The following is a 70,480-nucleotide window of genomic DNA, read 5'->3' on the forward strand; positions in this document are numbered from 1 at the left end:
TCTGTGTTTAACCAAAGCCATCTAATAAATTCACACCCAAAACTCCAGCAGCCCAGCTGGCCCTACCAAATCTCTATGTTTATGCATACAGTAAACAAAACCAAAATCCCAGTAATACCTATCAGAAGTCTGTGAAAGAAACCTCTTGAAATTGATCCTACCTCAAATACAAAACAACCCATGCAAAGTTAGCTTGACTCAAAAAACAATTTACACAGAGCTAACAACACCAAGAAATAAAACAGCACACCATATACCACCAAAGAATATAATAGTGAAGAAAAAAGAAACCACTTTTTTTTTTTTTTAAAGCTTTTGCCAGGACTCCAACAACAACTTCTTCTCCTTCTGAAATGTCCCTTCTCCTTCCCAAATTCCTTACAACTTCTGAGTTTACATCCAAGCAAAAAGCAAAATTCGTGCACTTGTGCGTTCGATGCTCCTGCCAGATTCTCTATTTCCCTCCACATCTTCTTACACTTTCAGTCTTCACTCTGTCCTGCCGTGATGAGTTTGACGGACGAATTGGTAAACGTTAAGAGAGGATTTCCCTGCCTCCCTCCCCAGAGCTGGTTTCCTTAGTGCATTTCACTCAATCCCAGGCCGGCAACGATGCACGCTCACCTCAAGCGTGCAAGGCTCGCAGCTGCTCGGCTAAATGCGGCTGTAATCGGCTAAACTCGGCCATTGTCATCTGCATTCGGCTGGACTCGACCCTTCGGCGCGGCTCGGCTCGCTTCGGCCGAACTCGGAGCCGATCTCTGCGCTCGGCGCGCCTCGGCTCTCTTCGGCCCAACTCGGAGCCGATCAGTGCGCCCGGCGCGGCCCGGCTCGCTTCGGCCGAACTCGGAGCCGATCAGTGCGCTCGGCGCGCCTCGGCTCGCTTCGGCCGAACTCGGAGCCGCTCTCTGCGCTCTCTGCGCTCGGCTCGCTTCGGCCGAACTCGGAGCCGCTCTCTGCGCTCGGCGCGCCTCGGCTCGCTTCGGCCCAACTCAGAGCCTCTCTGTGCGCCCGGCGCGGCTCGGCTCGCTTCGGCCCAACTCGGAGCCGCTCTCTGCGCTCGGCGCGCCTCGGCTCTCTTCGGCCGAACTCGGAGCCGCTCTCTGCGCGGCCCGGCTCGCTTCGGCCGAACTCGGAGCCGATCAGTGCGCTCGGCGCGCCTCGGCTCGCTTCGGCCCAACTCGGAGCCGCTCTCTGCGCTCGGCGCGCCTCGGCTCGCTTCGGCCGAACTCGGAGCCGCTCTCTGCGCTCGGCGCGCCTCGGCTCTCTTCGGCCCAACTCGGAGCCTCTCTGTGCGCCCGGCGCGGCTCGGCTCGCTTCGGCCCAACTCGGAGCCGCTCTCTGCGCTCGGCGCGCCTCGGCTCTCTTCGGCCGAACTCGGAGCCGATCAGTGCGCTCGGCGCGCCTCGGCTCGCTTCGGCCGAACTCGGAGCCGCTCTCTGCGCTCTCTGCGCTCGGCTCGCTTCGGCCGAACTCGGAGCCGCTCTCTGCGCTCGGCGCGTCTCGGCTCGCTTCGGCCCAACTCGGAGCCTCTCTGTGCGCCCGGCGCGGCCCGGCTCGCTTCGGCCGAACTCGGAGCCGCTCTCTGCGCTCGGCGCGGCTCGGCTCTCTTCGGCCCAACTCGGAGCCGATCAGTGCGCCCGGCGCGGCTCGGCTCGCTTCGGCCGAACTCGGAGCCGATCTCTGCGCTCGGCGCGGCTCGGCTCGCTTCGGCCCAACTCGGAGCCGCTCTCTGCGCCCGGCGCGCCTCGGCTCTCTTCGGCCCAACTCGGAGCCGCTCTCTGCGCGGCCCGGCTCGCTTCGGCCGAACTCGGAGCCGATCAGTGCGCTCGGCGCGCCTCGGCTCGCTTCGGCCGAACTCGGAGCCGCTCTCTGCGCTCTCTGCGCTCGGCTCTCTTCGGCCGAACTCGGAGCCGCTCTCTGCGCTCTCTGCGCTCGGCTCGCTTCGGCCGAACTCGGAGCCGCTCTCTGCGCTCGGCGCGCCTCGGCTCGCTTCGGCCGAACTCGGAGCCTCTCTGTGCGCCCGGCGCGGCTCGGCTCGCTTCGGCCCAACTCGGAGCCGCTCTCTGCGCTCGGCGCGCCTCGGCTCTCTTCGGCCCAACTCGGAGCTGCTCTCTGCGCTCGGCGCGGCTCGGCTCGCTTCGGCCGAACTCGGAGCCGCTCTCTGCGCTCGGCGCGGCTCGGCTCGCTTCGGCCGAACTCGGAGCCGCTCTCTGCGCTCGGCGCGCCTCGGCTCGCTTCGGCCGAACTCGGAGCCTCTCTGTGCGCCCGGCGCGGCTCGGCTCGCTTCGGCCGAACTCGGAGCCGCTCTCTGCGCTCGGCGCGCCTCGGCTCTCTTCGGCCCAACTCGGAGCTGCTCTCTGCGCTCGGCGCGGCTCGGCTCGCTTCGGCCGAACTCGGAGCCGCTCTCTGCGCTCGGCGCGCCTCGGCTCGCTTCGGCCGAACTCGGAGCCTCTCTGTGCGCCCGGCGCGCCTCGGCTCTCTTCGGCCCAACTCGGAGCCGATCAGTGCGCCCGGCGCGGCTCGGCTCGCTTCGGCCGAACTCGGAGCCGATCTCTGCGCTCGGCGCGGCTCGGCTCGCTTCGGCCCAACTCGGAGCCGCTCTCTGCGCTCTCTGCGCTCGGCTCGCTTCGGCCGAACTCGGAGCCGCTCTCTGCGCTCGGCGCGCCTCGGCTCGCTTCGGCCCAACTCGGAGCCTCTCTGTGCGCCCGGCGCGGCTCGGCTCGCTTCGGCCCAACTCGGAGCCGCTCTCTCCGCGTTCGGCTGAGCTCGCCTCGGCTCGGCTCCCTGACGGCGGGCAAGCGGCGCCGCCTCACGTTAAACTCGCCCGGCTCGGGGCTCTCCTGCTGCCGCGTCCCGCGGGCGGCCCGGCCATCGCACGGACACGATCGGGAGCGCGGCGTGGCACAGGAGCTCATTGGGCTGTGACCGCACTCGCGCTAATTAGCGCGCACGAGAGCAGCGGGCTCGGTTCGGCTGAGCTCGGCTCCGTTCAGGCAGCCTCGTAAGCCTGGCCTCGGTTCGCTCGAGGCCGTCAGGTTTCGCCGGTCTCGCCTTGGTTCGGCCGAAGGAGGCGTCGTTCGCTCGTGTTTTTACAAATATCTTTCTATATTGACTGTATATTTCTATATTTCATTTTATACTTCTATAATACTTCCATTATTCCAAATAAAAACCCCGTCTCTAACCAAATAAATAAAAAAGCCCCTTCTTTTAAAGGATACTGAAATATTTTTTATTTATACTTTGTACAATTATACATTCATATTTTAATTTATCGTTTCTTTGGATGTATTACATTAATAATGATATATATATAAAATTTTAAAATAGATTTAAATTATTATTTAAATTATGTATAATATCTACTGCTACAACTAATTTTTTCTGATATTTTTAATTTTTATATTTATCTGTATGTATTTATTATATATTTCTAAACTTAGATTTCTACCTTTATATTATTTGTATTTATAATTTTTACAATCAAAACACTGCCTATTGACCAATAAAGAAAACCCGCTTTATTTAAGTATTTTAAAAATATTTTCATGTTTATAATTTTCATATTTATATTTATAATTTGTTCAATATTAGATGAGAACACACCTGCTCCCGCACCGCAGTGGGGCCCCCTCTCCTGGGGACCTTGGGGTGCCCCAACGGCATCAGAGCCCCGAGTCTTCACCCCCTTCTCCTCTATTTAGAAACTACACTGGAACTTTTTCCTGGAAATAAAGACATTACCTAAATCCTCTCCCCATGTCCTAGACAGATGGATATTCAGTTATTAGTTGGCTGGGCAGCAGTTTCTTAAATAGAATGATAAACAAGATGTGAACATTTCAGCTACAAGCAAATAGGCAAATCTGAACAAGGTACTGGTGGGCGACCACTGAAGTTATTTTGAAGGAATTTTTTAAACAATAAAATATTGATACCACAAAAATAAAGCAAAAAGCTAACTACTGACTAAGAAAAAATTAACTTTTGACAGCAACAACATTCCAACCACACAGGCTTTTTCCCAATGTCATACCTTATAACTACCTCTCTTGGGAATACTCCTCATGTATCCCAAAAGGAATAAATACCTCAGAGCGTCCTAAAGCAAAAAGTAGCACACATGAGCTCCTCACACTCCCGGGAGGCCTGCACAGCGTGCACTGAGTCTGCAACAAATTCTGCTCAGTGAGAGTCTGCAAACAAAGGTTCAACTGATGGACTGAACTGATTTTAAAGGGAGGTTTTCTAAGCACAGAAGCACAACAAAGAACAAGCAAAAACAATTCTTAAAAAAAACCTGCAAGTTTTATTTAGCATATATGCGACTGATTTCCACCCTGTGGCTTCTCACTTTGATTCGCGTCTGTAGGTTCAGGAAGATGACAATGCACACTCTGCCTTCCCTGAGCCCCCCACAGCAGCTGAGCGCTGCTCCGTGTGCTCAGATCATCAGGAGCTGGATTACACGTGCCTGCATGGACTGGAACTGCTCTGCTGCAGATTCAGGAGAGAGGGGCTGGCTGAGGCGTCGTCCCAATTCCATTTCTGTGTGACGAGAAGCGGTTTGTTCCCAATGGGTGCAACAATCCCCAGCTCCCATCTGTGGTGAGTACCGATGGCACACAAATGGCAGCCTGAGGAAATCGTGTTCTGGGCTCTAAGTGGTTGGGACAGGGTCTGATTTTTTGTTTTGCATCTGTATGACGATTAGTACGACAGGGCTCTGATGGATGACATGGCAACACAGAATTAAAAACTCCTCAATAGGATTACATCGACTTCTAGGAAAAGACAAAAGCCTAGGACCCTTCTGAAATCTATTTTTAATGCGAAGCACACGGATTGTCACTATGCTGTGCCTTCCAGCTTTTCAAAGCAGCTTACTTCTGAAGACCAGAAAACATTTATTTCTACAGAAACAATGGGCAACCCCCAGGCTAATCTCAGCACTACTGTTTAATAGGGGATCTGCCAGCATGCCAGTCCAGCTTCAAGTGTGCTTTATTTCAGTCTAACATCCCCTCAAAATTCTTCTCACATCTCCCAACCCTGACATCTTATTTTTCCCTAAAGCTTCTCATCATTAGCAATTTCCAAGTAACATGGTATTTTTACAACATTCAAAAATGTCATGCTGGACTGTGCTAGAGAGTAATTTGCAAATATAAGCTTAGCAAAGTTTGAATTGACTTGTCCAGAGAAAAAACCTACAAGTGAACACCTACACCTGCCTACAAAGAGCTAACAAGCCCCTGGCAGCTGCCAGCATCAAAGCACAGCGGATGTTTCTAATACAGGGTAAGGGTAACAATATCACCTTCTGTTCTCTCCAGCTTCTTTTCCCTGCAATCGTATTTTGCTTCTTATGATTTTTTTAGTCTCTGCATCTTCTTGGACAGCACCGAGCCCGACGACAAGGATACAAGAGTCTTTCCCTGCCGTAGGGAGAGAACCAGGAAAACAGTTAAAATAAGAACAGGGTAGTTTGAAATTCATACTTGCAACGAGAAGCAGCGCCTAACAAACAGAACAAAAGGAAACAAAGCATGATACCTCCCTGGGGACAGAAGACTTATAAACTCTCCAGGATTTACAATTCTAGCGACCAACCCCTTCAGGACGGCAGCCAAGTGTCCCATGGGATGGTGCTGCACCTCAAAGAACGATCTGAGAGGTTCCAAAGAGTGAAATGCACAATATTTTGCAAAGCCGTAAAATCTTGCAAAATAACAAAAATACAATAGATGTAAACTACAGGGTAAGAGTACAAGTGTTCACTTTAAGAGTTGGAACCATCCAGGTGAGCACCTGATAACTGGATCCTCACCAGAGTTTGAACCCTTCAGGACACAGAAGGGTTTTCCCCAGAAATTTCACAGACTGAGTTTTGATAGAAGTATACTTGCCAGACCCTCAGAAACATCACCCATTCTCCAGGTGTCTGGAGAGAACTGCAAATGGCTCTCACGTAGTTTGAGCTAGTTCTGTAAGGTCTCAGGGTGAATTTCACCAGATGCAACCAAACTGGGCAACTCCCAGTGGGACAGAAGGAACCCAAAGCTTGGGTTCGCAGAGCTGCAGCAAATACTGAGGAAACAAACATAACAGCATAAAAAATAATAAACCATCCTTTTTTTTTTCTCTTGCTTTTGTTTTTTTCTTATTCACATCAGCATAGCAATTAAAGAGAAGGTGAAAAACTCACCATTACTGAACATTTCATCATCTGTAGGCTAAGCATCCTTAGCACAGAGGACTCCAAAGTTAAAATTCACCGATCCCTGGGAAATAAAACCAAATATTGTATGATAAACAATCAAACAGCAGACGTAAAAATTTGTTTCCTCTAAGGACTTTCGGGTACGTATGTACCTTTGCATACATCCAACACATTGGAACATACACTTTATACCATCTCCTAATAAGTAAAAATTTACCTTTAAACTTTGATAGTACAGCATAAAATTATGAACTTAAATTGGTGATCTGTTATTATTAAGTTGGTGCCTAAAGTTATTTCTGCTGTCAGGTTCAAAAAAACATTAATTTTTTTTACTGGAATGAGCAATTGATTTCAAAGTCATCACAAGCCCACCAAAACACAAAGCAGTATTCACTGGATGGGTCTGTGAGCTAGAAGTAGTTAGGCTTGTACTTCCCTCTTGCTCTTCCAGAACCAATAAATCCTGTCAACAAAACCAGGATCTATAGCCCACTGCTGTGAAAGATTCTACGAGGATGATGGTTTGATTTGTGTTTAGAAGTTTTGATTTGAAATGGCCAGTTCAATGGATAAAGACAGTTTAGGTAGTATTACATTGCTATTATTATTATTTCTATTATTATTTTTACTATTACTACTGCTATTGTTATCATCTGCTACTGGAAGAAACAAACCAGTAGTACCTATTATTTCCAGGAAATAATAAAGAAAAAAAACCAAACCAAAAAAAGTCACTTCCTACCTTTTATATCAAGGGATGAAAAATTTCTCTTGGGCTCTTCTCCAATTTATCAAGACTCATAGCACTGAAAGGCAAACAAAACAGTGCTTTATAGAAGGGCAAGTGCACATTTCAAGGCTGAACCACCAACTGATTGCAGTGACAGCAGTTACAACATGAATCCTTCCTAGAGCCTCTGTTAAATGGAATGTTCTGTGGAACTGCCGTTTCTTTCCCAAAACACTAACTTCCAACACTTCCTAATCATATTTTGTATTTTAAAACAAAAGAAGTTAGTGAGACTCTGTGCGGAGGTCAGGTTTAAATTTATTTCCTTCTAAAGCACAGAGCTCTGTTCCATCACCCTTCACTTCGGCTCTACACTGAATCGTGGTGAGCATTTGAGGAGTGCTCAATAATCAATTCTATTTCTCTCTTTTTCTAGTTCTCTCTATTCCTAAATCATTCCAGACAAGTCAAATGAAAAATGAAAAAAACAAGTTCAGCATCAAAGTCACACTTTTTCCCGTTGTCTGGTCAAGAACAGGCTCTAAATCCACTTACTGCTGCCTTCAACGATTCAGACTTGCAAAAGCATTCTTACATGTTTTACAGATTTATCATAAAACCCACAGAACGCAAGCTCTCAATTACAGGAAAAGGTACACAGGCAAATATCTAAAGGGATCACTTATTAGTAAATACATACCTTGGTAGAGATCGCACTGAGAACCTTTCTGAGGGACTCTAAGGGACGCATGTTTTCTGAGCACCCTATAAACAAGAAAAGCTAGGATATATTACGGGACATCCCCACTTTTTCTACATATTCAAATAGGATTTTTAATAAAAACAATTCAGTTAAAAAAGAAGGAAGAAAACCAAGCTAATTTTACTCAGCTGTATTTACTGCCAATTTAGAGAAAAATGCCGGGCAGCGTCGGCCGTTGCGTCACACGCCGCGCCGGCAGCAGGGCCTGCCGGGAGTTGGAGTCTCGGGCTGGTAGCCACTCATGTGCCGCGATAGCTGTTGCGTCACACGCCGCGCCGGCAGCAGGGCCTGCCGGGAGTTGGAGTCTCGGGCTGACAGCCACGGCTCCGTCCCCCGCCACCGGGAGCTGCAGTCCCTCCCGGGCATCAAACGGGTCCTTCGTCCCAGGCCGGGGAAGGACCTGAGGCAGGACCGCTCCTCCCGAATGCCCTCTCTTTTTCCCTCCAACTCTTTTTCTTTTTTTAACGCTGTTTTTCACCCCTTTCCCTTCCCTTCCCTTCTGCTCTCCTGCTTTCTTTCCTTTCCTTTCCTTTTTTTTTTTCCTTTTTTCCCCCTTCCCTTTCCCTTTCTTTTTCTTGTATTTGTAATCTTGGTTTTCCTTCCTAGCTTTAGAATCAAAAAGCAGCAGTAGTAACTTTCAGGCTACCTGGGAGTAAAAAAAAACCCAAAACTATAATGATTGAAAGAAAACTATTTATTCCCTGGGAGCCTGAAATTTTCTACTGCTGCACATGACACAGAGCTTTTTATTCCTTCTTATATACAGTTGATATTTTATACTCGCTTTATACACCGCCCCCTGCCGTCTGCACCGGCGCTCTGCAGGCAGAGCGCTGCGGCGTCGTTCGGTTCTGTTTAAATAAACTCGGCTAAATTAGGCTTGGTTCGGCTTAGGTCTAAAATCGTTTCGGTTCGGCTTTTCGTCTAAATTCGGCTTTTCCGGCTCTTCGGCTGAACTCGGCCCGGTTGGGCTAAAGTCGGTCATATTCGGCTCTTTGTCTAAATGCGGCCAATGTCGGCTACAGTCGGCTATCGGTTACACTCGGCTATCATCGGCTCTTCGTCTCAAGTCGGCTGTGTTCGGCTACACTCGGCTCTTCGTCTCAAGTCGGCTGTGTTCGGCCACACTCGGCTCTTCGGTGAAACTCGGCTGTTTTCGGCCACACTCGGCTCTTCGGTTAAACTCGGCTGTTTTCGGCCACACTCGGCTCTTCGGCTCTTCGGAACAATTCGGCCCGGCTCGGCTCCCTCAGGGCGGGAAAGCGGCCGTGAGAGGACCCCGGCACAGCGAGGCGTTTACCCACATGCCTGTCACAAACCCGCCGAAATACGCCCGCCCGCGGCGCCGCTGAGACCACAGCATGTGTCGGGTACACTTGAAACGTCACAGAAAATACCACCGGGGCCGCGCCGGGGTCGGTATTCCATGCAGGCAGTCCAGTGACATCCACCCCGGTCCTCCACTTCCCCGCCCTTTTCGCCGCCCTGTTGAGAAGGTCAATTAAAAGTCCGCGACATCCGCGACGCGCCACTCCCAAGGTGGCGGCCTCTCGGTGCAGGGCTGCAGCACCGCGCTCTGCCCACAAGGCGGCAGCACTGCCGCCCGACCCAGCCGGGGGCGCAGCGCGCCTCGGGGCTGCGGGCAGCAAAGGCGGCAAAAAAGAACAGGGGCGATCCCCGCCGAAAACTGCTCTGAAATAAATGCCCCAAAACAACCGGGAAGAGGAAAAAAACACTTCTGCCTCTAATCTAATAGGATAAAACAAAACAAAACCTCAACAATTTCTTAAAAAAAAAAATTAAATATTTAAAAAAATATTTTTTTCATATTAATATTCACATTTCTATTTACAATGTATATTGATGTACACTGTCCATTTATACATTTGTTTTTATGAATACATTTCTATTCCATATTGCATATATCCCTAAAACTTAAATTTATTTTTATATGTTTATACATATTTTTACATAGTAAGTATATATTTCTGTTAGGATTTTTACTTCTGTAACACTCACAGTACTCAAAATAAAACCCCTGCCTCTACCCCATACATGGCAAATAAAACCCCCTTTCATCTCAACTGTATTTAAATTTTTTAGAAAAAAATTTTTCAAATTAATATTTAAAATGTTTACTGATGTATGATCGATTTTGCATTTATATTTAGCGATTTATTTATAAATTTATATTCTATGTTACATGTGTTCCTATTACTTATATTTTTATATACTTTTATTCATATCTTTATATATTTATTATATCTTTCTGTGTTAGGATTTTTACATCTGTAACACTTACATTATTTAAAATAAAACCCCTGCCTCTACCCACATTAAAGCCAAAAAGAACCTCAGTCTTCTCAACTGTATTTAAATATTTTTTAAAATTCTGTTTTTCAGGTTCATATTCACTTTTACATTTAAAATGTATACTAATGTATACTCTTATTTGTAATCTCCATTACATCTCTTCCTATTATTTATATTTACTTACATTTTGTGTTTATATATATATATTTATATCTTGATTTTATATCTCAATATTTAGAAATATATAACAATAATATCTACATTAATATTATTTAAAATAAAAACCCTGCCTCTAACCCAATATTAAAAAAGACCCCAACCCTTTCTTTTAAAAAATATTTAAATATGTTTTATCCTTATGTCTGATTTTTATATTCATATTTGTATTTATAATGTATATTAATGTCTATTGCTCACTTATACATTTATCTTTACCAATGTCAAGTTATAAATAAATTTATATTCTATATTACATCTGATGCGAGTAGTTATTTATATATTTTATACATATTTTTATGCATTGATTAAATATTTCTGCGTCAAGATTTTTACTTCTCTAACACTTATAATATTCAAAATAAAACCCCTGCCTCTACTTAAATAAAAGCCAAAACATTCCCTTTCTTTTAAACTATATTTACGTATTTTTATATTTATATTCCCATATAATGTTATTTATATTCTATACTACAACTCTTCATATTACTTACATATATTTATATATAAATTTATATTCATACTTTAGCAATTTCTCTTTATATATTTATTATATATTTCTATCTTAAGATCCACATTTCTATATTACTTATATTATTTAAAATAAAACTCCTGCCTCTAACCAAATAAAAACCAAGGACACCCCTTTATTTGAACCAGATTTAAAATTTAGGAAGTAAATTTATTTTTCAAAATTTAATGATATTTATATGGATATTTTTATTTATTTTATTCATAGATATTATATATATTAGAGAGAATACCTTCTAATATAATAATAGATATATATTTTCTGTATCATATTTTTTTACTTATATTTATTTAATTTAAATAAATATATACAAATATATATATACAAAAACAACCTGATAAGAGACTAAGAACTTTTTCAACAGATAACCACAGTACTAATTTCAGACTTAGAAAAACATTTAGGCGTAATCACTACCACAAAATTAACCCAAAGTAGAAAAATTACCAGAAAACCAACAAAACAAGCTAAACTAATTTCTGAGCACCATAGTCCTTCCTCACTCACAATATGCAATTAATTCTCTCCTGCCATTTACATCCCCAGCATCATCCCATACTGAGCATTCCTGGCACCAGAAGTCACTCGGAGCCAATTAACATCCAACTTTCCCTTCCTCAGGACTGTGTGCTTTCTGTGTCTTTATGCACACAAGGAGCAGCTGTCAGACCCAACTCTCAGCAGCCTAACAAGCACTCAGATGTTCTCTCCAGGTTCAGGGGTTGCTCACTGTGAGGCAGCCTTCAATCCAGTGAGGATTGCCTCGCTTCTTCCCTGGCAGTAGCCTTGCACAATTACCTCAGCTGGAAGTCAGACCCCACTCCCTGAATTCTCATCTCTGCCTTTAAGTAATGCGTTGTGTGGAAGACTGTGCAGCGGTTTCTGAAAGAAAGTGATTTCAGGAGAAATGGGAAATTCATGGTGTCCAGTTTCTCAGTTAGTTGGTGTCAGGGGTCATCTAATAACAGCACCATCAACAGTTTCAGCACTACCTCTGTGCAACCAACACTTGTTAGGACATGAAGTGCAGTGCTGTCATGGCTAAAGTGAAGAGAAGTGCTGTCATGGCTAAACGCTTTCAGGGATCAGGGAAATGGGGAGGAAGCAGGAAGGCAGGAGATCAGGAGTTTCACAGTGCCTCTCACCATAGCTCTGTGCCAAGTACTTGACACTGGCAGGGGTCTGTGCACAAATCACAAACAGGGCAGGGCTGCTGGGAACTGCCTTGAGCCGTTTGATTTTCCAGCATCAGCCTCATTCCATGGTTACGGCAATGGGAAGATGCCACCAGCTCACATCCCAGGCAGCAGACCAAGAACTCAATGTCACAACTCACTTTATCAGTTTTTTGCCCAATCACACAAAGCAAAAGCACATTGACAGTAGCTCTATCCAACCACTGTAAGCACAGGTACCTTTGGTTAAACAATGCTTGCTTATTTCAAATACAATACCTGCTTGTGAGCCTTAAACACAATGCACAGAGCTCCAGTATTAAGCCTAGAACTTCCTAATATCTTGCTAGATAAACTTTCTGTAGCTTAGGGAGTTATTCTAGGCAAGTGTTAATACACAGACCATTGTTCCATTTGTTCTTGCTTTTCCACAGTTTAAATAGTTTTTCTGCTGACCAATCTCATGGCTGCTGCTCAGCTCTGATCACAGTTCTGCTGTCTCTGAGGCCTGCCTTTTGCAGCTTTCCCAAACCCCTCTGATTTTACGCATTCCCACAGTACTCAGTGCTGGATGAACCCTAGTGCAGAAACAGAGGAAGCAGGATTTAGTGAGTCTACTCACCCAAAGTACTGGGAAAGAAACTCCCTATCAGATGAGTTCTGCAGATCACAGACAGGAGGAAATGTAGTTACAATGGGTTACGCCTGAGAACTGTGCTCACATGCAGTTTCCCGGGGGGTTTTTGGCCCTGCTAGCAAACGTCACCCTTGGAAGCACATGAGCAGAAACAGATGGGTCCCCCAGTGAGCGCCTTGCTAAGATAACCCTCACAAAAAAACCATTCCATCCCCTGTGGTAAATTATAACTGCTGAACTGCCAGCTGATGGCATTGCTGCCCCAGGGCTCTGTGTTTGTAACTCTGCACACGTTGGGAGCGACAGCAGCTGAGCTGACACCTTTCTATGGGGAAGAGCCTTCAGTTTGCACGTCCTTTTCAACCATTTCAAGCAAAGACACCGGCCCAGGGTTACAAGGAATAACAGCTGTGGAACTTCTCCTTGAAAATGCTACAGCTGAAATAAAGCTGCCAAGGTGTGCTGATATGGGCCATTCTTGTTTCTCACACAGAACCTGTCACAAAACTAAATGCTGCAACAGGAGCAGACAGCATGCCAAGCAGGCACTGCTGATCTGAAATGCATCCAAAATAACTAAACCTCCTGAGCCTGGAAATCCTGGCTTGAAATTCCATTACAATAAACTTTCCAGCACTGGCACTCTGGGATTTGGAAAGTAGAGTCTGTTCTCTTGGTCTTGTTAATTCCTTGATTTATCCTCACTTTTGTGTTCAGCCCCAAATAAGCCAGATTCTACTCAATTACAGTCTGAACTGGACAATATTTCCCTACTCAGCTGAGTGGTGTTCCATCACAGTGAAATAAAAAAAAAGGCTACAGGTCTTTTCTTTCCTTAGCTTGCTATGCCTACTTTTTTATTACTACTCCATTTTCCTAGAAACCTACTTAGACTGGGAGAATACTACCAGTTACCTGCCTATCTGTGAAAGTTATCACAAAAACCAGAAGAAATAATCCAGATTAGGACCAAAAACAGCCCCCCCAAAAATTGCCACATCTGCAGAAAAGAATTCCACCAATAAGCCTGTTCTGGTGCAGATATAGCAGGCAGAATTTTTTCCCAAGCAAAATACCGCTGGACCTTGACTAATCCTTCACATTGAAATGAAGTTGTACTTTTGTACCTGGGAAAATCACTGCCAGTCTCAGTCACAGGTGCATTGACAGAATCCTAAAAGATGCTGAGAACCAGTCCTAAATTCATTTATGACTTCAGTTCTGTTATCAGAAGGATAGCATCAGTTTTCTTTGTCCCTATCTAGTTTTCTTCCTCGATTTTCAATTTCCCAGAAGGGAAGCCCCAGACTCCCGCATTTGTCCTTTCCTTACTGGAAGCCTCCTCAGGGAAGATGAGGTATTATCAGATGTCATTTCTTCCCTTGTCCTGGGGACCCTCAAACACCACCACAGTCTGATTACTTGTTTAGAGACAAAACCATTTGAATTAGTGCTAGGAACCTTGTCCCACCTCTATTGGACCTCTATTTCTGCTTCTCTTGTATTTTTATTTCACCAGACTGCAACTTGTTCAGATTTGTTTGTCAGCAAACGTGGCATGTCAAAAAATTGTTCAACTGAGAAGCTCCATCTCAAAGTGCTTAGGCTATCAGATAACCCAGGCAATGTTTTAACTCACACCCTGATAGTTAAAACTATTAAACTTGCATCCCACCTAGCATGTTGACACAGCATTACCAGGAAACAAAGTTCATTTTGTCTATACATGCAAAAATCATGAGGTGAAAGACGTGGCAGAGCATTTTGACTGATACAGCAAAGTTCTTACAACATAAAGTAGTGTGTGTGGTTTTCCTGGTTGGGGTTTTTTTTTTGTTTTTGTTGTTGCTGTATCTTTATTTTTTTTAATAATACACAAAGTTCAGTCATTTGAGAAAATCATCAAAGAGTAATTGCCACACCAGCGCTATTTAGCATGTTCCTTTCTCCTTTTTTCCCTGACTGAAACCCACATCAAGTAATTACATGCAATTAAACATATTCTTTCCAATGCTTTTGCCTTGTTTTCTTTTTTCATTTCACTACAATTACTGTGAATTCTCTTTTACTCATCAACTTGCACTTTTCAAGCAAATTTTCATGCATTTTATGCATCAAAAGGGCCAATACCTCAAAGAGGAGCATCTTTGTAGCCTGCCCTGATGGAGGGCCATTTCATCCAAATCTCATCATTTTCATCCAAATCTGTTCTGCGCCTCATCAAGGCTCTGATAATGGGCTCTACACAGCAGAAATAGTCAAATTGCAGTTTGAACCAGAGAAATGTTTTTTATTTGCTGCAAAGTAGCAATTACACGAATCTTCAGCTACACAAGGGAACCTCTCAAACAACAGTGCTGTAAATCAAGCAGTTTGTTCACTTGAGATAGGAACCTAATAAGAGAAAAATAGTCTCCAAAAGAATTCATCCCATCATTGAATTTTTAGGCTGTTTGAGATACAGACTGTGTCTGGATGCCTAAGGGGGTCTTAAGAGCTACACAGGCAGTGGTATGGTGCAAATAACAAACACATGTGAGTCAGCACTGACAGACAGAAAGGGTAGGATCCCTGTCCTTTATCAAATCACTATGGACAGGATCTTCCTTGTCTCAAATACTTTAGGAGCACAAACACTCTTCAGCCTCCATTAAATAACATGGTATTGACTCCTCTCTATGCCAAGGATTGAAGAAACATGCTACAGCCTCACCTAGAGGAGTTATAACAACTCCCAGTCCTATGCACAGGTGACCTGTCCAATTACTAACTAAAACAGATTAATAACAGAAATATAGTCAGAGACCAACAGAACTAATAAACCTTCTTCTATAGAACATCATACTTGTTTCTCATCCTCTCCATGAACCAGTCGCCACCAAAAACATATTGGGAAACCAGAGAGCCTGAAGGAAACCATTCCTCCATGCACTCCATGTTCTTAGCACTCAAAGCTCCAGGGAATTTTCCTTGAGCAGGTAAGGATATGGTGACAATGCACTTTGAGACTATTACTGCATGATGCTCCCAGGCAATCCATTCAAACAGACTGATTCACCTCAGCCCAGCTGAGCACACCACAGGAGCAGAATAACTCTGCTAGAGCTGGTTTCTGTATGGAACAGGCTGATGAGCTCCAGCCACTGTGCTGTGCCCAGTGATTCCAGCTCACCTCTCTGAATTTCTGCTGAAATGGGAGGGCAGGTTGCCAACACAGGCTGGGATTAGACAGAAGGCAGCACTGGAATCAGCTGGGGGCTCAGGACTCAGGAGCTCCCCACCTGAGAGCTCACATGTGTTTTGTTCTGCTGAAAATCCAATTTTGTCACTGGTCTGGAAAGAGGAGTGTTCTTGAATCATTTTCATCTGAGAAGCAGTTGAAAATATGTATATAAATATATAGTATTCATAGAAATATATCTTATATAGAATATATACTTTATAGATAATATTATATCTATTGTTATATATAATTATATATTTTATATATTATATATTATTAATATACATTATATCTAATTCTATATATCTAGAGCTATATCTAGAGCTATATCTAGAGCTATGTGTTAAACCATCCATTTTTGCCTGAACATCAGTTCCCTGTCTGAAGTTAAAATTATGAACAGTGAACATGTTATGGACAGTGGAAGCTGAAAGCCAAACTAATTTACAGATGGATCCTGAAAACTCAGCAGAGTTAGACTACTGAAGTCAAAAGGCTCCAATATTTTATTTTCTATTTTAACCTAAAAAGGATAGTCTGGTGACATTTCAGGTTCAAATTGAGGTTGGGACAACAATTACAATTGAAGAAGTAAAATGCCACAAGTTCTGTACATGACTGGAATCAACTTAGTCCACACAGCTATGAAGGGGGTGATACCAGCAGTAATCAATTCCTAATGTTATTTCCTGTGAGTACAATGAATTGTATAAACATAAATGCTCAAGAGTTAAGTTTATGTTTGGATTCTTCAAAACACAAACTTTTAGGGATTATAAAAACGCCTGGCTTTTCCTTCTTCCTCAGAGAATTCTCACCTGGTATTTTGCTTTGACAATTTATGCTTCTATTCTGAATCTGAAAATAATCATCAGTAACTCAAACGGGCAGAGGAAAATACATTATTTTTTGCCAGTCAACCCATGATACCACTGCACAGTTTTGTGAGGGAAAGTTTCATTTGCCTTCCAGCCATCAGGCACTGGCAAGCATTCAAGCAAGCACATCCATTCAGATGAAGGACCGGCTTGTTGCATGACTGAGCAGCCAAATTCAATTCATACTTGGAGTGAAACTAATTAATATTTGTAAATAGAATATATACTTTATATATAGTATTATATAGATTATATAGAATTATATATTGTATGTATTATATATTATGAATATATATTATACATAATTCTATATAACATAGAGCCATACCTAGAACCGTATCCGGAAGCATACTTAATACATATCTAGTACATATACAGAACATAACATTCTGGAACGTACCTAGAACTGTATCTAGAACGGAACCCAGAACACACCTAGAACACAATCTACAAAGATTCGTAGAGTCTAGAACATGTCTAGAACGCACCTAGAACGCAAATCTAGAGCCTAATACAAAGCAATCTAGAACGCAATTTAGAGTCTAGAACGTGCCTAGAACACAATCTAGCGCCCACCTAGAACGGAATCTGGAACATAGCTATAACACGCTCCAGAACGCGCTCTAGAACACACCTAGAACGCAACCTAGAACGTGTTCTAGAACATACCTAGAACGCGCTCTAGAACACACCTAGAACGCGCTCTAGAACACACCTAGAACGCAACCTAGAACGCGGCTGGAACACAATCTAGAACGTACCTAGAACGCGCTCTAGGACAAACTTAGAGCGTAACCCAGAACATGCCTAGAACGCAGTCTAGAACACAGTCTAGAACGCACCTATAACGTAATCTAGACCACACCCAGACCATATTCAGTGTACGGAACTACATCTAGAACATACCTAGAACGCACCTAGAACTAGACCTAGAACTGTATCTAGAACCTACCTAGGGCCCTTTACTACAGTCGCGCTTTACGGCACCTTTTACGACAGTCGCGCTTTACGGCACCTTTTACGACAGTCGCGCTTTACGGCCGGCTTTTACGACAGTCGCGCTTTACGGCCGGTTTTACGACAGTCGCGCTTTACGGCCGGCTTTACGACAGTCGCGCTTTACGGCAACTTTTTACGGCAGTCGCGCTATACGGCCGGTTTTACGACAGTCGCGCTTTACGGCACCTTTTACGACAGTCGCGCTTTACGGCCGGTTTTACGACAGTCGCGCTTTACGGCACCTTTTACGACAGTCGCGCTTTACGGCCGGTTTTACGACAGTCGCGCTTTACGGCACCTTTTACGACAGTCGCGCTTTACGGCACCTTTTACGACAGTCGCGCTTTACGGCCGTCTTTACGACAGTCGCGCTTTACGGCACCTTTTACGACAGTCGCGCTTTACGGCACCTTTTACGACAGTCGCGCTTTACGGCACCTTTTACGACAGTCGCGCTTTACGGCACCTTTTACGACAGTCGCGCTTTACGGCCGGTTTTACGACAGTCGCGCTTTACGGCACCTTTTACGACAGTCGCGCTTTACGGCCGGTTTTACGACAGTCGCGCTTTACGGCACCTTTACGACAGTCGCGCTTTACGGCGCCTTTTACGACAGTCGCGCTTTACGGCCGCTTTTACGACAGTCGCGCTTTACGGCCGGTTTTACGACAGTCGCGCTTTACGGCCGGTTTTACGACAGTCGCGCTTTACGGCCGATTTTACGACAGTCGCGCTTTACGGCCGGCTTTACGACAGTCGCGCTTTACGGCACCTTTTACGACAGTCGCGCTTTACGGCCGGTTTTACGACAGTCGCGCTTTACGACACCTTTTACGACAGTCGCGCTTTACGGCACCTTTTACGACAGTCGCGCTTTACGGCACCTTTTACGGCAGTCGCGCTTTACGGCCGGTTTTACGACAGTCGCGCTTTACGGCACCTTTTACGACAGTCGCGCTTTACGGCCGGTTTTACGACAGTCGCGCTTTACGGCCGGTTTTACGACAGTCGCGCTTTACGACACCTTTTACGACAGTCGCGCTTTACGGCACCTTTTACGACAGTCGCGCTTTACGGCCGGTTTTACGACAGTCGCGCTTTACGGCACCTTTTACGACAGTCGCGCTTTACGGCACCTTTTACGACAGTCGCGCTTTACGGCCGGTTTTACGACAGTCGCGCTTTACGGCACCTTTTACGACAGTCGCGCTTTACGGCCGGTTTTACGACAGTCGCGCTTTACGACACCTTTTACGACAGTCGCGCTTTACGGCCGGTTTTACGACAGTCGCGCTTTACGGCCGGTTTTACGACAGTCGCGCTTTACGGCACCTTTTACGACAGTCGCGCTTTACGGCCGGTTTTACGACAGTCGCGCTTTACGGCACCTTTTACGACAGTCGCGCTTTACGGCCGGTTTTACGACAGTCGCGCTTTACGGCACCTTTTACGACAGTCGCGCTTTACGGCACCTTTTACGACAGTCGCGCTTTACGGCACCTTTTACGACAGTCGCGCTTTACGGCCGGTTTTACGACAGTCGCGCTTTACGGCACCTTTTACGACAGTCGCGCTTTCCGGCCGGTTTTACGACAGTCGCGCTTTTCGGCCGGTTTTACGACAGTCGCGCTTTTCGGCCGGTTTTACGACAGTCGCGCTTTACGGCCGGTTTTACGACAGTCGCGCTTTACGGCACCTTTTACGACAGTCGCGCTTTACGGCACCTTTTACGACAGTCGCGCTTTCCGGCCGGTTTTACGACAGTCGCGCTTTACGGCACCTTTTACGACAGTCGCGCTTTACGGCCGGTTTTACGACAGTCGCGCTTTACGACACCTTTTACGACAGTCGCGCTTTACGGCCGGTTTTACGACAGTCGCGCTTTACGACACCTTTTACGACAGTCGCGCTTTACGGCCGGTTTTACGACAGTCGCGCTTTACGGCACCTTTTACGACAGTCGCGCTTTACGGCAGGTTTTACGACAGTCGCGCTTTACGGCACCTTTTACGACAGTCGCGCTTTACGGCAGGTTTTACGACAGTCGCGCTTTACGGCACCTTTTACGACAGTCGCGCTTTACGGCAGGTTTTACGACAGTCGCGCTTTACGGCACCTTTTACGACAGTCGCGCTTTACGGCACCTTTTACGACAGTCGCGCTTTACGGCCGGTTTTACGACAGTCGCGCTTTACGGCACCTTTTACGACAGTCGCGCTTTACGGCCGGTTTTACGACAGTCGCGCTTTACGGCACCTTTTACGGCAGTCGCGCTTTACGGCCGGTTTTACGACAGTCGCGCTTTTCGGCCGGTTTTACGACAGTCGCGCTTTACGGCACCTTTTACGACAGTCGCGCTTTACGGCACCTTTTACGACAGTCGCGCTTTACGGCACCTTTTACGACAGTCGCGCTTTACGGCACCTTTTACGACAGTCGCGCTTTACGGCACCTTTTACGACAGTCGCGCTTTACGGCCGGTTTTACGACAGTCGCGCTTTACGGCACCTTTTACGACAGTCGCGCTTTACGGCCGTCTTTACGACAGTCGCGCTTTACGGCACCTTTTACGACAGTCGCGCTTTACGGCACCTTTTACGACAGTCGCGCTTTACGGCCGTCTTTACGACAGTCGCGCTTTACGGCACCTTTTACGACAGTCGCGCTTTACGGCCGTCTTTACGACAGTCGCGCTTTACGGAACCTTTTACGACAGTCGCGCTTTACGGCCGGTTTTACGACAGTCGCGCTTTACGGCACCTTTTACGACAGTCGCGCTTTACGGCCGGTTTTACGACAGTCGCGCTTTACGGCACCTTTTACGACAGTCGCGCTTTACGGCCGGTTTTACGACAGTCGCGCTTTACGGCACCTTTTACGGCAGTCGCGCTTTACGGCACCTTTTACGGCAGTCGCGCTTTACGGCCGGTTTTACGACAGTCGCGCTTTACGGCACCTTTTACGACAGTCGCGCTTTACGGCCGGTTTTACGACAGTCGCGCTTTACGGCACCTTTTACGACAGTCGCGCTTTACGGCCGGTTTTACGACAGTCGCGCTTTACGGCACCTTTTACGACAGTCGCGCTTTACGGCCGGTTTTACGACAGTCGCGCTTTACGGCACCTTTTACGACAGTCGCGCTTTACGGCACCTTTTACGACAGTCGCGCTTTACGGCACCTTTTACGACAGTCGCGCTTTACGGCACCTTTTACGACAGTCGCGCTTTACGGCACCTTTTACGACAGTCGCGCTTTACGGCCGGTTTTACGACAGTCGCGCTTTACGGCACCTTTTACGACAGTCGCGCTTTCCGGCCGGTTTTACGACAGTCGCGCTTTTCGGCCGGTTTTACGACAGTCGCGCTTTACGGCCGGTTTTACGACAGTCGCGCTTTACGGCCGGTTTTACGACAGTCGCGCTTTACGGCCGGTTTTACGACAGTCGCGCTTTACGGCACCTTTTACGACAGTCGCGCTTTACGGCCGGTTTTACGACAGTCGCGCTTTACGGCACCTTTTACGACAGTCGCGCTTTACGGCCGGTTTTACGACAGTCGCGCTTTACGGCACCTTTTACGACAGTCGCGCTTTGCGGCCGGTTTTACGTCAGTTTTTTCTTGCCCATCTTGGCGTTTTTTCTTGCCAGTCTTGGGGTGTTTGTTCCAGATTTCTTCTTGCCCATCTTGGGGGTTTTTTTTGTGTTTTTTTCTGGGTTTTTTCTTGCCCATCTTGCGGATTTTTTCTGAGGTTTTTTCTGGAGTATTCTTGCCTATCCTTGGGTTTTTTTCCGGTTTTTTTTTTTTTTTTTTCGTTGGTTTTTTAAGGGTTTTTTCTGGTCCATCTTGGTTTTTTTTCCTGGGAGTTTTCTCACCCATCTTGGGGTTTTTTCCTTGGTTTTCTGTGGGTGTTTTCTGGGTTTTTTCTTGCCCTTCTTGGGGGTTTTTCTGTGATTTTTCTGGGTTTTTTGTGGATCTTCTCCTTGCCCATCTTGTGGTTTTTTGGGGGGGGGTTTTTTTCCTTGCCCATCTTGGGATTTTTTTCCCTTTTTTTTCCGTTTTTTTTTCTGGTTTTTCCTGGGTTTTTTCTGGTCCATGTAGCATTGTTTTTCTGGGATTCTTCTTGCCCATCCTGGGCTTTTTTTCTTGGTTTTCTGTGGGTGTTTTCTGCATTTTTTTCTTGCCCATCTTGGGGGTTTTTTTCTCGGTATTCTCACCCATATTGGGTTTTTTTTCTTGGTTTTTTGGTTCTTTTCTAGCCTATCTTGTGGTATTTTTCTGGGTTTTTACTTGGCCGGGACCAAAAAAAAAATCAGCCAGGGTGGAAGGCAGCTGGGGATTTTTTATTCTAAATTTAACAAGGAGTTGCAAAACCTGGAAAGCAAAAGTCACACACACAAGGTTAAATCCAGTCAGCATGCGCTCACACACACAGAGACGAGCAGACTGACACAGCCACGTGCTCTCACACATACTCCTTCCACTTACATGCTCACTGTGGCCCTTACCTGAGATGCTGAAGAAGGTGCTTTGACACATCTTCTGGCTGCCGTTCCTTGAGGTAAATGGCAGATCCTGGGGAAATCAGCAGCCACGAGGACCTGTGAGTCAACAGGAAGGGTCAACAGGTGGCTGACAGCTAGGACTTGTCCCCACTCTGGACTGATAAATTTTCCACCCAAAATCCCACGAAAGACAGATGAACAGTAAAGTTGTTATAACTGTTCTACCTAACTGTGACTACGTGCCAGGGCAGGGCAGCTGCGATCATAAGTGGTACAGTGTAAGTACACACAATATAAGCTGATGCATACAGTGCAAGTCCACATAGAGTGTAAGTACACACATTATAAGGCGACATGCTTACATACATGCCAATTTTTAAATCTGTCCCAGGGATTCCCAACCTGCTACTCTCCCATCTCCAGGCTGTGGCCCCCGACTTATCTTTTGGATGATAGGTGATGGGAATCCATGTTGCACCTGCAATGAGTCTGCCTCGGAGGGCCCCATGATCACCTGTTAGCCTCTGGTCAGCTACAATAAAGAAAACCAAAACCAAAGTGTGAGTTCAGAGTTATGTGGGCCTAATCCCAGCAAGGCAGCTACTTGCCCTCTCCTGAGTGTGCCTGGCTCCTTCAGGCTCCAGCTTCATCCTGATTCCAAGGCTGTGGCCTTCATTAGGGGTGGCACCTGGGTTAGAGAAAGGCAAAGTTAAATGGCATTCCTGTGAGTGCAGTGGATCACCTTGTGTGCTTTAAGACATGTGAAAACCTCTGCTAGGCTTCTGAGAAGTCTCTTGGCGGGGGAGGGAGGGGGGGGGGGAATGTGTCCTCAAATCAACAGCCTTTCTCACCCTGCTGCCTTCAAATCTCCCCCCACCCACAATAACTCCTACCTGGATACCTGCTCACCCTCCCTCTCCTAGTCACAACCCTTAACTCGCCTGAAGCCTCAATCTCAAACATCATCTTTGACACTAGGCAGATCCCTCTTGTGACAACATGATGAATCTGCTGAACAAAGTGTTATACTTGACAGAACTGGGAGCCTCTGGAAGATCTACTCCTCCTAAAAAATAATAAAAAACAAAACAAGAACAACACCAGAACTTGCAAATGCACTTTACCACTCCTAAACACAAAACCCGAAATTGTTAACTTAAATACTCCCTGTATTCCATGCTGTTTTCTTCAGTCTCTTCCAAGCCTCTATTGCTTTAGATGCCCAGAAACACCTGCTGAAAACAAGCTGAGATAAGCTGAAAGAGCCTCCTCAATGAAATGAGAGGAGAGTTCTTACCCCAGCACATCCCAGAGAGGGAATGAAGCTCCTCAGCCAAGGCTGGGGTTAATATACCCCTGATTGTGCTCGCCTCTCGTTCCCATGGCACCCAGGAAAAGGGAGGGGGCGAATCCCACCAAGCCCTCAGAGCAGCTGCAGCTGTTTGGCTTCTCTGGCTCAGATTCAAGGGCAGTAAAGGGCTTGTTATAGAAGAAAACTCTACAGAAAAATAACAGCGCTTTCTTTTTTGCAACAACTACTTGGAGCAGAAGAACAGAAAACTGGTAAAACATAAAACTTTGTGTTAAGGTTACACATCTAGCTAAATTGGGTAATTTGCTGTTAACTTATATAATTATTCCTTGGTGATTACTAAGTAGTACATCAGTAGTACATGCTGCCTAGCCTGCTCGGGTGCTGCCCCTTGGCAAGAGGGTTCTTCCCTTGGCATTTTCTCAAAGTGATGCTCTACGCCCAGGTTGGCCTAGCAGCTCCCTAGTCCCTGCTGGATGCTTCAACCATAGCTCCCAGAGGGATGCTTGGGATACCCCCGTTAGCCCCTGTGGACTAGCAGCTCCCTGTGCAGGTGTGCCTGGGTAACCCTCTGAAAGCAGCTGGTCGCGTGGGGGGCTGCTAGACCTTGGAGCGGGGGAGGAGGTGAAAAAAGGTCATGTGGGGTGTTCCCTTCCCTACACAGCTCTTCGTCTGCCCCTTAAACTATGGGGTGCCAGACTTGCCTTTCCTTCTACCCCAAAACTGTCGCCTTCAGATGCAAGGCGAGGTGACCTGGTTCTGAGGAAACGGCACGGCGACCCACTGCCCAGGGTCACTCGGGCCAAGAACACACGCAGACACCAGTGTGGTGGACGGTTCAAGACCTTTATTGTCCCGCCTCATCGGGTTTTATACTGGGAAAGTTTTTTCCCTACGTCAGGGGGTCTTACTTTACTGTAATTGGTTAGTAAGGAGCAGAAAGTTACTAATGTTAGGGGGGACAACATTCTTGGGTGATCCTTTATCACTAGGAGTTAGGGGGAGAGGAGCTCTGCTGCTTTCCGTAACATCGCGAGATTTTCCGACCGCCCGACCCTATCCACTACATCTCCCCCCCCTTTTTTACAAATGAACGAAGTAGTCATACTCATAGGTACTGAGATGAGGCATGAGGTTGTCTCTGGTCACAGCATTTGCTGTCGGCCTATGAACAGGATGTTGGCCCGTTCTAGGCGGGTCTGAACGAATGAGACTAGTTTGTTCAGCAGGCATGGTCCGAAGGTGATAGCTAAAAGTAGCATTGCCAATGGACCAATTAGGGTAGAAATTAGGGTGGTCAGCCATGGCGATCGATTGAACCAGGACTCGAACCAACCCTGTTGGGCTTCCCTGTATCTCTGTCTCTGAGCCAGTCTGTTTCGGAGCTCTGCCATGGAGTCTCTCACGACTCCCATGTGGTCTGCATAGAAACAACACTCCTCTTTCAAGGCGGCACACAGGCCCCCTTGCTGCATGAACAGGAGGTCCAGACCTCGCCTGTTTTGTAGGACCACTTCTGAGAGTGAGGAGACCGACTTCTCTAGATAGGAGATGGATTTCTCGATCCTCTGCAGGTCCTCGAAAATCGTTGCCTGCAGCTGGGACAGTCCTTGGTGCTGGGTCACCAAGGCTGAGACTCCCGTGGCCGTTCCTGCTGTTCCTAGGCCCAGCAGCGTTGCGATAGTTATAACTGTTACTATTTCTCTTTTGTGGAGCTGGTTGGGTTCTTCAAAAAGGTGATACACTTCTTCATCTGCGTGGTACAGGACCCTAGGAACAATCAGAACTTGGACACAAAAGTCGTTAGAGTCATCGAATTTGGCAAGGAACACACAGGGACTCACTCCGGACAAAACTCATTAAAATTCTAAAAAATCTACCCCTAAAAATACCTTAAAATTCCCTCAAAAGCCCTAAAGATACCCTAACTCATAAAAAGTCCTAAAATTACCCTCAATAGTCCTAAAAAAAAATCCCTAAAAATCCTTCATCTCCTGTCAAATGAGACATGAGGTTAGGAATTAACTTGGGTTAGAAATCAACTTCAGATTTAAGTGGAATATGCTGTTTTGAATTGTTTAAGTTGTTTAGTCTGTTAAATTTGCTGTGTTCAAAAAAGCCTGTAGCTCTCAAAATTGTCTCAAACAAGGTGAAAGGAATGTGAGCTTCCAAGCTAGAGGAAGGTAAGAGGGGCCCCTTGGACCTTGAAATAAGAAGCAAGCCAAAACTGAGGCTGCAGGCCACAACTGACAAACAGCGAGCTCTCTGCTCAAGGACTGACATTAACTAATTGTAATGCGATGAATATGCATGAACCTATTGCAAAACTTAATGCATATGCAATAGGCTGGGGGAAAAAGGGGAGTTTGGACTCTCTGATTGCGCGCATGTTCTTTAAGGAGTTATCCTGCATGCGTCCGACGCTGAATAAAGATACATACCCACTTCACGACTTTTACTAGTTGTGGAGTTTTTTCCGCAAATCATGCGGACCCTGTGGGAAACCTGAGTTATGTCACCGGGGCGGGGGGAGCGCAGGGGCTGTGGGGATGATGGAGCGGGAGCTGCGGGCGGCACCCGCGGGGCGGGGGGCCCCGGGACCGGTGCGGCACCCTGCAGACTCTTCCCTTGAGGGTCCAATGTTTATTTTGAACATTTACCCTGCAGCTGGATAGCTCAGGTAACAACCCCTCCGTTGCCTTGTACTGCCTTATCTGGCCTACCTCTCCATTTCCTTCCATTATCTTGGCTTCCACTGCCTCCCCTTGCCTTGCCTGGACCCCTTGTCTGCCCCTCCCTTTCCTCGTGTTGCCTTTACCAACCCTCCCTTCTGTCGTCTTGCCTTCTCCTCTGTTGTTTTGCCTTGTTTAACCCTCCCTTGCATAGCGTTTCGTACCCTTCCTTTTTTTGCCTTACCTAACCCACGCTTGCCTTGCCTTGTATTGGTGCCCTCTTGAATTGCCTCTTCCTCCTTTGCCTTTCCTCACCGACCAACCTTTCCGTTCCCTTGCCTTGCCTACCCCTCCTTTGCCGTTGCCCCCATTTCGACACATGACTCGAGGGGCGCGGACGGTCTCGTTCCCTCCCTGCCCCTCCTCGCTGTTCTCTCCCTCGGGTTTTTGCATCGGGGGAGTGCTCCTGAGTGCCCCCGCTATGTTCGGAGCGGGCACTCCACCCTGCAGCGCCCGCTCCTCCAGGCCCTCGCTCTGGGGACGGCGCTCTACTCCCCTCCCGCCCCCAACAGCTCTAAGCCAATCGGTTGCCAGGCACACCAGGCCTCGGCCAATCAGAGCGCTTCATGCTTTGAGTCGCCTGTTGCCAGTCAGATCAGCAGAACGCAGCGCCCCGCACAAACCCGCCGTATCTCGCAGGGCTGCGAGCCCAACCCGGACCGCAGCCTCTCCGGGGAGGGCTTTGCGGAGCGGGGAAGTGCAAATCAGCCAGACCGCTATCTTCTGATGCTGTCCGAGGGCTGTGGCGGGTGCCGAGAGTGGCCGGTCAGGGTGGGCGCAAGGCTGGGCTTCGAGCGTTCCGGACGTTTAGGGGGTCCCAGGAAGAGCCGGGACTTGTGGGTTCAAAAGCACAAATTTTATTAGGAGGAGATAAATGGGGCCCTCCCACACTGCATTGACTCAGGCATCCGGGAGAGACCCAGCTATCTGGTTTTGAATGGGGGCACGCAGGGGTCAGGTGTCAGGTGAGTTGGGATGGAGTCACGCAGGGTTCAAGCAGAGTCAGATGGGGTTAGGTAGGGTCACAGCTGGGGTCATAGCCGGTGTCAAGGTGAGGCATAGGGTTGGCAGGGGTGAGGCCGATGTCAGGTGGGGTCAGTCAGGGGGTCACGGTCAGCCAGGTTCAGGCAGTGTCACACAGGCTCAGGTGAAGTCAGGTGTATGCAAGAAGGGTCAAAAAAACCTCAGGTGAGTCACAGTGTGTTCAGAAAAGTAATAAAGTGGTCAAGTGGAGTCAGGCCAGGGTCAGGGTAAGCCCGGGGGCTGGCAGGGCACCATACGCAGGCGAAAGGAGGGGCAGCGCAGCACCGTGCCCGGTGAGCCCCTCAGCCCCGGCAGTCCCTCCGGGCCCGGCTCCAGACGGAATTCCCGCAGGATCAGCCCCAGGAACACGAAGAGCTCGGCCCGCGCCAGCCCCTCCCCCGGGCACGATCGCGCCCCGCAGCCGAATGGCAGCAGCGACCGCGAGGGGGTGCCCGGCGCCAGGAACCGCTCTGGGGGGCGGCGGGTCAGCTCCGAGGGGTGCGGGGGGACCCGCAGGATCGGGGGGTTCCGGGGGGGGACCCACAGGCTTGGGGGGAGCGGGCGCCATGGGGGGACCCAGGACTTAGGGGCGGACCTCCACAAGTTTGGAGGGTGCCTGGGGGTTCCCCAGGTTGGACTTCGGGGTTCAGAAGGGAAACATGGGGGTTTGGGGTGACCCAGGGGCTCAGAGGGAGCCTAAGATTCGGGGGAGACCCCAGGATGACAGAGGGGATTCACATGTTTGGGGAGGGTTCAGACACCTGAGGGGGGTCTCAGGGGTTTCGGCAGGGGGGTAGAGGGGAGGAACAAGTTTTGAGGGGGGTACACAGATATATGGGAGAACTAATGGGGATGGTGGGGGGTAACCACAGGTTTGGGGGAGGGGGTGTGGGGTTGGGGTGGTTCAGGCATCGGGGGGGGGGGACACTCATGACACAAAGGTGTTCCCAGGATACCCAGGAATCAGGGAAAACACCATGGCTGGGGGAACCCAGTTTGATGTTTGAGGAAACCCAGGAGTTCAGGGGGGCACTCAGAGTGCAGGCATACCCACATACCAGGCAGGAAGACCTCAGGGTGCTGCCAGATGTCAGGGTCCTGTTGGGCTGCCAGCAGGTTGGGGATCAGGACAGTGCCGGCTGCCACGGGGAGCCCCCCAAGACTGGAAGGGGACAAGGTGCATGGAGATAGACTGCGGTCTGCTGGGGGCTACTGAAAGTTACATGGGCCATACTGAGACCTACTGAGGCTCTCTGGGGGCTCACTAGGTATGACTGGATGTCTGTTTGGGTCTACAGGGTCTATACTGAGATCTGGTAGGTGCTGCTGGGAGTTACTGGGTGTCTGTTGGAGTCTACTGGGGCTCTCTGGGGTCTCCTGGGATCTATTAGGTGCCTACTGGAATTTGCTGATGCTATACTGGAATCTACTGGAGCCATACTGACACCTACTAGAATTTATTTGGGGTCTACTGGCACACTGGGTGGGATCTGCTAGCGCCATACTGGGATCTGGTGGAGTCCTACTGGAGCTCTCTGGTATCTACTGGCTATCTGTCGAGGTCTACTGGGGCCATACTGGGGTCTACTGGGCTCACTGGGAACTGCTGGACCCATCGTGAGCTTTTCTGGGGGCTACTGGATGTCTACTGGGGTTTCGTGGGGCTACCTTGGACTTACTGGGATATATTGGGAACTCCTGCTGGGATCTTCTGGGCTCTGCTGGGGCCTACTGAGGCTATTCTGGAATCTTCTAGGATCTACTGAGTGTCTGTTAGGGTCTACTGGGGTCATACCAGAACCTGCTGGGGCAAGTGGAATGTACTGGGGTTATACTGGGGCCTACTGGGACCTAATGAGTCTTACTGGGATTTATTGGGCCCTGTTGAAGCCTACTGGGTCCTACAAGGACTTACCAGACTGTACTGGTCTATTGGAGTCTACTGTGGGCCTACTTCTACTGGGCCCTACTGGTAAATATTCTGCATATTCGGGTCTTACCCGGGCCATGCTGGGACCTGATGGGTCTTAGCGGGACTTGCTGGGGTCTAATGGGCTCTGCTGGGTTCTCCCGGACCCTACTGATGATACCAGGTGGACCCTTCCTGTTCTGTGGTGGTTGCCCCTCACCCAGGCTGGCCGGTGGCGGCTCCTCCCTGCCCTGGTACCTGGTGTGGCGCAGGGCGCAGTGGGGCAGCGCCAGGGACGCAGGGGGTCGCAGCCGCAGGGTCTCGCTGACGGTGGCCTGAAGAAGGGGCAGGCGCCCCATGTCCCCTGGCCCGGGTGGTCCCTGTGCCCCCTGCAGCTCCGCCCGCAGCCGCACCTGCAGCTGCACAGGTGTGCCATGTCTGCCATGGGGCACCAGGGGAGGGGGTGCATCCCAGGGGGCACACAGTGGCAATGGGATGACAGGGCGACTCCCCAGAACCCCAGACCCCCCCAAACTCACCAACCTGCCCCTGGGACCCCAAACCATCCTCAAGCCTGGCCCTCTCCCTTGGCAACCCCCTTGAACTCCCAGATCCTCCCCAGACCTGTCCTGAGACCCAACCCCCACCCCAGACTTGCTCCTCCCTCCTCCTTGGGGACACCCCTGAGCCCCCAGATCTCTCTCTTAGGACCCTCTATCCCTGGACCCTGAGCCACCTCTCCATGGAAACCCCAAACCAAGGAGCCACATAGAGACACAGACACAGCTCTGAAATGTCTGAGAGATCCATGGGGCACCTCAGGGTGGTGCAAGGGCACAGTGTCAGCCATGGGGAGGAGGACGTGGGGGACATGTAGGACACAGGTGGGGATATGGGACCCCCAAGTACACACATGGAGCCCTGGCACTGTACAGGGGACAGAGGGTGCTCCACATCATCTGGGGGCAGAGCAGCAGGAAACCCACGGAGAAGGGAACATGAGGGACATATGGAACACAGGATGTAGGGGGGGACACAGGACCCCTGGGGACACAGAGGACCCCCCCAGGGCTGCATGGAAGACATGGAGGGACATGTGTTTCACCTCGGGGCAGTGCAGCAGGAAGGCCACAGTCCAGCCCAGCGCCGCCGCAGTGGTCTCGGTTCCCCCAATGAACAGGTCCACCAGCGCCATGTGCAGCCGGGGGGGGCTCAGGGGGCCCTCCCGTGCCCCAGGATTACGCCCCAGCAGTGCCCCCAGAACTGAGTCCGGGGGAGGGGAGGGGCACGCCTGGCAAAGGGGTGACACGTGTTGGGGGTTTCTCCTGATCCCCAGCTGCCCCCAAACACGGGAGTCTCTTCCAAATCCCCAAGTCCACCTAAACCCCTGGCCCTCCCCAAGGCCTTACAAGCCTCCCAGACCCCCGGCTCCTCCCATCCCCTTGGGTCCCCCCAAACCTCTGTTTCCCCAAAAATATGTGGGTGCCCCCAAGCCCCTGGGTAGCCCCCAAACTCCTGGTTTCCACCCAGAACCTGAGTCCTTCCAGACCCCCATGTAGTTTCCAAAGCCCTGGGTTTCTCCTGAGGCTCTGTTCCAACTGCACCGCTCCTGACCTCGGGCTGCCTCCCAGCTCCCCGGGCCTCCCCACCTGATGCCGCTGGATCTGGGTCTCCACAAACATGTCACGGTGCTGGACAAGCTGCAGCAGCTTCCGCAGTCCCGGGTTGGGCAGGGCCTGCGCACAGGGACTCCATGGGGACCCCCACCGCCAAGAAACCTTTGACCTCAGAGAGACACCCGCTCCCCCAGAGATGCTGCCTGAGTCTCCTGAGCCCCAGAGATACCCTATGGCCGCTCCCCTGGGCCATACAGACCCCTCCAATGTCCTACAGGCATCCTCAGCACCACAGAGACACTTTACCCCACCTCAGCCCTATACAGCCCCCACAACTGCCCCTCCCAGGCCCAGAGATCCTCAACATCATATAGACCCTGTAACACTCACCCTAGCCCCACACAAACACTATAACCCCTGTCCAGCCCCATTAGAGTTATAGGGTCCCTTCCCAGTACCACAGACATCACCCAAGCTCTCTATGGACCCTATAAGATCTCTGTCAGCCCTCCATACCCTTCTCCAGTCCCACACAGATGCTATAACCTCACTCCCAACCCCATATAATCCCACCAGCCCCATATCTCTCCCATGGGCCATATAATCCCCCTGAGACTCACAGCCCTTCCCAGGCCCCCAAGGGCCCATAGTCCCCCTGTAGATCTCCACAATTCCCTTATTGCCCCCATAGGGCTCTATAGCTCTGGGCTCCATAGACCCTCATGCAGCAAAAAGGCCACAGCCCCACAGCCACCCCCAGGAGCTGCCAGGCTCACCCGCAGCAGGGGCAGCAGGTCCAGCACCCGAACACTGCTGTGCCCCCAGACCTGCAGCAGCTCCCCCAGGCAGCGTGAGAAGGCCCGGAGCTCCCCTGGAGGGGGCACCTGGAGGAGAACACACCTGTGTACTGCCCAGTACTCAATTGTCTCTGGATCCCCCAGAACACCCCGAACATCATTTCAGACATTCAGGTCCCCTCAAATTCCTATGTGCCCCCAAACCCCTGCCACCCACACACAAATTGGTCAGTCCCCCCAAACAGCTGGATGTTCCCTCCACAGACTCCTGGGTCCCCCCCAAACCCTGGGCCCCCATAAAAACTGGGGTCCTCCTCCAAACCCCTGTCTCCATCCTGGGCCCCCTGCCAGATCCTCACCAGCTCCCCAAAGAGGAGGCGTGCGATGGTGCTGCAGGTGTGGAAGGTGAACACCTCAAAGGGGTCCAGGGGGGCCTCCCCATACGAACGCAGCTCCTGGGGGAAAGAGAAGGTTAGAGAGAGCCCCAGAGCAAATAAAGGGGGACTCCAAGGCTGGTTTAGGGGGTCGCACAAGAGAAGTGCAGAGCTCTGAGGGAGTTATGGGGACTCACAGGGATAATGCCCTTTTGGGGTGCAGAGGGTGAGGTTTGGGTGGGTAAGTTTTGGGGGACAGTGATGCGGGTGCAGGGTTTGGGGATCAGGTTTGGGATGCAGAGATTGGGGGATGAGTGCAGGGGGTAGGGTTTGGGGGGCAGTTTCCAGATGCAGGGGACATGGTTAAGGTGCATGGGTGGGGTTTGGGTGAAGGGAGTGAGGCTCAAGGTATCAGTTTTGGGGTGCATTGGCCAGGGTTTTGCTGGTCAATATTGTGTGGGGATCTGTTTTGCAATGCTGGGAGGATCAGTTTTGGGGGTGTCGGGGTTGCAGAAGGATCATTTTGGGCAGGAGTCGGTTTCAGGGTCTCACCTCACACAACTCCCGGCCCTGCAGCCAAAGGAGGGGCCCGAGACGCCCCCCAGCCCGTGCCAGTGCCCCCCGAACTGCTCCCCGCTGCCGCCGCCAGCCAGGGCAGGGGTCTCCCAGTGCCAGGTCCCGGCCCCCCCGTGACACTAGCAACCCTGGGGTTGGGCAGGAGCAGTAAGGGACCCCCAGAAACCCCCCAGCCCCTATAGGGACCCACCTCCAATGCACCAGGGGTGTGCTACAGGGCCCCACTACCTCATAAAGCCTCCTTCAACCCCATAGCCGCTTCCTCCATGGGACCCTCCTAATGCCACCCTGGAGGCTGAAGGGTGTGTCTGGTGGGGCAGAGACCTCTAGAAACTGCCCTAGCCCCTACAGACAACCCACCCCTCCAGAACTGCCCCCCCCCCAGTACCCATGTCCCCAACTCCATTGGGACCCCCTCCCAATCCCGTAACAACCCCTTCAATCTCATAGGGACGCCCTCAAAACCCATAAGGACTTGCCATCCCACAGGGCCCCCCCAAACCCTTAGAGACCCTCCCCGAGCCCCACAGAGAACCCCAGAAACCACACAGTGACTCCCTTCAAATCCCCCGAAGGGCTTCACTACACACAGGATACTCCCCAAACCCCACAGGAACGCCTCCAACCGCCCCCCACCCCGCCGCCATACCCAGATAGCTGTGGGGGCGCCCCAGCCAGTCCCCCCAGTGCCGGACCAGCGCCTCGCGGATGGTCGCCACCGAGCTCGGCACCAGCACCTCTGCAGGGAAGAGGAGGGGCTGGGGGTACTCCAAAACTGGGGGAGATCCCAAACCAAGTGGGGAGTCCTGGCGTGGGATTTTGGGGAGAGCATCGGGGGATTAGGGCCCCAAGAAAGGTTTGGGGGGGTTTGAGGAGAGGTCCCCACCGCAGGGGGAAAGGGCAGAGTTGGGGGCTCGGAGAGTCCCTGGGGAGCAGGGAGGGGGGTTTGGGGGGCTGTGGGGTCCCGGGCGGTTGGGTTGGTGTCGGGTTCGGGGGTCCCGGGCGGCTGGGGTGGGGTCGGGTTCGGGGGTCCCGGGCAGCTCGGTCAGGGTCGGGTTCGGGGGTTCCGGGCAAGTTCGGCTGGGGTCGGGGATCCCGCACTCACCGCGGCCCGCCGCGCGCAGGCGCAGCACGGGCCCGTGCCGCCGCGTCAGGCGGCTCAGGTGCAGCGCCCCCTGTGGGTGCAGCAGGTGCAGCACGCCCCAGCGCGGGCCACGCCCATCGCCACGCCGCAACAGTCGCGACAGCAGCGACAGCGACAGCAGGCCCAGCAGCAGCGCCGCAGCCGCCATGGCCCGCGGGGTGGGGGGGCGGACCGGAGAGCCCTTATATTGGGGAACCCCACAACCACGCCCCATGCAGCCCCACCCCCTAAGTCCTGCCCCTCTCAGGTGGCGCACACGCACCCTACTACGACAACCCGCCACCGCCAGCATAAAAGTGGACCCTGGGCCCAGCCCCATAAAGAGCGCCCCTTAAAACCCCACCCCTCGAGGCTCGGGCCTCACACGGGAGGCTTAAAGCCCCGTCTCACGTCAAGCCCTGCCCCGCACCGGCCGCTCTGCCTTTGTAAAGGGGAGCCCTACGCCCCTGCCCTGGAGGCAGCCCCCCATCCTCTATAAAACAGACCCGAAGTCCCTGCCCCGGGATCCCTGACTCCTGATGCATTGATTCCTCCATAAAACAAACCTCTAATCCCTAACCCCCCAAAATGACCCCACCACTATAAAAGTGCCCCCTCAAGCCCTGCCCCTCCAAACACCACCTTATTAAGGGGACATTTTAAGCTTCACCCTCCTCCTCACCTCCCCAAATATCCCCTATCCCAATTCCCACAGCCCTCGTGGAGGTGCTCCCACCCCCCCCCCTTAAGTCCCTGCACCCAGAGCCTCCTTCACAGGTGCCTGCCCCCAATTTCCCTCACTCTAGCAGCAGCATTTGAGGATCAGAGACATTTATTGGGGTCCAGCAGAAGTGAGGGAGGTCTCCAATAGAGTGTGAGTCCTAGGGATGTCCCCTTGGGGGATGATGTCCCTCCAGTTCCCGGGTCCTGGAATGATTACAGGTGGGGACTCACAATAATCTGAGAAGTGCTGAAGTCAGGAAGGGGACCCCCACCCGGGGATGTGTTGCCCGGGGAGTTTGTGGGGTGCTATGGTGGGGGCCCTCAGGAGGGGTATTGAGAAGGGAGTTCCAGGTGGGGGATGTCTCAATGTGGGGATCTCTCAGGGACCCCCCAATAGGATTAGGGATGTGAAAGTGTCAGGAGGGGGGCTCCTGTGGGTGGGTGCCAGGGATTGGGCCATGGTGTGGGGATCCCGGGGGTGCCCCCCATCAGACGCTCCCCCTCTGGGGCCCTTGCAGGTGTTGGGCCAGCTGCAGGTTCTTGGGGAGCAAGAGGATGCAGTGGGCAGTGAGAACAGTTATGAATCCTCCATCACCTGCACTGAAGCCCCTCAGCATCCCCTGACCCCTTGGCAGCATCTCCCAGGGGCAGAAACCCCCTAAACACACTCTCAGGGCACAGGGTCCTTTCAAATCCAGCCACTGGCAGCTCAAACACCCTGTACCCCTCAAAGTGGGTAGTGGGCCCCAGTATCAAGTGACCCTCTCCCCATACCCTGACAGACCTCCCCCTGGGGGAAGGGGCCCCCACATAGCACTTCCCACAGCCCTCCATCCATGGAGGCCACAGACCCCCCGCCACTACAAACCTGTCAGCCCCATGGGCTCTCCCTGAGCCCCAACAACGTCCCCTTAGCACCCACAGATATCCTCCTAGACCTCCCTAAGCCCCCAGAGCCACCCCCAGGATCTGCCACAGCCCCTCTGGACACCCCCACCCCCTGAGTACCCATAGCTCCCTTCCAACTGCCCACAGAACCCTCCCAGCCCCCCCCCCCCACCCCAAACCCCCACAGGAGGGTTCCCCTTGGACCATCTTTGGTCCCCCTGCAGCACCAGCTGACACAGGGGGACACGGGGAATGTTGGGGGACATAGGAGGACATGGGGGACGTGGTGACACGAGGGGGACATGGGGACATCGGGGTCATGGAAGGCACAGGAGTCGGAATGATGTGGGTGGGCGTAGGGGACATGGAGGGGGGCTGTGGGAGACATCAGGACATGGGAAGACAGGATGGGGACATCCTGATCTGGGGCCATATCACCCTGGGGAGACCTTGGGGACACCCCAGGAAGGGGGACAAGGGGGTGACATCCTGGGGAGATCCTGAGCGTGGGGACTTGGAGGGCACCCCCCTGGCGACATCCACTGTGGGGAAAGGGGACACAAAGCCTAGGGGCATGGAGACAGTGCTCTAGGGACCCCCAAATGGGACAGGGCGCCAGTGCCACCACAGGGGAAGGGGCACAGGGGACATGCATCCCCTGGGGGATGGGTGGACGCAAGGACATCAGGAGGCACACAAGGACACTGCAGGAGGACAAGGCCATGTGCTGGGGGGAAGGCAAGGACGTGGTGGGGCTGGAACAGTGTGGAGGGGGGGCTTTGTGTAGGGGTGGTCCCAGGGGCCTCCAGGGAGTCTTTAGGGGGGCCCAGGGTGGATTTGGGTGGTCCCAGGGGCTTCTCAGCAGATGTTTGCACATTGCAGGGTGGATTTGGGGGATCCAGAAGGTGGTGAGGGACCCCAGGGGAGATCCTGGGGTGGATTTGGGGGCATCTAATGGGGGTTGGAGGGTCCTGGGAGGGGGTGAGGTTCCCAGGCACTCTGGGGTGTATGAGGGTGGGTTTAGGGGGTCTGGAGGGGGTTTGAGGGTTCCAGAGAGTGTTTGTGGGGATTCTGAAGGTGGAATTTGGTGTTCCAGGGTAGACTGGTGGAAGGGCAGTCTGGAGGGTCCCAGTTGGTGTTTGGGGGATTCCTGGGAGGGAGGGAGAGGTTTTCAGGTTACATTTGGGGGCTGCCAGAGGGTCCCAGGGAGTAGAGAGTGTCAGGCGGGGGGGGGGGGGGGGAGGGGGTGTCTCGTGGTGAATTTGAGGGATCAGGATGTTCTTGAGTGGATTTGGAGTGTCCCAGGGGTTGTTTGTGAGGATCCCAGGGTTGATTTGGGGGGTGCAGGGTGGATTTTGGGTGTCTAGGGCAGGGTGGATTTTGGGTGTCCCATTCTGCGATTAGTCCTCAGATCCACAGTGAGTATCCCTTGTAGCAGTGACTCTTTCTGCAGCACTGCAGCCCCCACCCCGGCCCCAGTGATTTCAGCTCCAGTCCCACAAGCTTTATTTTACTGCCAGCTCTCTTCTTGCAGCTCCAGCTCTGTGTTTTTCCAGCTTCAAATGCCAGCATCTGGCTCTTGGCTCCAGCTTGGAAACAATTCAGCTCCCGCACCAGCCTCCGAAAGCCCACCCCACCATCCATATGCTAGCCCTGCAGTGATTTTAGCCCCCAGCGAGCAGTCCCCAGTCACTTTGCCACCCCCTGCGTAAGTTCTCCTGGATGCCCACAGCCCCGTTCACAGGTCTAGTGCCTTTGCCGTTTCCATTGACGTTGCCAGCCCCGCAGTCCACTTCCCAGCCCCACAGTGCGCCCCAAGAGGTGCCATCACAGGCGCAGGCAATATTCTGCCATCGACGGGGTTTTCAGGCGCAAGCTTCCAGCCTCCCTTTCGCCACCCCGCACATCCGGTTCTACTATTAGCGGCACTACCCAGCCCCTGCACCCATGTCACGGGCCTACAGTGATCTCGGCGCAAGAACGCTACAGTCTCAGGTACCAGCCCTAAGGTTGCTGCGATGTGTTAAGCCGCAATTCCAGTCGCACAATGACAAGACCAGGCCCAGTGATCTCAGCCCTTTTAGCTCTTTCCCCACAAGCTTTATTTTACTGCCAGCTCTCTTCTTCCAGCTGTGTCCCATTCTGCGATTAGTCCTCAGATCCACAGTGAGTATCTCTTGTAGCAGTGACTCTTTCTGCAGCACTGCAGTCCCCACCCCGTCCCCAGTGATTTCAGCTCCAGTCCCACAAGCTTTATTTAACTGCCAGCTCTTCTTTTGCACTTTCTGCTCTAAATCTTCACAGTAGTGCCACACAATACTACTTGTGCTTCTCAGGACAGGATCTTTCTTTTAGCTCTCGTTCTTGAGCTCTGATCACAGCCCTTACAGCAATTTCAATTCCAACCATGCAGTTCACCTCCCCGCTCCGCAATCCCTATCCCAGCCCCACGGGGGTTTTACACCAAACCCTACCATATTTCTGTCTCCTCCAGGTCTGCTGCCGCAGCTCCAGCTCCTCAGCTTCCTACTGGCTGCAGCTAAAAGCTGCTCATGCTTCTCACTGCACCTTGGGGCTGTTGATAAGGCCACAAATCAGTTACTGCCATCATTACAATTTCAGTATCTCTAGAAGCTGTCCCATCCACCCACCCAGCCCTAAGTGGCAACCCTAAGTGGCATCCCAACTCTGGGGACACTGGAGGCCTGAAGCTCAACATCCACCCTCCCCCTCACCCTGGCTCTCAGCCCAGCACCTGCACAAAGGCCTCCTCACCTCCCCTCAGGCAGCTCCAGGGGCTGGCAATAGCCACTGGACTCCTGCCCCCCCCCCATCCCAAAAGGCACTCTTGGGCTGGTTCTTGGGCCCTAGAACCCTCTGAGCCCCCACACCCTCAGCCCCTTGTTGGTACCACAGGGCAGGGGCTGGGAACCCCCAGGCATAACCTGCAGGCCCAGTGCTGCAGCTCCATGCCTTCCTCCCATGGCATTTATCTAGCCTCAGCATTTCCACCACTCCACGTTGTTTTGGGCCTGGCTCATGCCAAAATCATTATTCCACACCCTGGGGTTTTATGTCCCCACTGCTCTCACAACTGGTGCTTCAGCCCCAGTCCCACAACCCTTACCGAATTAACATGAGATATCTAGTAAAGAAAACAAATCAAACCAAAAAGATGTATTAAAACGGGCAATAATAAAATAACACAATTAAGAAAAAAAGCATTACAAGTAAAAACAAAATAAAGTAATAAAAATACAAAAAGCAAGCTTTATTCCTCGTATTCTGAACATTTCTTTAAATCCAGAAACCGCGAAACGGCTACTTTCCAGCCCCCAGTGACAGCAGGCAGTGCCCCCCCCCCGCACCGCGCCACTCCAGGCCCCACACCAGCCGCCGGCTACCCGAGCCACGCAGGGCGCGGCAGAAAGAACTGGACACGGCCGGCCCCAGATACGGCCGCAGGCGTCGCGTCCGTGCTCACCAGCGCTCCCCGGATCAGCTGCCGCGGGGGTCCCGTCCTGGCGCAGCGCCGCTCCTCGGACCGCGCATCCGCAGCTCCCGTCGCTCCCAGCTTCACCGCCGAACTGAAGCCATTGCCGCCCCAACGCCCGCTATTTATGCCCCACGGGCGGACAGCCAGCCAATCACAACCCGAGGCGGCGCCTGCCGGCTCCACCAATCCCAGCCCGCAAATTCCCGCCGCGCTCGGCTCCGTGACTCCCCGCGGTCCCCTCAAGCGCTGCTCCCGCCGCCGCCATTGCTGTGGCCGCGTCCGCCCGCTGCCCGCCGCCTGCCCGCTTCCCTGGACCAGAACCTGATCCCGACCAGGACCTGAACTGGAAGCTCCCGGCCGCCCTTCCCGTCCGCAACAGCGCCTGCCGAGGCAGCGGCAGCGGGGACGCTGCTCCGCCGGCTCCCAAAGCGGCGGTGGCGGGAGCGGCGCCTCAGACGTACGGGCGAGCGGGGCCAGTCTGAGGCGGCGAGCCGCGACTGAGCGGGCTGAGATCGGCGAGACCGCTTCCGGTTTGAAAGGGCGGCTGTGATTGGACAGGGCGGACGGAGAAAGGCGGGCCGTGATTGGCAGGCTTAGGAGCCGTCAGGCTGAGGCCCGTGGGAGCGTGGGGCGGAGCTCGGGCTGCCCGAAGGGCTCGCAGGCGGCGGCGGCGGCGGCGGCGGCGGCGGCGGCGGCGGCGGCGGCGGCGGCGGCGGCGGCGGCGGCGGCGGCGGCGGCGGCGGCGGCGGCGGCGGCGGCGGCGGCGGCGCTCGCCAAACCCCCGTCCCCTTCTCCGGCCTTCTCTCGTGCCCAGGTCCCGGCGAAAAGACCCCCGCAGAGCCCCTACCGGAGCGCCCCATCGGCACTCGGGGCAGGAGGCGGAGAGGAGTGTAGCCCGGGAGGGGTTCCGGGTCGTCTTTGCGGCAGCAGGGCGGACTAGGGAGCGGCGGCGATTTGGTGAGGAGAGGGCTCGGGAGCGGGGAGGGCGTGCAGCGCCCGCTGCGGGCTCTGGGTGCCTCTTCTACCGCAGTGCTTCCGCTTCTGCGGGGACTTGGCCTGCCCCGACTGGCCGAGATCAGCACCCTGGCCAAAGTTAAGTGCCCGCGTCCCCCTGCCCGCCCTCCGCCTGCTGCGGGCCCGCTGCTCACCCTCGTCGTCGGATGTTATAGATGATAAAACAATATTGGCTTTCACATTCATAGATTAGCTTTTTGCATTACAAGTATTTTGATATGGTAAAACTTATACTTACTTTTAACTGCTTTGTATAGTGTAATATGCCAGTTTATGTATGCACTGTATATTTCATATGAATAGTAGCCTGATAAATATATCGTAGGCTTTAGCAAAATGTTGAAATAGAAACTAAAGTACTTCTATGTAACTAACTCAGAAAATGGTGTAAAGCAATTATTCTGTTTATTATAACTGCAGACTGCCCCTACCAAGTGATAATAGTGACAAAAAGAGCTTAAGCATCCAGGAAGCATTTATCGACTCTTATCGGTATTATCAGGGAGTGCGAAGCAACAGGATAAAACTACAGGAAGAAATAAAATGTGTAGACCTCATTTACAGAACGTTCTGCAGACAAGTCAGAGGTTAAAACCAAACAAGAGAGTTCCTGGAACATCAAAAAGTCAAAGGAATGTTTGAATAATGTGTAAGTTAATGAATATGCATGTAACCTCAGCAATGTAACAGTATATAGTGAACATGTTTTTAAGCTACCTCTGTGCTCTTTGGCTGTGTGCTAAAAGCATCCCAGTGCTGGATTATTTTGTCCTTTTATCCTTTAATAAACTTTTAAAAATTTTAAAGAATGAGCTCTGTTTATCACATCAGTGAAGCTTAAGCTGATCTGCATCCAGGTGTTTTGGGACCTGCTGGGGCAGGCCATCGAGGTAAGTGTGGGGCTACTGCAGTGGAGGCCAAGTATTTCAACACAATAGCATAATCAGCAACGTTAATTAATTTTGTGTTCCTCATGCAAGCCTCAGCCTTAAGAACTCTACCAGCCTCTAATAGGATTAATAATACGCATAGTAAGTGTTACTAGTATTAATATTTAGGTAAGGATTGTTAGTGTTAACACTGGTACTAAGTATGTTAGCTGGTATTTACTGTGAAGCTCTGCTCTCCCACAGTATGACAAGGTCCTGAAGCTGTTCTCAGGTGCACAGTTAGGTGAGCACTGCTGTCCTTACCACGATCCCCCGATGGAGCCATGCTCCAGAGACGGGCAGCAATGAATCTGCAGGTGCCTTCCCAAGGTGACAGAGCTCGCCCTCCTTCCCATCTGCAGTCAGGGGATGTGAAGGCAACCATTGCTGTCCTCGGCTTCATCATCTCCAGTGCAGCCAAGCACAGCATAGACAATGAGTCTCTGTCAAGTGAGCTGCAGCAGCTGGGACTGCCCAAAGGCAGGGGAAGCCCTCAGGGTGGCACCATCAGCCAGACCTGCTGGGATGTTGCTTACAGTTCCCAGCCCTGCCTTCTTCACACCCAGATGGAGGGCAGGCTGCCTGCTGTGCTGTCCTCCATCACCTCCCTTCTGTACATTCCGTCCCTGGGGGCTCCTCAGGTGCTTTGGTGAGGTTTGGCAGCTGCAGGTCTGGTGTGAGCAGAGGGATTCTTCTCTTGTCTCCCCTCATAAGCAAAGCATGCCAGCCAGCTGTGCTGTTTTACATGTCACTGACCCACAAAATTGCAGGAGACTGAGGACTCGTAACAGGTGCAGGACAGGTTCAAAAGGAACTTGGGACAAAACCTCTGTCTTTGTCAGTCCAAAGGGACAGCAGAGCTCACATCTGCTCACAATAATCCTCTGGAGAGCGGAGCAATGTTTGTATGGAAAGATGACTGGGGGTAAAATCAGTGGAAACCGAGTTACATTTGTATCCTAACAGGAGCTATAATGGGACAGAAATTTTAGGGTAAAATACAGGTGCTGTTCCCAGGATGGAGCTGGGTTGGCATGCTCCACAATGATTCCCCATACAACCATAAGGACCTGCTAAGGGGGGTGGAGTGGAATGGGGCACCACAACCAGGCTCTGCCAAAATCTTTGCAGGGGCAGCTACTCCATGGTACTTTGAAGCTTATTAACTGCATAGCAAGGGCTATTTGGCATATGTAGGAACACTTTCCAACCTAGCATCTGAAGACCAATTTAGAGGAGGCGCCTCTAAGTCGAAAGCCAGCCAGACCTTATGTTCTTAGCACCATTCATTTAGAAGAAATCCTGTTACATTTGCAAATTTAAGAGGTGACACCCCCATTCAGACCATGGCTCCTGGGTGCGAACAATAGCTCTTCAACAGCAAGGAAATCTGCATGCCCTAGTGTCTCAAGGTCACTTCACCTGAGAGTCCAGAGACCCAAATCCAGCCAGAGTCCTAGCTCCCAGAAAACTTCAGCTATAAGAAATCCTTCAAAGTGTGCAATTCTAGGAGTGGAAATCCTACAGGAAACACGAGGCTTCAGGCTCCAAATGGGATCTCTTTTCCACACAGTGGAAAACTCAGCAAGCCCTTCTGGCAAGACCAGTTCACAGGAGGCCCACAATTCTCAAGGGCCAGGCTTGAGAGATCCGACTCCATGGAAGCTTTAATCTGAGAAAAATCCTGTGATGTTGGTACTTTTAAAAGGCAGAATGGCACATTTAGACCCTGGCTGATGCTTTGGAGAGCGATTCCTTTACACAGTAAATAATGATTTCATTCCAATGTCTGTAGGTCACTTTGGAAGCAGCCCCTGAAACTCAAGACCAAGAAGAGCCATACTTCATGGCAGCTGCCATCTGGGAGGAATCCTATGACATTTGTGATTCAAGAAATTGAACCCAAAATTTCAACAGCTGATATGCAGATGCAAAAGACTACTGTTTTCCTGTATTTTACCCTAAAATTTCTGTCCCATTATAGGGGACAAATGTAGGATATTTGTATCCTACATTTGTATCCTGTTAGGATACAAATGTAACTCGGTTTCCACTGATTTTACCCCCAGTCATCTTTCCATACAAACATTGCTCCGCTCTCCAGAGGATTATTGTGAGCAGATGTGAGCTCTGCTGTCCCTTTGGACTGACAAAGACAGAGGTTTTGTCCCAAGTTCCTTTTGAACCTGTCCTGCACCTGTTACGAGTCCTCAGTCTCCTGCAATTTTGTGGGTCAGTGACATGTAAAACAGCACAGCTGGCTGGCATGCTTTGCTTATGAGGGGAGACAAGAGAAGAATCCCTCTGCTCACACCAGACCTGCAGCTGCCAAACCTCACCAAAGCACCTGAGGAGCCCCCAGGGACGGAATGTACAGAAGGGAGGTGATGGAGGACAGCACAGCAGGCAGCCTGCCCTCCATCTGGGTGTGAAGAAGGCAGGGCTGGGAACTGTAAGCAACACCCCAGCAGGTCTGGCTGATGGTGCCACCCTGAGGGCTTCCCCTGCCATTGGGCAGTCCCAGCTGCTGCAGCTCACTTGACAGAGACACATTGTCTATGCTGTGCTTGGCTGCACTGGAGATGATGAAGCCGAGGACAGCAATGGTTGCCTTCACATCCCCTGACTGCAGATGGGAAGGAGGGCGAGCTCTGTCACCTTGGGAAGGCACCTGCAGATTCATTGCTGCCCGTCTCTGGAGCATGGCTCCATCGGGGGACCGTGGTAAGGACAGCAGTGCTCACCTAACTGTGCACCTGAGAACAGCTTCAGGACCTTGTCATACTGTGGGAGAGCAGAGCTTCACAGTAAATACCAGCTAACATACTTAGTACCAGTGTTAACACTAACAATCCTTACCTAAATATTAATACTAGTAACACTTACTATGCGTATTATTAATCCTATTAGAGGCTGGTAGAGTTCTTAAGGCTGAGGCTTGCATGAGGAACACAAAATTAATTAACGTTGCTGATTATGCTATTGTGTTGAAATACTTGGCCTCCACTGCAGTAGCCCCACATTTACCTCGGTGGCCTGCCCCAGCAGGTCCCAAAACACCTGGATGCAGATCAGCTTAAGCTTCACTGATGTGATAAACAGAGTTCATTCTTTAAAATTTTTAAAAGTTTATTAAAGGATAAAAGGACAAAATAATCCAGCACTGGGATGCTTTTAGCACACAGCCAAAGAGCACAGAGGTAGCTTAAAAACATGTTCACTATATACTGTTACATTGCTGAGGTTACATGCATATTCATTAACTTACACATTATTCAAACATTCCTTTGACTTTTTGATGTTCCAGGAACTCTCTTGTTTGGTTTTAACCTCTGACTTGTCTGCAGAACGTTCTGTAAATGAGGTCTACACATTTTATTTCTTCCTGTAGTTTTATCCTGTTGCTTCGCACTCCCTGATAATACCGATAAGAGTCGATAAATGCTTCCTGGATGCTTAAGCTCTTTTTGTCACTATTATCACTTGGTAGGGGCAGTCTGCAGTTATAATAAACAGAATAATTGCTTTACACCATTTTCTGAGTTAGTTACATAGAAGTACTTTAGTTTCTATTTCAACATTTTGCTAAAGCCTACGATATATTTATCAGGCTACTATTCATATGAAATATACAGTGCATACATAAACTGGCATATTACACTATACAAAGCAGTTAAAAGTAAGTATAAGTTTTACCATATCAAAATACTTGTAATGTAAAAAGCTAATCTATGAATGTGAAAGCCAATATTGTTTTATCATCTATAACATCCGACGACGAGGGTGAGCAGCGGGCCCGCAGCAGGCGGAGGGCGGGCAGGGGGACGCGGGCACTTAACTTTGGCCAGGGTGCTGATCTCGGCCAGTCGGGGCAGGCCAAGTCCCCGCAGAAGCGGAAGCACTGCGGTAGAAGAGGCACCCAGAGCCCGCAGCGGGCGCTGCACGCCCTCCCCGCTCCCGAGCCCTCTCCTCACCAAATCGCCGCCGCTCCCTAGTCCGCCCTGCTGCCGCAAAGACGACCCGGAACCCCTCCCGGGCTACACTCCTCTCCGCCTCCTGCCCCGAGTGCCGATGGGGCGCTCCGGTAGGGGCTCTGCGGGGGTCTTTTCGCCGGGACCTGGGCACGAGAGAAGGCCGGAGAAGGGGACGGGGGTTTGGCGAGCGCCGCCGCCGCCGCCGCCGCCGCCGCCGCCGCCGCCGCCGCCGCCGCCGCCGCCGCCGCCGCCGCCGCCGCCGCCGCCGCCGCCGCCGCCGCCGCCGCCGCCGCCGCCGCCGCCGCCGCCGCCGCCGCCGCCGCCTGCGAGCCCTTCGGGCAGCCCGAGCTCCGCCCCACGCTCCCACGGGCCTCAGCCTGACGGCTCCTAAGCCTGCCAATCACGGCCCGCCTTTCTCCGTCCGCCCTGTCCAATCACAGCCGCCCTTTCAAACCGGAAGCGGTCTCGCCGATCTCAGCCCGCTCAGTCGCGGCTCGCCGCCTCAGACTGGCCCCGCTCGCCCGTACGTCTGAGGCGCCGCTCCCGCCACCGCCGCTTTGGGAGCCGGCGGAGCAGCGTCCCCGCTGCCGCTGCCTCGGCAGGCGCTGTTGCGGACGGGAAGGGCGGCCGGGAGCTTCCAGTTCAGGTCCTGGTCGGGATCAGGTTCTGGTCCAGGGAAGCGGGCAGGCGGCGGGCAGCGGGCGGACGCGGCCACAGCAATGGCGGCGGCGGGAGCAGCGCTTGAGGGGACCGCGGGGAGTCACGGAGCCGAGCGCGGCGGGAATTTGCGGGCTGGGATTGGTGGAGCCGGCAGGCGCCGCCTCGGGTTGTGATTGGCTGGCTGTCCGCCCGTGGGGCATAAATAGCGGGCGTTGGGGCGGCAATGGCTTCAGTTCGGCGGTGAAGCTGGGAGCGACGGGAGCTGCGGATGCGCGGTCCGAGGAGCGGCGCTGCGCCAGGACGGGACCCCCGCGGCAGCTGATCCGGGGAGCGCTGGTGAGCACGGACGCGACGCCTGCGGCCGTATCTGGGGCCGGCCGTGTCCAGTTCTTTCTGCCGCGCCCTGCGTGGCTCGGGTAGCCGGCGGCTGGTGTGGGGCCTGGAGTGGCGCGGTGCGGGGGGGGGGCACTGCCTGCTGTCACTGGGGGCTGGAAAGTAGCCGTTTCGCGGTTTCTGGATTTAAAGAAATGTTCAGAATACGAGGAATAAAGCTTGCTTTTTGTATTTTTATTACTTTATTTTGTTTTTACTTGTAATGTTTTTTTTCTTAATTGTGTTATTTTATTATTGCCCATTTTAATACATCTTTTTGGTTTGATTTGTTTTCTTTACTAGATATCTCATGTTAATTCGGTAAGGGTTGTGGGACTGGGGCTGAAGCACCAGTTGTGAGAGCAGTGGGGACATAAAACCCCAGGGTGTGGAATAATGATTTTGGCATGAGCCAGGCCCAAAACAACGTGGAGTGGTGGAAATGCTGAGGCTAGATAAATGCCATGGGAGGAAGGCATGGAGCTGCAGCACTGGGCCTGCAGGTTATGCCTGGGGGTTCCCAGCCCCTGCCCTGTGGTACCAACAAGGGGCTGAGGGTGTGGGGGCTCAGAGGGTTCTAGGGCCCAAGAACCAGCCCAAGAGTGCCTTTTGGGATGGGGGGGGGGCAGGAGTCCAGTGGCTATTGCCAGCCCCTGGAGCTGCCTGAGGGGAGGTGAGGAGGCCTTTGTGCAGGTGCTGGGCTGAGAGCCAGGGTGAGGGGGAGGGTGGATGTTGAGCTTCAGGCCTCCAGTGTCCCCAGAGTTGGGATGCCACTTAGGGTTGCCACTTAGGGCTGGGTGGGTGGATGGGACAGCTTCTAGAGATACTGAAATTGTAATGATGGCAGTAACTGATTTGTGGCCTTATCAACAGCCCCAAGGTGCAGTGAGAAGCATGAGCAGCTTTTAGCTGCAGCCAGTAGGAAGCTGAGGAGCTGGAGCTGCGGCAGCAGACCTGGAGGAGACAGAAATATGGTAGGGTTTGGTGTAAAACCCCCGTGGGGCTGGGATAGGGATTGCGGAGCGGGGAGGTGAACTGCATGGTTGGAATTGAAATTGCTGTAAGGGCTGTGATCAGAGCTCAAGAACGAGAGCTAAAAGAAAGATCCTGTCCTGAGAAGCACAAGTAGTATTGTGTGGCACTACTGTGAAGATTTAGAGCAGAAAGTGCAAAAGAAGAGCTGGCAGTTAAATAAAGCTTGTGGGACTGGAGCTGAAATCACTGGGGACGGGGTGGGGACTGCAGTGCTGCAGAAAGAGTCACTGCTACAAGAGATACTCACTGTGGATCTGAGGACTAATCGCAGAATGGGACACAGCTGGAAGAAGAGAGCTGGCAGTAAAATAAAGCTTGTGGGGAAAGAGCTAAAAGGGCTGAGATCACTGGGCCTGGTCTTGTCATTGTGCGACTGGAATTGCGGCAAAACACATCGCAGCAACCTTAGGGCTGGTACCTGAGACTGTAGCGTTCTTGCGCCGAGATCACTGTAGGCCCGTGACATGGGTGCAGGGGCTGGGTAGTGCCGCTAATAGTAGAACCGGATGTGCGGGGTGGCGAAAGGGAGGCTGGAAGCTTGCGCCTGAAAACCCCGTCGATGGCAGAATATTGCCTGCGCCTGTGATGGCACCTCTTGGGGCGCACTGTGGGGCTGGGAAGTGGACTGCGGGGCTGGCAACGTCAATGGAAATGGCAAAGGCACTAGACCTGTGAACGGGGCTGTGGGCATCCAGGAGAACTTACGCAGGGGGTGGCAAAGTGACTGGGGACTGCTCGCTGGGGGCTAAAATCACTGCAGGGCTAGCATATGGATGGTGGGGTGGGCTTTCGGAGGCTGGTGCGGGAGCTGAATTGTTTCCAAGCTGGAGCCAAGAGCCAGATGCTGGCATTTGAAGCTGGAAAAACACAGAGCTGGAGCTGCAAGAAGAGAGCTGGCAGTAAAATAAAGCTTGTGGGGAAAGAGCTAAAAGGGCTGAGATCACTGGGCCTGGTCTTGTCATTGTGCGACTGGAATTGCGGCAAAACACATCGCAGCAACCTTAGGGCTGGTACCTGAAACTGTAGCGTTCTTGCGCCGAGATCACTGTAGGCCCGTGACATGGGTGCAGGGGCTGGGTAGTGCCGCTAATAGTAGAACCGGATGTGCGGGGTGGCGAAAGGGAGGCTGGAAGCTTGCGCCTGAAAACCCCGTCGATGGCAGAATATTGCCTGCGCCTGTGATGGCACCTCTTGGGGCGCACTGTGGGGCTGGGAAGTGGACTGCGGGGCTGGCAACGTCAATGGAAACGGCAAAGGCACTAGACCTGTGAACGGGGCTGTGGGCATCCAGGAGAACTTACGCAGGGGGTGGCAAAGTGACTGGGGACTGCTCGCTGGGGGCTAAAATCACTGCAGGGCTAGCATATGGATGGTGGGGTGGGCTTTCGGAGGCTGGTGCGGGAGCTGAATTGTTTCCAAGCTGGAGCCAAGAGCCAGATGCTGGCATTTGAAGCTGGAAAAACACAGAGCTGGAGCTGCAAGAAGAGAGCTGGCAGTAAAATAAAGCTTGTGGGGAAAGAGCTAAAAGGGCTGAGATCACTGGGCCTGGTCTTGTCATTGTGCGACTGGAATTGCGGCAAAACACATCGCAGCAACCTTAGGGCTGGTACCTGAAACTGTAGCGTTCTTGCGCCGAGATCACTGTAGGCCCGTGACATGGGTGCAGGGGCTGGGTAGTGCCGCTAATAGTAGAACCGGATGTGCGGGGTGGCGAAAGGGAGGCTGGAAGCTTGCGCCTGAAAACCCCGTCGATGGCAGAATATTGCCTGCGCCTGTGATGGCACCTCTTGGGGCGTACTGTGGGGCTGGGAAGTGGACTGCGGGGCTGGCAACGTCAATGGAAATGGCAAAGGCACTAGACCTGTGAACGGGGCTGTGGGCATCCAGGAGAACTTACGCAGGGGGTGGCAAAGTGACTGGGGACTGCTCGCTGGGGGCTAAAATCACTGCAGGGCTAGCATATGGATGGTGGGGTGGGCTTTCGGAGGCTGGTGCGGGAGCTGAATTGTTTCCAAGCTGGAGCCAAGAGCCAGATGCTGGCATTTGAAGCTGGAAAAACACAGAGCTGGAGCTGCAAGAAGAGAGCTGGCAGTAAAATAAAGCTTGTGGGGAAAGAGCTAAAAGGGCTGAGATCACTGGGCCTGGTCTTGTCATTGTGCGACTGGAATTGCGGCAAAGCACATCGCAGCAACCTTAGGGCTGGTACCTGAGACTGTAGCGTTCTTGCGCCGAGATCACTGTAGGCCCGTGACATGGGTGCAGGGGCTGGGTATTGCCGCTAATAGTAGAACCGGATGTGCGGGGTGGCGAAAGGGAGGCTGGAAGCTTGCGCCTGAAAACCCCGTCGATGGCAGAATATTGTCTGCGCCTGTGATGGCACCTCTTGGGGTGCACTGTGGGGCTGGGAAGTGGACTGCGGGGCTGGCAACGTCAATGGAAACGGCAAAGGCACTAGACCTGTGAACGGGGCTGTGGGCATCCAGGAGAACTTACGCAGGGGGTGGCAAAGTGACTGGGGACTGCTCGCTGGGGGCTAAAATCACTGCAGGGCTAGCATATGGATGGTGGGGTGGGCTTTCGGAGGCTGGTGCGGGAGCTGAATTGTTTCCAAGCTGGAGCCAAGAGCCAGATGCTGGCATTTGAAGCTGGAAAAACACAGAGCTGGAGCTGCAAGAAGAGAGCTGGCAGTAAAATAAAGCTTGTGGGGAAAGAGCTAAAAGGGCTGAGATCACTGGGCCTGGTCTTGTCATTGTGCAACTGGAATTGCGGCTTAACACATCGCTGCAACCTTAGGGCTGGTACCTGAGACTGTAGCGTTCTTGCGCCGAGATCACTGTAGGCCCGTGACATGGGTGCAGGGGCTGGGTAGTGCCGCTAATCGTAGAACCGGATGTGCGGGGTGGCGAAAGGGAGGCTGGAAGCTTGCGCCTGAAAACCCCGTCGATGGCAGAATATTGTCTGTGCCTGTGATGGCACCTCTTGGGGCGCACTGTGGGGCTGGGAAGTGGACTGCGGGGCTGGCAACGTCAATGGAAATGGCAAAGGCACTAGACCTGTGAATGGGGCTGTGGGCATCCAGGAGAACTTACGCAGGGGGTGGCAAAGTGACTGGGGACTGCTCGCTGGGGGCTAAAATCACTGCAGGGCTAGCATATGGATGGTGGGGTGGGCTTTCGGAGGCTGGTGCGGGAGCTGAATTGTTTCCAAGCTGGAGCCAAGAGCCAGATGCTGGCATTTGAAGCTGGAAAAACACAGAGCTGGAGCTGCAAGAAGAGAGCTGGCAGTAAAATAAAGCTTGTGGGGAAAGAGCTAAAAGGGCTGAGATCACTGGGCCTGGTCTTGTCATTGTGCGACTGGAATTGCGGCAAAACACATCGCAGCAACCTTAGGGCTGGTACCTGAGACTGTAGCGTTCTTGCGCCGAGATCACTGTAGGCCCGTGACATGGGTGCAGGGGCTGGGTATTGCCGCTAATAGTAGAACCGGATGTGCGGGGTGGCGAAAGGGAGGCTGGAAGCTTGCGCCTGAAAACCCCGTCGATGGCAGAATATTGCCTGCGCCTGTGATGGCACCTCTTGGGGCGCACTGTGGATCCAGTATATCCCAGGTACGTTCTAGGTATAGTTCTAGGTACAGTTCTAGGTTTCTGAGGTGGTCCTGAGTCAGTGCTGAGATTGTGCTGAGTGAGTGCTGAGATGGTCCTGAGTCTGTGTTGATTGTTTGCTGAGATGGTGCTGAATGGGTGCTGAGATGGTGCGGATTGGTTGCTGAAATGGTCCTTAGTGGGTGCTGATTGGTTGCTGAGATGGTCCTGATTGGGGGCGGATTGGTTGCTGAGATGCTCCTGAGTCGATGCTGATTGGTTTCTGCGATGGTCCTGAGTCGCGGCGGATTGGTTGCTGAGATGGTGCTGAGTGGGTTCAGATTGGTTGCTGAGATGGTGCTGAGATGGTGCTGATTGGTCGTTGAGATTGTTTGAGTGGGTGCTGAATTGGTGCTGATTGGTTTCTGGGATGATGCTGAGTGGGTGCTGAGATGGTCCTGAGATGGTGCTGAGTGGATGCTGCGATGGTACTGATTGGGTTTTGATTGGTTGCAGAGATGGTCCTGAGTCGTTGCTCAGATGGTGCTTATTGGTTGCTGAAATGGTGCTGAATGGGTGCTGAGATGGTGCTGAGTCGGTGCTGATTGGTGGTGAGATGGTGCTGAGCGGATGCTGATTGGTTGCCAACATGGTGCTGAGATGGTGCTGAGTGGGTGGTGTGAAGGTCCTGAGATGGTGCAGATTGGTTGCTGAGATGGCCCTGAGTGGGTGCTGAAATGGTGCTGATTGGTTGCAGCGATGGTCCTGAGTGGGTGCTGATTGGTTGCTGCGATGATGCTGAGTGGGTCCTGATTGGTTGTTGAGTTTGTTATGAGTGGGTCCTGATTGGTTGCTGATATTGTTATGAGTGGGTGCTGATTTGTTGCTCCGATGGTGCTGAGGGAGTGCTGATTGGTTGCTGAGATGGTGCTGATTGGGTGCTGAGATGGTGCTGTGATGGTGCTGAGTGGATGCTGCGATGGTCCTGATTGGGTGCTGATTGGTTGCTCAGATGGTGCTTTGGGGGTGCTGATTGGTTGCTGAAATGGTCCTGAGTAGGTGATGATTGGTTGCTAAGATGGTGCTGGGTGGGTGCTGATTGGTTGCTCAGATGGTGCTGGGTGGGTGCTGATTGTTTGCTGAGATTGTTTGGGTGGGTGCTGATTGGTTGCTGAGATTGTTAAGAGTGGGTGCTGATTGGTTGCTGAGATGGTGCTGAGATGGTGCTGATTGGTGGTGAGATGGTGCTGAGTAGGTGCAGATTGGTTGCTGCAATGGTCCTGAGTGGTTGCTGATTGGTTGCTGTGATGGTGCTGAGTGGGTCCTGATTGGTTGTGGAGATTGTTATGAGTGGGTCCTGATTGGTTGCTGAGATTGTTATGAGTGGGTGCTGATTGGTTGCTCAGATGATTCTTTGGGGGTGGTGATTGGTTGCTGAGATGGTGCTAAGTGGGTGCTGATTGGTTGCTGCGATGGTGCAGATTGGTTGCTGAGATGGTGCTGAGATGTGTCTGATTGGTTTCTGGGATCGTGCTGAGTAGGTGTAGATTGGTTGCTGAGATGGTGCTGATTGGTTGCTGAGATGGTGCTGTGATGGTGCTGAGTGGATGCTGCGATGGTCCTGATTGGTTGCTGAGATGGTGCTGAGATGTGTCTGATTGGTGGTGAGATGGTGCTGAGTAGGTGTAGATTGGTTGCTGAGATGGTGCCGAGTGGGTGCTGATTGGTTGCTAAGATGGCCCTGATTGGTTGCTGAGATGGTGCTGAATGGGTGCTGATTGGTTGCTGAGATGTGCCTGATTGGGTGGTGATTGGTTGCTGAGATGGTTCTGAGTGGGTGGTGCAAAGATCCTGAGATGGTGCTGATTGGTTGCTGAGATGGTGCTGAATGGGTGCACAGATGGTGCTGAGTCAGTGCTGAGATTGTGCTGAGTGGGTGCTGATATAGTTCTGAGTGGGGGCTGATTGGTTGCTGAGATGGTGTTGACTGGTTGCTGCAATGGTCCTGAGTGGGTGCGGATTGGTTCCTAAGATTGTCTTTATTTGGTGCTGAGTGGGTGCTTATTGGTGTCTGAGATGGTCACCATCTCAGCAACCAATCAGCACCAACTCAGGACAATCTCAGAAACCAATTAGCACCCACTCAGTATCATCTCAGCACCAATCAGCACCCATTCAGCATCATCTCAGCACCAATCAGCACCCATTCAGCACCATCTCAGCACCCACTCAAGGCCATCTTAGCAACCAATCTGCACCATCTCAGGACCTTCGCACCAACCTCTCAGCACCGTCTCAGCAACCAATCAGCACCCAATCAGGACCCTCTCAGCAACCAATCAGCACCATCTCAGGACCTTCACACCACCCACTCAGCACCATCTCGGCAACCAATCAGCACCCGCTCAGCACCTTCTCACCACCAATCAGCACCGACTCAGCACCATCTCAGCACCCACTCAGGGCCATCTCAGCAACCAATCAGCACCCATTCAGCACCATCTCAGCAACCAATCAGGGCCATCTTAGCAACCAATCAGCACCCACTCAGCACCATCTCAGCAACCAATCTGCATCCACTCATAACATTCTCAGCAACCAATCAGGACCCACTCAGAACAATATCAGCAACCAATCAGCACCCAATCAGGACCATCAGAGCATCCACTCAGCACCATCTCAGCACCCACTCAGGACCATCTCAGTAACCAATCAGCACCAATTCAGCACCATCTCAGCACCCACTCAGGGCCATCTTAGCAACCAATCTGCACCATCTCAGGACCTTCGCACCACCCACTCAGAACCATCTCAGCACCCACTCAGGGCCATCCCAGCAACCAATCAGCAACCACTCAGCATCGTCCCAGCAACCAAACAGCGCCAACTCAGCACCATCTCAGGACCATTTCAGCAACCAAGCAGCACCCCCTCAGGACCATCCCAGCATCCATCTAGCACTATCTCAGCAACCAATCAGCACCCACCCAGCACCATCTCAGCAACCAATCAGCACATAATCAGGACCATCTGAGCAACCAATCAGCACCCACCCAGCACCATCTTAGCAACCAATCATCACCTACTCAGGACCATTTCAGCAACCAATCAGCACCCCCAAAGCACCATCTGAGCAACCAATCAGCACCCAATCAGGACCATCGCAGCATCCACTCAGCACCATCACAGCACCATCTCAGCAACCAATCAGCACCATCTCAGCAACCAATCTACACCTACTCAGCACCATCCCAGAAACCAAACTGACACATCTCAGCACCATCTCAGCAACCAATCTGCACCATCGCAGCAACCAATCAGCACCCACTTAGCACCATCTCAGCAACCAATCACCACCCCCAAAGAATCATCTGAGCAACCAATCAGCACCCACTCATAACAATCTCAGCAACCAATCAGGACCCACTCATAACAATCTCCACAACCAATCAGGACCCACTCAGCACCATCACAGCAACCAATCAGCAACCACTCAGGACCATTGCAGCAACCAATCTGCACCTACTCAGCACCATCTCACCACCAATCAGCACCATCTCAGCACCATCTCAGCAACCAATCCCCACCCACTCTTAACAATCTCAGCAACCAATCAGCACCCACCCAAACAATCTCAGCAACCAATCAGCACCCACCCAGCACCATCTTAGCAACCAATCATCACATAATCAGGACCATTTCAGCAACCAATCAGCACCCCCAAAGCACCATCTGAGCAACCAATCAACACCCACTCATAACAATCTCAGCAACCAATTAGGACCCACTCATAACAATCTCAGCAACCAATCTGCACCATCTCAGGACCTTCGCACCACCCACTCAGCACCATCTCAGCAACCAATCTACACCTACTCAGCACCATCCCAGAAACCAATCAGACACATCTCAGCACCATCTCAGCACCATCTCAGCAACCAATCAGCACCCAGTCTTAACAATCTCAGCAACCAATCAGCACCCACCCAAACAATCTCAGCAACCAATCAGCACCCACCCAGCACCATCTGAGCAACCAATCAGCACCCACCCAGCACCATCTTAGCAACCAATCATCACCTACTCAGGACCATTTCAGCAACCAATCAGCACCCCCAAAGCACCATCTGAGCAACCAATCAGCACCCAATCAGGACCATCGCAGCATCCACTCAGCACCATCACAGCACCATCTCAGCACCCAATCAGCACCATCTCAGCAACCAATCAGCACTCCCTCAGCACCATCGGAGCAACAAATCAGCACCCACTCATAACAAACTCAACAACAAATCAGGACCCACTCAGCATCATCGCAGCAACCAATCAGCCCCCACTCAGGACCATCGCTGCAACCAATCAGCACCATTTCAGCACCCACTCAGGGCCATCTCAGCAACCAATCTGCACCATCTCAGGACCTTCACACCACCCACTCAGCACCATCTCAGCACCATGTCGGCAACCAATCAGCATCCGCTCAGCACCATCTCACCACCAATCAGCACCGACTCAGCACCATCTCAGCACCCATTCAGCACCATTTCAGCAACCAATAAGCACCATCTGAGCAACGACTCAGGACCATCTCTGCAACCAATCAAAAACCAATCAGTACCATCGCAGCATCAACTCAGCACTATCTCAGGACCATCTCAGCACCCACTCAGCATCATCCCAGAAACCAATCAGCACCAATTCAGCACCCACTCAAACAATCTCAACGACCAATCAGCACCATCTCAGCACCATCTCAGCAACCAATCTGAACCCACTCAGCACCATCTCAGCAACCAATCCGCCGCGAATCAGGACCATCTCAGCAACCAATCCGCCGCGACTCAGGACCATCGCAGAAACCAATCAGCATCGACTCAGGAGCATCTCAGCAACCAATCCGCCCCCAATCAGGACCATCTCAGTAACCAATCAGCACCAATTCAGCACCATCTCAGCACCCACTCAGGGCCATCTTAGCAACCAATCATCACCTACTCAGGACCTTCGCACCACCCACTCAGAACCATCTCAGCACCCACTCAGGGCCATCCCAGCAACCAATCAGCAACCACTCAGCATCGTCCCAGCAACCAAACAGCGCCAACTCAGCACCATCTCAGGACCATTTCAGCAACCAAGCAGCACCCCCTCAGGACCATCCCAGCATCCATCTAGCACTATCTCAGCAATCAATCAGCACCCACCCAGCACCATCTCAGCAACCAATCAGCACATAATCAGGACCATCTCACCAACCAATGAGCACCACCAAAGCACCATCTGAGCAACCAATCAACACCCACTCATAACAATCTCAGCAACCAATCAGGACCCACTCATAACAATCTCAGCAACCAATCTGCACCATCTCAGGACCTTCGCACCACCCACTCAGCACCATCTCAGCAACCAATCTGCACCATCGCAGCAACCAATCACCACCCCCAAAGAATCATCTGAGCAACCAATCAGCACCCACTCATAACAATCTCAGCAACCAATCAGGACCCACTCATAACAATCTCCACAACCAATCCGGACCCACTCAGCACCATCACAGCAACCAATCAGCAACCACTCAGGACCATTGCAGCAACCAATCTGCACCTACTCAGCACCATCTCACCACCAATCAGCACCATCTCAGCACCATCTCAGCAACCAATCAGCACCCACTCTTAACAATCTCAGCAACCAATCAGCACCCACCCAGCACCATCTGAGCAACCAATCAGCACCCACCCAGCACCATCTTAGCAACCAATCATCACCTACTCAGGACCATTTCAGCAACCAATCAGCACCCCCAAAGCACCATCTGAGCAACCAATCAGCACCCAATCAGGACCATCGCAGCATCCACTCAGCACCATCACAGCACCATCTCAGCAACCAATCTACACCTACTCAGCACCATCCCAGAAACCAATCAGACACATCTCAGCACCATCTCAGCAACCAATCTGCACCATCGCAGCAACCAATCAGCACCCACTTAGCACCATCTCAGCAACCAATCACCACCCCCAAAGAATCATCTGAGCAACCAATCAGCACCCACTCATAACAATCTCAGCAACCAATCAGGACCCACTCATAACAATCTCCACAACCAATCAGGACCCACTCAGCACCATCACAGCAACCAATCAGCAACCACTCAGGACCATTGCAGCAACCAATCTGCACCTACTCAGCACCATCTCACCACCATCTCAGCACCATCTCAGCAACCAATCAGCACCCACCCAAACAATCTTAGCAACCAATCAGCACCCACCCAGCACCATCTGAGCAACCAATCAGCACCCACCCAGCACCATCTTAGCAACCAATCATCACCTACTCAGGACCATTTCAGCAACCAATCAGCATTCCCAAAGCACCATCTGAGCAACCAATCAGCACCCAATCAGGACCATTGCAGCATCCACTCAGCACCATCTCAGCACCCAATCAGCACCATCTCAGCAACCAATCAGCACACCCTCAGCACCATCGGAGCAACAAATCAGCACCCACTCATAACAATATCAGCAACCAATCAGGACCCACTCATAACAAACTCAACAACCAATCAGGACCCACTCAGAATCATCGCAGCAACCAATCAGCACCCACTCAGGACCATCTCAGCAACCAATCAGCACCCCCAAAGAATCATCTGAGCAACCAATCAGGACCCACTCATAACAATCTCCACAACCAATCAGGACCCACTCAGCACCATCACAGCAACCAATCAGCAACCACTCAGGACCATTGTAGCAACCAATCTGCACCTACTCAGCACCATCTCACCACCAATCAGCACCATCTCAGCAACCAATCAGCACCCACTCTTAACAATCTCAGCAACCAATCAGCACCCACCCAGCACCATCTCAGCAACCAATCAGCACATAATCAGGACCATCTGAGCAACCAATCAGCACCCACCCAGCACCATCTTAGCAACCAATCATCACCTACTCAGGACCATTTCAGCAACCAATCAGCACCCCCAAAGCACCATCTGAGCAACCAATCAGCACCCAATCAGGACCATCGCAGCATCCACTCAGCACCATCACAGCACCATCTCAGCAACCAATCAGCACCATCTCAGCAACCAATCTACACCTACTCAGCACCATCCCAGAAACCAAACTGACACATCTCAGCACCATCTCAGCAACCAATCTGCACCATCGCAGCAACCAATCAGCACCCACTTAGCACCATCTCAGCAACCAATCACCACCCCCAAAGAATCATCTGAGCAACCAATCAGCACCCACTCATAACAATCTCAGCAACCAATCAGGACCCACTCATAACAATCTCCACAACCAATCAGGACCCACTCAGCACCATCACAGCAACCAATCAGCAACCACTCAGGACCATTGCAGCAACCAATCTGCACCTACTCAGCACCATCTCACCACCAATCAGCACCATCTCAGCACCATCTCAGCAACCAATCCCCACCCACTCTTAACAATCTCAGCAACCAATCAGCACCCACCCAAACAATCTCAGCAACCAATCAGCACCCACCCAGCACCATCTTAGCAACCAATCATCACATAATCAGGACCATTTCAGCAACCAATCAGCACCCCCAAAGCACCATCTGAGCAACCAATCAACACCCACTCATAACAATCTCAGCAACCAATTAGGACCCACTCATAACAATCTCAGCAACCAATCTGCACCATCTCAGGACCTTCGCACCACCCACTCAGCACCATCTCAGCAACCAATCTACACCTACTCAGCACCATCCCAGAAACCAATCAGACACATCTCAGCACCATCTCAGCACCATCTCAGCAACCAATCAGCACCCAGTCTTAACAATCTCAGCAACCAATCAGCACCCACCCAAACAATCTCAGCAACCAATCAGCACCCACCCAGCACCATCTGAGCAACCAATCAGCACCCACCCAGCACCATCTTAGCAACCAATCATCACCTACTCAGGACCATTTCAGCAACCAATCAGCACCCCCAAAGCACCATCTGAGCAACCAATCAGCACCCAATCAGGACCATCGCAGCATCCACTCAGCACCATCACAGCACCATCTCAGCACCCAATCAGCACCATCTCAGCAACCAATCAGCACTCCCTCAGCACCATCGGAGCAACAAATCAGCACCCACTCATAACAAACTCAACAACAAATCAGGACCCACTCAGCATCATCGCAGCAACCAATCAGCCCCCACTCAGGACCATCGCTGCAACCAATCAGCACCATTTCAGCACCCACTCAGGGCCATCTCAGCAACCAATCTGCACCATCTCAGGACCTTCACACCACCCACTCAGCACCATCTCAGCACCATGTCGGCAACCAATCAGCATCCGCTCAGCACCATCTCACCACCAATCAGCACCGACTCAGCACCATCTCAGCACCCATTCAGCACCATTTCAGCAACCAATAAGCACCATCTGAGCAACGACTCAGGACCATCTCTGCAACCAATCAAAACCCAATCAGTACCATCGCAGCATCAACTCAGCACTATCTCAGGACCATCTCAGCACCCACTCAGCATCATCCCAGAAACCAATCAGCACCAATTCAGCACCCACTCAAACAATCTCAACGACCAATCAGCACCATCTCAGCACCATCTCAGCAACCAATCTGAACCCACTCAGCACCATCTCAGCAACCAATCCGCCGCGAATCAGGACCATCTCAGCAACCAATCCGCCGCGACTCAGGACCATCGCAGAAACCAATCAGCATCGACTCAGGAGCATCTCAGCAACCAATCCGCCCCCAATCAGGACCATCTCAGTAACCAATCAGCACCAATTCAGCACCATCTCAGCACCCACTCAGGGCCATCTTAGCAACCAATCATCACCTACTCAGGACCTTCGCACCACCCACTCAGAACCATCTCAGCACCCACTCAGGGCCATCCCAGCAACCAATCAGCAACCACTCAGCATCGTCCCAGCAACCAAACAGCGCCAACTCAGCACCATCTCAGGACCATTTCAGCAACCAAGCAGCACCCCCTCAGGACCATCCCAGCATCCATCTAGCACTATCTCAGCAATCAATCAGCACCCACCCAGCACCATCTCAGCAACCAATCAGCACATAATCAGGACCATCTCACCAACCAATGAGCACCACCAAAGCACCATCTGAGCAACCAATCAACACCCACTCATAACAATCTCAGCAACCAATCAGGACCCACTCATAACAATCTCAGCAACCAATCTGCACCATCTCAGGACCTTCGCACCACCCACTCAGCACCATCTCAGCAACCAATCTGCACCATCGCAGCAACCAATCACCACCCCCAAAGAATCATCTGAGCAACCAATCAGCACCCACTCATAACAATCTCAGCAACCAATCAGGACCCACTCATAACAATCTCCACAACCAATCCGGACCCACTCAGCACCATCACAGCAACCAATCAGCAACCACTCAGGACCATTGCAGCAACCAATCTGCACCTACTCAGCACCATCTCACCACCAATCAGCACCATCTCAGCACCATCTCAGCAACCAATCAGCACCCACTCTTAACAATCTCAGCAACCAATCAGCACCCACCCAGCACCATCTGAGCAACCAATCAGCACCCACCCAGCACCATCTTAGCAACCAATCATCACCTACTCAGGACCATTTCAGCAACCAATCAGCACCCCCAAAGCACCATCTGAGCAACCAATCAGCACCCAATCAGGACCATCGCAGCATCCACTCAGCACCATCACAGCACCATCTCAGCAACCAATCAGCACCATCTCAGCAACCAATCTACACCTACTCAGCACCATCCCAGAAACCAATCAGACACATCTCAGCACCATCTCAGCAACCAATCTGCACCATCGCAGCAACCAATCAGCACCCACTTAGCACCATCTCAGCAACCAATCACCACCCCCAAAGAATCATCTGAGCAACCAATCAGCACCCACTCATAACAATCTCAGCAACCAATCAGGACCCACTCATAACAATCTCCACAACCAATCAGGACCCACTCAGCACCATCACAGCAACCAATCAGCAACCACTCAGGACCATTGCAGCAACCAATCTGCACCTACTCAGCACCATCTCACCACCATCTCAGCACCATCTCAGCAACCAATCAGCACCCACTCTTAACAATCTCAGCAACCAATCAGCACCCACCCAAACAATCTCAGCAACCAATCAGCACCCACCCAGCACCATCTGAGCAACCAATCAGCACCCACCCAGCACCATCTTAGCAACCAATCATCACCTACTCAGGACCATTTCAGCAACCAATCAGCATTCCCAAAGCACCATCTGAGCAACCAATCAGCACCCAATCAGGACCATTGCAGCATCCACTCAGCACCATCTCAGCACCCAATCAGCACCATCTCAGCAACCAATCAGCACACCCTCAGCACCATCGGAGCAACAAATCAGCACCCACTCATAACAATATCAGCAACCAATCAGGACCCACTCATAACAAACTCAACAACCAATCAGGACCCACTCAGAATCATCGCAGCAACCAATCAGCACCCACTCAGGACCATCTCAGCAACCAATCAGCACCCCCAAAGAATCATCTGAGCAACCAATCAGGACCCACTCATAACAATCTCCACAACCAATCAGGACCCACTCAGCACCATCACAGCAACCAATCAGCAACCACTCAGGACCATTGTAGCAACCAATCTGCACCTACTCAGCACCATCTCACCACCAATCAGCACCATCTCAGCAACCAATCAGCACCCACTCTTAACAATCTCAGCAACCAATCAGCACCCACCCAGCACCATCTGAGCAACCAATCAGCACCCACTCAGCACCATCTTAGCAACCAATCATCACCTACTCAGGACCATTTCAGCAACCAATCAGCACCCCCAAAGCACCATCTGAGCAACCAATCAGCACCCAATCAGGACCATCGCAGCATCCACTCAGCACCATCACAGCACCATCTCAGCACCCAATCAGCACCATCTCAGCAACCAATCAGCACTCCCTCAGCACCATCGGAGCAACAAATCAGCACCCACTCATAACAATATCAGCAACCAATCAGGACCCACTCAGAATCATCGCAGCAACCAATCAGAACCCACTCAGGACCATCGCTGCAACCAATCAGCACCATTTCAGCACCCACTCAGGGCCATCTTAGCAACCAATCTGCACCATCTCAGGACCTTTACACCACCCACTCAGCACCATCTCAGCACCATGTCGGCAACCAATCAGCATCCGCTCAGCACCATCTCACCACCAATCAGCACCGACTCAGCACCATCTCAGCACCCATTCAGCACCATTTCAGCAACCAATAAGCACCATCTGAGCAACGACTCAGGACCATCTCTGCAACCAATCAAAACCCAATCAGTACCATCGCAGCATCCACTCAGCACCATCTCAGGACCATCTCAGCACCCACTCAGCATCATCCCAGAAACCAATCAGCACCAATTCAGCACCCACTCAAACAATCTCAACGACCAATCAGCACCATCTCAGCACCATCTCAGCAACCAATCTGAACCCACTCAGCACCATCTCAGCAACCAATCCGCCGCGACTCAGGACCATCGCAGAAACCAATCAGCATCGACTCAGGAGCATCTCAGCAACCAATCCGCCCCCAATCAGGACCATCTCAGCAACCAATCAGCACCCACTAAGGACCATTTCAGCAACCAATCCGCACCATCTCAGCACCCATTCAGCACCATCTCAGCAAACAATCAACACAGACTCAGGACCATCTCAGCACTCACTCAGCACAATCTCAGCACTGACTCAGGACCACCTCAGAAACCTAGAACTGTACCTAGAACTATACCTAGAACGTACCTGGGATATACTGGATCCACAGTGCGCCCCAAGAGGTGCCATCACAGGCGCAGGCAATATTCTGCCATCGACGGGGTTTTCAGGCGCAAGCTTCCAGCCTCCCTTTCGCCACCCCGCACATCCGGTTCTACTATTAGCGGCAATACCCAGCCCCTGCACCCATGTCATGGGCCTACAGTGATCTCGGCGCAAGAACGCTACAGTCTCAGGTACCAGCCCTAAGGTTGCTGCGATGTGTTAAGCCGCAATTCCAGTCGCACAATGACAAGACCAGGCCCAGTGATCTCAGCCCTTTTAGCTCTTTCCCCACAAGCTTTATTTTACTGCCAGCTCTCTTCTTGCAGCTCCAGCTCTGTGTTTTTCCAGCTTCAAATGCCAGCATCTGGCTCTTGGCTCCAGCTTGGAAACAATTCAGCTCCCGCACCAGCCTCCGAAAGCCCACCCCACCATCCATATGCTAGCCCTGCAGTGATTTTAGCCCCCAGCGAGCAGTCCCCAGTCACTTTGCCACCCCCTGCGTAAGTTCTCCTGGATGCCCACAGCCCCGTTCACAGGTCTAGTGCCTTTGCCATTTCCATTGACGTTGCCAGCCCCGCAGTCCACTTCCCAGCCCCACAGTGCGCCCCAAGAGGTGCCATCACAGGCGCAGGCAATATTCTGCCATCGACGGGGTTTTCAGGCGCAAGCTTCCAGCCTCCCTTTCGCCACCCCGCACATCCGGTTCTACTATTAGCGGCAATACCCAGCCCCTGCACCCATGTCACGGGCCTACAGTGATCTCGGCGCAAGAACGCTACAGTTTCAGGTACCAGCCCTAAGGTTGCTGCGATGTGTTAAGCCGCAATTCCAGTCGCACAATGACAAGACCAGGCCCAGTGATCTCAGCCCTTTTAGCTCTTTCCCCACAAGCTTTATTTTACTGCCAGCTCTCTTCTTGCAGCTCCAGCTCTGTGTTTTTCCAGCTTCAAATGCCAGCATCTGGCTCTTGGCTCCAGCTTGGAAACAATTCAGCTCCCGCACCAGCCTCCGAAAGCCCACCCCACCATCCATATGCTAGCCCTGCAGTGATTTTAGCCCCCAGCGAGCAGTCCCCAGTCACTTTGCCACCCCCTGCGTAAGTTCTCCTGGATGCCCACAGCCCCGTTCACAGGTCTAGTGCCTTTGCCATTTCCATTGACGTTGCCAGCCCCGCAGTCCACTTCCCAGCCCCACAGTGCGCCCCAAGAGGTGCCATCACAGGCGCAGGCAATATTCTGCCATCGACGGGGTTTTCAGGCGCAAGCTTCCAGCCTCCCTTTCGCCACCCCGCACATCCGGTTCTACTATTAGCGGCAATACCCAGCCCCTGCACCCATGTCATGGGCCTACAGTGATCTCGGCGCAAGAACGCTACAGTCTCAGGTACCAGCCCTAAGGTTGCTGCGATGTGTTAAGCCGCAATTCCAGTCGCACAATGACAAGACCAGGCCCAGTGATCTCAGCCCTTTTAGCTCTTTCCCCACAAGCTTTATTTTACTGCCAGCTCTCTTCTTGCAGCTCCAGCTCTGTGTTTTTCCAGCTTCAAATGCCAGCATCTGGCTCTTGGCTCCAGCTTGGAAACAATTCAGCTCCCGCACCAGCCTCCGAAAGCCCACCCCACCATCCATATGCTAGCCCTGCAGTGATTTTAGCCCCCAGCGAGCAGTCCCCAGTCACTTTGCCACCCCCTGCGTAAGTTCTCCTGGATGCCCACAGCCCCGTTCACAGGTCTAGTGCCTTTGCCATTTCCATTGACGTTGCCAGCCCCGCAGTCCACTTCCCAGCCCCACAGTGCGCCCCAAGAGGTGCCATCACAGGCGCAGGCAATATTCTGCCATCGACGGGGTTTTCAGGCGCAAGCTTCCAGCCTCCCTTTCGCCACCCCGCACATCCGGTTCTACTATTAGCGGCAATACCCAGCCCCTGCACCCATGTCACGGGCCTACAGTGATCTCGGCGCAAGAACGCTACAGTTTCAGGTACCAGCCCTAAGGTTGCTGCGATGTGTTAAGCCGCAATTCCAGTCGCACAATGACAAGACCAGGCCCAGTGATCTCAGCCCTTTTAGCTCTTTCCCCACAAGCTTTATTTTACTGCCAGCTCTCTTCTTGCAGCTCCAGCTCTGTGTTTTTCCAGCTTCAAATGCCAGCATCTGGCTCTTGGCTCCAGCTTGGAAACAATTCAGCTCCCGCACCAGCCTCCGAAAGCCCACCCCACCATCCATATGCTAGCCCTGCAGTGATTTTAGCCCCCAGCGAGCAGTCCCCAGTCACTTTGCCACCCCCTGCGTAAGTTCTCCTGGATGCCCACAGCCCCGTTCACAGGTCTAGTGCCTTTGCCATTTCCATTGACGTTGCCAGCCCCGCAGTCCACTTCCCAGCCCCACAGTGCGCCCCAAGAGGTGCCATCACAGGCGCAGGCAATATTCTGCCATCGACGGGGTTTTCAGGCGCAAGCTTCCAGCCTCCCTTTCGCCACCCCGCACATCCGGTTCTACTATTAGCGGCAATACCCAGCCCCTGCACCCATGTCACGGGCCTACAGTGATCTCGGCGCAAGAACGCTACAGTCTCAGGTACCAGCCCTAAGGTTGCTGCGATGTGTTAAGCCGCAATTCCAGTCGCACAATGACAAGACCAGGCCCAGTGATCTCAGCCCTTTTAGCTCTTTCCCCACAAGCTTTATTTTACTGCCAGCTCTCTTCTTGCAGCTCCAGCTCTGTGTTTTTCCAGCTTCAAATGCCAGCATCTGGCTCTTGGCTCCAGCTTGGAAACAATTCAGCTCCCGCACCAGCCTCCGAAAGCCCACCCCACCATCCATATGCTAGCCCTGCAGTGATTTTAGCCCCCAGCGAGCAGTCCCCAGTCACTTTGCCACCCCCTGCGTAAGTTCTCCTGGATGCCCACAGCCCCGTTCACAGGTCTAGTGCCTTTGCCATTTCCATTGACGTTGCCAGCCCCGCAGTCCACTTCCCAGCCCCACAGTGCGCCCCAAGAGGTGCCATCACAGGCGCAGGCAATATTCTGCCATCGACGGGGTTTTCAGGCGCAAGCTTCCAGCCTCCCTTTCGCCACCCCGCACATCCGGTTCTACTATTAGCGGCAATACCCAGCCCCTGCACCCATGTCACGGGCCTACAGTGATCTCGGCGCAAGAACGCTACAGTTTCAGGTACCAGCCCTAAGGTTGCTGCGATGTGTTTTGCCGCAATTCCAGTCGCACAATGACAAGACCAGGCCCAGTGATCTCAGCCCTTTTAGCTCTTTCCCCACAAGCTTTATTTTACTGCCAGCTCTCTTCTTGCAGCTCCAGCTCTGTGTTTTTCCAGCTTCAAATGCCAGCATCTGGCTCTTGGCTCCAGCTTGGAAACAATTCAGCTCCCGCACCAGCCTCCGAAAGCCCACCCCACCATCCATATGCTAGCCCTGCAGTGATTTTAGCCCCCAGCGAGCAGTCCCCAGTCACTTTGCCACCCCCTGCGTAAGTTCTCCTGGATGCCCACAGCCCCGTTCACAGGTCTAGTGCCTTTGCCATTTCCATTGACGTTGCCAGCCCCGCAGTCCACTTCCCAGCCCCACAGTGCGCCCCAAGAGGTGCCATCACAGGCGCAGGCAATATTCTGCCATCGACGGGGTTTTCAGGCGCAAGCTTCCAGCCTCCCTTTCGCCACCCCGCACATCCGGTTCTACTATTAGCGGCAATACCCAGCCCCTGCACCCATGTCACGGGCCTACAGTGATCTTGGCGCAAGAACGCTACAGTCTCAGGTACCAGCCCTAAGGTTGCTGCGATGTGTTAAGCCGCAATTCCAGTCGCACAATGACAAGACCAGGCCCAGTGATCTCAGCCCTTTTAGCTCTTTCCCCACAAGCTTTATTTTACTGCCAGCTCTCTTCTTGCAGCTCCAGCTCTGTGTTTTTCCAGCTTCAAATGCCAGCATCTGGCTCTTGGCTCCAGCTTGGAAACAATTCAGCTCCCGCACCAGCCTCCGAAAGCCCACCCCACCATCCATATGCTAGCCCTGCAGTGATTTTAGCCCCCAGCGAGCAGTCCCCAGTCACTTTGCCACCCCCTGCGTAAGTTCTCCTGGATGCCCACAGCCCCGTTCACAGGTCTAGTGCCTTTGCCATTTCCATTGACGTTGCCAGCCCCGCAGTCCACTTCCCAGCCCCACAGTGCGCCCCAAGAGGTGCCATCACAGGCGCAGGCAATATTCTGCCATCGACGGGGTTTTCAGGCGCAAGCTTCCAGCCTCCCTTTCGCCACCCCGCACATCCGGTTCTACTATTAGCGGCACTACCCAGCCCCTGCACCCATGTCACGGGCCTACAGTGATCTCGGCGCAAGAACGCTACAGTCTCAGGTACCAGCCCTAAGGTTGCTGCGATGTGTTTTGCCGCAATTCCAGTCGCACAATGACAAGACCAGGCCCAGTGATCTCAGCCCTTTTAGCTCTTTCCCCACAAGCTTTATTTTACTGCCAGCTCTCTTCTTCCAGCTGTGTCCCATTCTGCGATTAGTCCTCAGATCCACAGTGAGTATCTCTTGTAGCAGTGACTCTTTCTGCAGCACTGCAGTCCCCACCCCGTCCCCAGTGATTTCAGCTCCAGTTCCGCAAGCTTTATTTAACTGCCAGCTCTTCTTTTGCACTTTCTGCTCTAAATCTTCACAGTAGTGCCACACAATACTACTTGTGCTTCTCAGGACAGGATCTTTCTTTTAGCTCTCGTTCTTGAGCTCTGATCACAGCCCTTACAGCAATTTCAATTCCAACCATGCAGTTCACCTCCCCGCTCCGCAATCCCTATCCCAGCCCCACGGGGGTTTTACACCAAACCCTACCATATTTCTGTCTCCTCCAGGTCTGCTGCCGCAGCTCCAGCTCCTCAGCTTCCTACTGGCTGCAGCTAAAAGCTGCTCATGCTTCTCACTGCACCTTGGGGCTGTTGATAAGGCCACAAATCAGTTACTGCCATCATTACAATTTCAGTATCTCTAGAAGCTGTCCCATCCACCCACCCAGCCCTAAGTGGCAACCCTAAGTGGCATCCCAACTCTGGGGACACTGGAGGCCTGAAGCTCAACATCCACCCTCCCCCTCACCCTGGCTCTCAGCCCAGCACCTGCACAAAGGCCTCCTCACCTCCCCTCAGGCAGCTCCAGGGGCTGGCAATAGCCACTGGACTCCTGCCCCCCCCCCATCCCAAAAGGCACTCTTGGGCTGGTTCTTGGGCCCTAGAACCCTCTGAGCCCCCACACCCTCAGCCCCTTGTTGGTACCACAGGGCAGGGGCTGGGAACCCCCAGGCATAACCTGCAGGCCCAGTGCTGCAGCTCCATGCCTTCCTCCCATGGCATTTATCTAGCCTCAGCATTTCCACCACTCCACGTTGTTTTGGGCCTGGCTCATGCCAAAATCATTATTCCACACCCTGGGGTTTTATGTCCCCACTGCTCTCACAACTGGTGCTTCAGCCCCAGTCCCACAACCCTTACCGAATTAACATGAGATATCTAGTAAAGAAAACAAATCAAACCAAAAAGATGTATTAAAACGGGCAATAATATAATAACACAATTAAGAAAAAAAGCATTACAAGTAAAAACAAAATAAAGTAATAAAAATACAAAAAGCAAGCTTTATTCCTCGTATTCTGAACATTTCTTTAAATCCAGAAACCGCGAAACGGCTACTTTCCAGCCCCCAGTGACAGCAGGCAGTGCCCCCCCCCCGCACCGCGCCACTCCAGGCCCCACACCAGCTGCCGGCTACCCGAGCCACGCAGGGCGCGGCAGAAAGAACTGGACACGGCTGGCCCCAGATACGGCCGCAGGCGTCGCGTCCGTGCTCACCAGCGCTCCCCGGATCAGCTGCCGCGGGGGTCCCGTCCTGGCGCAGCGCCGCTCCTCGGACCGCGCATCCGCAGCTCCCGTCGCTCCCAGCTTCACCGCCGAACTGAAGCCATTGCCGCCCCAACGCCCGCTATTTATGCCCCACGGGCGGACAGCCAGCCAATCACAACCCGAGGCGGCGCCTGCCGGCTCCACCAATCCCAGCCCGCAAATTCCCGCCGCGCTCGGCTCCGTGACTCCCCGCGGTCCCCTCAAGCGCTGCTCCCGCCGCCGCCATTGCTGTGGCCGCGTCCGCCCGCTGCCCGCCGCCTGCCCGCTTCCCTGGACCAGAACCTGATCCCGACCAGGACCTGAACTGGAAGCTCCCGGCCGCCCTTCCCGTCCGCAACAGCGCCTGCCGAGGCAGCGGCAGCGGGGACGCTGCTCCGCCGGCTCCCAAAGCGGCGGTGGCGGGAGCGGCGCCTCAGACGTACGGGCGAGCGGGGCCAGTCTGAGGCGGCGAGCCGCGACTGAGCGGGCTGAGATCGGCGAGACCGCTTCCGGTTTGAAAGGGCGGCTGTGATTGGACAGGGCGGACGGAGAAAGGCGGGCCGTGATTGGCAGGCTTAGGAGCCGTCAGGCTGAGGCCCGTGGGAGCGTGGGGCGGAGCTCGGGCTGCCCGAAGGGCTCGCAGGCGGCGGCGGCGGCGGCGGCGGCGGCGGCGGCCGGCGGCGGCGGCGGCGGCGGCGGCGGCGGCGGCGGCGGCGGCGGCGGCGGCGGCGGCGCTCGCCAAACCCCCGTCCCCTTCTCCGGCCTTCTCTCGTGCCCAGGTCCCGGCGAAAAGACCCCCGCAGAGCCCCTACCGGAGCGCCCCATCGGCACTCGGGGCAGGAGGCGGAGAGGAGTGTAGCCCGGGAGGGGTTCCGGGTCGTCTTTGCGGCAGCAGGGCGGACTAGGGAGCGGCGGCGATTTGGTGAGGAGAGGGCTCGGGAGCGGGGAGGGCGTGCAGCGCCCGCTGCGGGCTCTGGGTGCCTCTTCTACCGCAGTGCTTCCGCTTCTGCGGGGACTTGGCCTGCCCCGACTGGCCGAGATCAGCACCCTGGCCAAAGTTAAGTGCCCGCGTCTCCCTGCCCGCCCTCCGCCTGCTGCGGGCCCGCTGCTCACCCTCGTCGTCGGATGTTATAGATGATAAAACAATATTGGCTTTCACATTCATAGATTAGCTTTTTGCATTACAAGTATTTTGATATGGTAAAACTTATACTTACTTTTAACTGCTTTGTATAGTGTAATATGCCAGTTTATGTATGCACTGTATATTTCATATGAATAGTAGCCTGATAAATATATCGTAGGCTTTAGCAAAATGTTGAAATAGAAACTAAAGTACTTCTATGTAACTAACTCAGAAAATGGTGTAAAGCAATTATTCTGTTTATTATAACTGCAGACTGCCCCTACCAAGTGATAATAGTGACAAAAAGAGCTTAAGCATCCAGGAAGCATTTATCGACTCTTATCGGTATTATCAGGGAGTGCGAAGCAACAGGATAAAACTACAGGAAGAAATAAAATGTGTAGACCTCATTTACAGAACGTTCTGCAGACAAGTCAGAGGTTAAAACCAAACAAGAGAGTTCCTGGAACATCAAAAAGTCAAAGGAATGTTTGAATAATGTGTAAGTTAATGAATATGCATGTAACCTCAGCAATGTAACAGTATATAGTGAACATGTTTTTAAGCTACCTCTGTGCTCTTTGGCTGTGTGCTAAAAGCATCCCAGTGCTGGATTATTTTGTCCTTTTATCCTTTAATAAACTTTTAAAAATTTTAAAGAATGAGCTCTGTTTATCACATCAGTGAAGCTTAAGCTGATCTGCATCCAGGTGTTTTGGGACCTGCTGGGGCAGGCCATCGAGGTAAGTGTGGGGCTACTGCAGTGGAGGCCAAGTATTTCAACACAATAGCATAATCAGCAACGTTAATTAATTTTGTGTTCCTCATGCAAGCCTCAGCCTTAAGAACTCTACCAGCCTCTAATAGGATTAATAATACGCATAGTAAGTGTTACTAGTATTAATATTTAGGTAAGGATTGTTAGTGTTAACACTGGTACTAAGTATGTTAGCTGGTATTTACTGTGAAGCTCTGCTCTCCCACAGTATGACAAGGTCCTGAAGCTGTTCTCAGGTGCACAGTTAGGTGAGCACTGCTGTCCTTACCACGATCCCCCGATGGAGCCATGCTCCAGAGACGGGCAGCAATGAATCTGCAGGTGCCTTCCCAAGGTGACAGAGCTCGCCCTCCTTCCCATCTGCAGTCAGGGGATGTGAAGGCAACCATTGCTGTCCTCGGCTTCATCATCTCCAGTGCAGCCAAGCACAGCATAGACAATGAGTCTCTGTCAAGTGAGCTGC

General features: G+C 52.3%; 3 protein-coding genes and 5 long non-coding RNA genes across 8 annotated transcripts in view; 4 read left to right on the forward strand and 4 right to left on the reverse strand.

The window, feature by feature from the left end:
- Positions 1 to 4,289: 4,289 nt before the first annotated feature.
- LOC132077591 (uncharacterized) lies at positions 4,290 to 5,410 on the reverse strand. The gene is made up of 2 exons (XR_009419080.1): positions 5,324 to 5,410; positions 4,290 to 4,729 (listed from the first exon to the last, which is right to left on the reverse strand). It is a non-coding gene; the product is annotated as an uncharacterized LOC132077591 (long non-coding RNA).
- Positions 5,411 to 6,259: 849 nt separating this feature from the next.
- Positions 6,260 to 7,863, reverse strand: LOC132077592 (uncharacterized). Its single transcript, XR_009419081.1, has 3 exons — positions 7,660 to 7,863; positions 6,972 to 7,035; positions 6,260 to 6,287 (listed from the first exon to the last, which is right to left on the reverse strand). It is a non-coding gene; the product is annotated as an uncharacterized LOC132077592 (long non-coding RNA).
- Positions 7,864 to 27,077: 19,214 nt separating this feature from the next.
- LOC132077615 (steroid 21-hydroxylase-like) lies at positions 27,078 to 33,830 on the reverse strand. Its single transcript, XM_059479431.1, has 10 exons — positions 33,644 to 33,830; positions 33,188 to 33,277; positions 32,515 to 32,666; positions 31,948 to 32,043; positions 31,568 to 31,675; positions 30,825 to 30,911; positions 30,281 to 30,466; positions 29,434 to 29,594; positions 28,325 to 28,428; positions 27,078 to 27,736 (listed from the first exon to the last, which is right to left on the reverse strand). Exons 1-10 carry the CDS (start codon positions 33,828 to 33,830, stop codon positions 27,489 to 27,491), a joined length of 1,419 nt encoding a protein of 472 aa, XP_059335414.1. The 3' UTR covers positions 27,078 to 27,488.
- A 5,701-nt stretch (positions 33,831 to 39,531) lies between these two features.
- Positions 39,532 to 40,591, forward strand: LOC132077848 (uncharacterized). Its single transcript, XR_009419122.1, has 2 exons — positions 39,532 to 39,725; positions 40,203 to 40,591. It is a non-coding gene; the product is annotated as an uncharacterized LOC132077848 (long non-coding RNA).
- An 18-nt stretch (positions 40,592 to 40,609) lies between these two features.
- Positions 40,610 to 41,364, forward strand: LOC132077618 (COMM domain-containing protein 4-like; the record flags this gene model as incomplete). The annotated part of the gene is made up of 3 exons (XM_059479435.1): positions 40,610 to 40,672; positions 40,916 to 40,950; positions 41,049 to 41,364. Coding segments are annotated over 3 exons (414 nt in total), but the record flags the coding sequence as incomplete, so codon positions are not given.
- Positions 41,365 to 43,819: 2,455 nt separating this feature from the next.
- Positions 43,820 to 44,863, reverse strand: LOC132077543 (uncharacterized). The gene is made up of 2 exons (XR_009419076.1): positions 44,686 to 44,863; positions 43,820 to 44,208 (listed from the first exon to the last, which is right to left on the reverse strand). It is a non-coding gene; the product is annotated as an uncharacterized LOC132077543 (long non-coding RNA).
- Positions 44,864 to 68,837: 23,974 nt separating this feature from the next.
- Positions 68,838 to 69,901, forward strand: LOC132077514 (uncharacterized). The gene is made up of 2 exons (XR_009419074.1): positions 68,838 to 69,035; positions 69,513 to 69,901. It is a non-coding gene; the product is annotated as an uncharacterized LOC132077514 (long non-coding RNA).
- An 18-nt stretch (positions 69,902 to 69,919) lies between these two features.
- The window catches only part of LOC132077619 (COMM domain-containing protein 4-like), a gene marked incomplete at its 5' end in the record, with an annotated part of 755 nt that continues 194 nt past the window's right edge, over positions 69,920 to 70,480 (forward strand). The window contains 3 exons of the mRNA XM_059479436.1: positions 69,920 to 69,982; positions 70,226 to 70,260; positions 70,359 to 70,480. The exon at positions 70,359 to 70,480 is cut by the window's right edge and continues 194 nt beyond it. Coding sequence (XP_059335419.1) covers positions 69,920 to 69,982; positions 70,226 to 70,260; positions 70,359 to 70,480 — 220 coding nt within the window. The remainder of the gene's footprint in view (positions 69,983 to 70,225; positions 70,261 to 70,358) is intronic.

The sequence above is a fragment of the Ammospiza nelsoni genome, chromosome 10, assembly GCF_027579445.1.
Source record: "Ammospiza nelsoni isolate bAmmNel1 chromosome 10, bAmmNel1.pri, whole genome shotgun sequence".
Lineage (NCBI taxonomy): Eukaryota > Metazoa > Chordata > Aves > Passeriformes > Passerellidae > Ammospiza > Ammospiza nelsoni.

What these genes read in the sequence shown, in the direction of transcription:
- LOC132077615 (XM_059479431.1), bottom strand. Translation starts at nt 33,830, where the DNA reads ATGGCGGCTGCGGCGCTGCTGCTGGGCCTGCTGTCGCTGTCGCTGCTG. An exon ending in GCGCCCCCACAGCTATCTGG is followed by an intron (nt 32,667 to 33,187) that starts GTATGGCGGCGG and finishes GCCCAACCCCAG; the next exon opens with GGTTGCTAGTGTCACGGGGG. An exon ending in TCCTGCTGCACTGCCCCGAG is followed by an intron (nt 29,595 to 30,280) that starts GTGAAACACATG and finishes ACACCTGTGCAG; the next exon opens with CTGCAGGTGCGGCTGCGGGC.